Source organism: Megalops cyprinoides, chromosome 6, assembly GCF_013368585.1.
Source record: "Megalops cyprinoides isolate fMegCyp1 chromosome 6, fMegCyp1.pri, whole genome shotgun sequence".
In the NCBI taxonomy this organism is placed as follows: domain Eukaryota; kingdom Metazoa; phylum Chordata; class Actinopteri; order Elopiformes; family Megalopidae; genus Megalops; species Megalops cyprinoides.
Window position 1 is genome coordinate 26680194 of NC_050588.1, and position 71715 is coordinate 26751908.

Below are 71715 nucleotides of genomic sequence, written 5' to 3' on the forward strand. Positions count from 1 at the left end.
CATTGGCTGTGTCATGGAGTAATCTCAGCTACCGTAACCATCGAGATCATATAAAACGACTGGAGTTATACAGAACCAAAACACAACAGAAATTGGTATGCTGCGTTTAAAATACATACACCTCAGAACAAAATGTGTGGTCTCTAAAACAAATTTGTGCAATCGAAAGATAAATAATTAAATAACGATGAGAGGACAAATCGGCAAATATATACTGACCTCCCCGGCAGCGTGAACAGTAGCCCACATGTTATCTGAGGTACCGTAGCAATTAGCAAAGCTGTGTGTGCTTTGTAGGAACTGTAGTCAAGTAAAGACCTTTGGCAAACTTGTTCATTTATCCATCATTTATCTTGTTCACTCTTCCCTTCACTCTACCGCGTTCAAGGGTTTCATTCGAAAAATGCAAACACGCCTGACGTAAAACGCGGACCCGTACGGGAGCATACATTTTCACCAATAGGTGGAGATGTTCACCTGCTTTTAATTCAGTCCTTCAAAGCAAGGCTTCAACATAAAATGCGAATCGTATTAAATTGTGAAGTGCTCGAACTGCACACAAGGTAACAACAGAAGAGAGAGAAATGCGTCAGGATGCTGTTGGGCCTGGTTTCAGGATATCCACCAGGATCACATGTAGGCCAATTATTTTGAGGAACTATCAATACTGAACAGGTGTAGAGATAATTATGTAGTGGATCTGGTTAAACAATGGTTAAAAGCACTTAGACCCCACACATTGCTTGAGGCATACTTTTGGGGTTACTTTTTATTATATCTGGTTTCCAAGATTTACTTTTTGTTAGATTGTGATATAAAACATGGGGTAAAAACACACAAAATATGTCTTTGCATGTTGTAATGACAGCAAAATGGCAGACAGCTATTACTTTTTATTTGGTGTAAGTAAACTGGTTACAATAGCAACTCAGTAGAGATATATTTTCAAAAAAAAATAAATAAATAAATAAAATAACATTACTTGTGGTGGGTGAGTCTTTTCATGATTATTCTTGCTGTAGCCAGGCTAATACTGCCATTCTGTGTGCTCCTTTAGCTGGTACACCAAATTTTATCCTACAATACCTAACACTCGTAGGCAAACTAGAGGGGAATACTCGAGAGTCGAAGCTGATGACCCATACAGGGCAAAGAAAGCTGAGATCAGTAGTTTGTGGCAAAGTAAGTTATGCAGAGGAACCAGATACATGCAGACGTTACGTGTATTAATTATGGGTCTAGATATGGTGTAGATCAAGCAAAGATAAGATTATTCCTAGTGTGTATCACAATTGATTATGAGTGATTTCAGCTTCAAACAAAATTATCTTTAGATAACTAATTTGTGTCGAGCACTCACAGGTACGTGTACTACAAATGCACACACGGAAGCCTGCACACAGACATACAAATACGTGTGTTCCCTGCTGTAGTCAGTTTATGGTTCAGAAGATAATAATTTGCTTCTAAGAACTAAGGATCTGGAGCTGCATTTGTCTCAAACCTGAAAGTGATAGCAAAGAGAGCAGTAACAGTTCACCCACCCTGACCTTCCTCTGTTTCACAAGGTCCACTGGATCACAGCTACACCGGGGAGAATCATGTCTGCAATTTTTAATTCAGTGCAGGAAGAGTGGGCTGAAATTTGAAACAATTTACGAAATCAATTGCTAGAGATTGCTTTAAAGCCAATAAAAGTAAAGTATACTATGTCACGCATTGCTTGTCAGTTCAAAGAATGTGCTTTATAATTAAAAATTGATCTGTCAGTAAAGCATGTATTCATAATTCAACCCTACTGATTTTATGATGTCAAATCCAAAGGAAAAATATAATGCTTTTTTTTATGAACAGAGATAATAGATTGGCATCCTTGTCCAGCAAGCATTCACCCAATTGCCTGGGCAATTTGAAAAGCTGTTATTTTTGAGTTGCACTGAGTGCTGCATTGGTAGCAGAAGAGGTGTCACCCACCAGACCACTGACAGACACTTGATTCCAGCTGTTTCCTCCCTGCCTCACTGGATCACAACATGGTCCACTTCCAGAGGAACCAGAATCCATCGAACACAATATGGCCAACAAAAACCCACAGCAAGGGGCTGATGGTCCAAATGCAAGGGCGTAGCAAATTAAACAACTTACTGAGGGCTATTTTATGTTCTCATTTACAACCAGCACTACTGTATTCAGCAATATATGCCACTGTGATTTTAAATGAATTGAAATGTTCATTTTTCTTTTTTGTCACAACTGAAAGGTTTGTTTAAATAATGGGAACTGAGAGACAATTACTGAAAAGATTCATTTTTATAAATTTTGTAGGAGCAGTAGTTTCACTGATGGATAGATACACAGAAGTTCGTTTAATGCTTAAATAAATGTAATTTTTCATGTCATGTGAAATATGTCATTATGACTGGTGAAGCTGTTAATAATGCATATTCAAAAATTATGGCTAAGTACAAAAACTGCCTGATTTAGTTTTTTCTTTTATATTACTGAAAAAGTGCCTGGATTGCAGTAAAACATCAATTTATTCAGTACACTGGGTCAATTTAACAAGAAAGATATGATTTGCTACATGCGGATAAACAGTTCTTCCTTTCAATTCTTAGCATAATCACTTAATTACTTGGTCTCACTTCATATTAGGTGGACAATTATACCCTTGTATATTGTAATTATATAGCAGCCGCATTTGCAGTTTATGTAATTACATGGTATCTCATAAAAACTCTGAACCTCAACCTGAAACTAACCCTAATCCTTTATGCAATCACTCAAGCATGTAGTTATGTAGCAGTTCCACAGCACACACTTATCTGCTGTGTATTTACAATGTATTTAATGTTCAACTAATCTTATGTGTAGCTGTATATTTTAAATACCCTTATATTCAAACATTTTCCTTTGTAAGATACAGGGTTTATTAACCTTACTTAGTGAATACAACTTTACCTTTGTGATCACAATCCTCATGCAAATAGCAATCTTTGTTATATTGTGTCTTTAGGACAGCCACACTGATAGGCTCCTATGAACCGTTTAAAAGTATAAAAATAGAAAAGACAACCACAAACAACAATCATAAACCGAGAAATCGTGAGCATTATCACTCCACAAACAATGCCCCAGTCAAATTTGTAATTTTATTGTTGAGTCATAGGTTGATTTTTTTATGAGCAAAATATTATACTGGTTTACCTACAGTAGGAGATATTCTAGAAATGCTATTTTTGCTTACTTCCATTTTCTCAAAAGAGGACTGAAATCAAAAAAAGAAATGCAATTAACATTCTGCTAGGTATCAGCAACGAATGCAAATTAAATGTACATTCATTTTTAACGTACAAGAAAACGTCCTATTAGATTTGATAAAGCACAGCCCTGCCCTACATCATTACACCTGTTCTTCATGTTCCAGCACTAAAAATGACTGATAGCAGGTGGAAGATCCCAGGGTGGAAATATTTCATTCTGAGAATACCATTGTTTTTTTGTCCCCACAAGAAAAATGGGAAGTCAGTTTGTCGTACAGAAAATGTTTAATGGAAAAGGATTACGTGAAAACTGGATGGTTTCTAATGTTTTTTTTTACCCTGAGATGAGTTTAACACAGTAATACACTAACATCTGTCCCAGTCCAAAAAAATAAAATAAAAGAAAAACAGAACATGAATGTCCTCAGTGCTGTTTTTATCTCACATGGACTCACCATATGAATTTCAAATGTTTCAAAACTGGTATATTTGAATTAAAATAACTTTAAAAGGAATTCTTTGGAACCCAGCTTTACAAATATTATACATCCATTCTTTTGCATAATGTCAGAGTATAAGAGTACAATGATTTGTCCAATAGCAACACATTAGTGATAAAAGAAAACAACAGACTGCAGAGATTCAAGAGGACAAATAAGTAGGTTCTTAACATAAGGTCTGGTGTGAAGCTATTGCAGACGGAAGACAAGAATGCTCCTACTAGTCTCCTTGTCACAAGAGTGGCCCAGACACCAGACAGCAGGACTATTACAAGAGAAGTGTAACAATAGGGTTTTTGGCAATATTTCATACAGATCGCAGTATTCTGAAGCTTAAGGAAAATAGAGGCTTCCACAGTAACTATTGCAGTATAATCAGAGTTTAGCACCATGTGAAATCTGCTCTGGGCCAGCGCGTTAGAGCGAATGGGCCGTGATGAAGACGTAGATTCTGGCCAGGAAGGTGGTGAAGGTTCCCTGCCGGAGCAGTTTCATCTCTACGTCTATGAGGAAGTCTCTGGGCTCACGGACCTGGCGCTGCAGGTACACGGCGCCGGTGAAGGTGTTGAGCTTGCGGGTGCTGAAGTAGTTCTCCTCGTTCCCCTTGGTGATGCTGATGATGATGTTGTCCCCAGAGTAGGCGGGGGAGGGTCCAATGCGAAAGATCTGGGCGGGGATGACAATGTTGGTCTGGAAGCTCAGCTGGTAGTAGGTGATTCTCAGGGGAGAGTTCTGACAGTCCAGGAAGCTGGGGCAGCTGATTCGCTCACAGCGTCTGAGAGACACAAACCAGAGACTCATCATTCAGAAGAATAACGCTAAGATATGAACGCAATAATACATCATAGAAAATCCACTAATACCCCAGATGGGATAAACTAATCTGTTAATCAACAAAATATATAAAATATACATGTCATACAAGGTCAAATAGTCCATAAGGATTAACTACAGAGTATACCAACGTACAGTATACAACCGAGTTACCCTGTCTTAACTGATGGTATGAACATACGAACTTCAGACATAGGACGTTAAAGCAGAAATCATTGTCTACCATGAGAGAGCCAAGAACAGCATGTGATGAGCGCTGCTGCTTCTGAGCCTGACCAGCTCTTTGATAATGCTAAGTGGTGTGTTCACAGGGGTTATTTCCAAAAAATACATTATTGAGGCCAGAGCTGGTCAGACTCAGATTGCTGTGGGAAGCTCCTCACTGGTGCCATCCAATCAAAGATTTTCTGTAGAGTCTGCTAATAGGCCATTAGTATAACACAGTCAGTTAATAAACCAGACTAAGTCAAAAAGCACCGCATGTAAAAGCATTTGCAACCTCTTCTATAGCTTAAGAGTTAGAACTGAGTCAGTGTGTGGTCTTATAGTGAATATTTCATTAAGTCTTTCAGCATAATTTAATGAGTCATGCTATCTGCATCCACACCTTGATCAGTAATTGTCTTATTGGTGTTTCTTGCTTGTTCCTACTTGCCTCACTTAGAATGCACACACTTAATGCCATCCTGGACAGAGACACCTGGAGAGTTAACATATAATAAAAATTTTCTGAAATAACATTATAGTTCAACTCAGTGTATATCTCCAAACCATCAACTAATCCACACCACATCTTCATGACTTAAAAGGAGTCATCTTTTAAAACACAAAATGGAATTTGACAGGTTGGTTTTCTCTAAGAAATGCAGTGGTCCAATGTAAGGCACTGGCGTGAGGCAACACATGATAGCTTTATCTGGCGCTTGTACACAGAGAGGGCTGATTATGACTATGCTGAATGGAAGAAATCACAAGCGTGTCCGCACACGCCACAGATCCGATCAAGCCAATCTGACTTCATCAGACAGCTCGGTGAGATCTGTGCTCTATTAGCAGCAAATCTCAATCACTATGCCGCGGAGATGAATCCCCTGTATTAAAAAGGCCATTCTGGGTGCTCCACACCAGCCGGTCAAGAACAGGTGTTATTTGTCACCATACAGATACAAAGCCCCTGTTGGGAGCACACTGCCCTGATAGTGTCTGTTCAGACCATATTACTATGTGTATGCGTAGTGGCCGCTGCTTCTGACAGCTATTTCTGTTTCAGCCAGGTATTACTAAAGCTTTCTGTCTGTGCGGTCACATCAGAATTACATGCCCGATTTTCCTTTATGCAGAAGCACTACCCATTCATCACTATCAGCCCTTTGATCGGGGCTGCATTCTATTTGCATATCACATTAGACTGTATCTCAGCACAGAGGAACCTCACTCTTGGGAATGAGGTTAAAAGTAGTCTTGCACTTATTCATGCATGTACTGTATGTGAATCTTGGACCGATTCTGACAAACGTGCTGGGGCGGTACTTACGTGTCTGAGACTTTCCTGTAGTTCGGTGGACAGGCAAACGACAGGCACCTGAAACTACCCTGGATGTTGTAGCATGTCTCAGTGCTGGAGCAGTTGTGCGCTCCGATGGCACACTCGTCTACGTCTGTAAATGAACGGGGTCATGAGTTTGCAAGCCTGTAACATGAGCAGGTCTTCTCAGGCAACATTGAGGAGACAGGAGAGGAAAGGAGACAGGGACGTGGAAAGCAGGAGCAAAACAGAAAGAGCACACTGTCAAACTTTCAACATATCTGCCTCATGCCGTGTGTCTGCATTTGAGAGAGGCTCGAGGATATGACAGCTTTCTAGGCTTTGCTTCCAGCTTTATTAGAGAACACGGGCAGGGACCTGTAGGCTGGATTTCAATGGGACAGGCTGCGGCGTAATGTCTGCTGGGGTGTATTATTCCCAGACAGCAGAACACCTCCTATCTGTGGCCGTGACCGAGAGCTGGGCTTCACTCAGTCAGGAGTCAATAGCAGCCCTCCAGCAGCAATTAATTATGCATCTCATCTCAGCGATGCGGTGCTCGCCACAGCTCGCCTGCTTCAATCCCCAGTCTAATTCCGTGAGAACTTGCAAATTTTAACCTTTGGGAATCTGCAGACTTCCTTCGCCCGCTACCTATGGTGCTTCTTCTCTCCCAGGCAATTCTTAAAAATCCCCAGCTTTCAGTCAGGTCAGTATATAATAGTTAACGATCAGGTAGGGGAACTGTGATAACCCAGAATTCAATTTTACAGTAATAATATGATATTGAAAAATGGCATTTGAGACGATAAGACATGATGGTAAGAGCTGGCCTTCCTGCACGTCTGAAATGCAGTAGTTGAATTGGTTTGTCGATGGGAAGTACTGCATGAGGTCACAAAATGTGGTCACATGATCTACTGCTAGCCACTGCCAGAGGATGGTAGGAGGGGGTGGCAGGTGTGCTCTCACCTCTACATGTGCGTCCGTTGGGGGACATAGTGTAGCCGTGGGGAGGGCAGGCACACTGGTAGCTCCCGGGGACATTCACACACTGGAAGGCACAGAGGTTCCCGATGCTCTGGGAACACTCATCGATATCTGCAGCCGAAATGGAGATTAATCAGTCACCGAGCACGCTCATCAATAGGGGCCTCTGACACATCAACACAATTAAATGTGACGTTCTCAGTGGTCACAGAGAGGCAACCCCGGCTCCCTGTTTGAGCTCAACAGGGAGGAGATGCGGGGTGACGGTGATAAAGAGCAAGCGACCGCAGTGGTGCTGGATGACTGAAGCTGTGACAGGAGCTACCTTTAGGCCCTGTCACAAAAGACAGCGCAAAATCAATCCCTTATGACAGGAGTCATGATGCTATCGATCTGACGTCCGCGCTTTTGTAAGCGTTGTATCATCGCATGGATCAATGGAGACTACATCCCCCTTTCAATTTGCCTGTGGATTTGCAAGCTGATAAGAAATATTTGTGAATATTTGAATCCTTTGCAGAGACAAACATTGAAATATGTAAAATAAGCAGCAAGCAATAATCAAATCAATAACAAGTATTACCTTCTTACACGAAGAATAAAGTGCTGTTTCACTGGTATACATTCATAAAACATTACACTTACCTAATTAAATTCAGGGGGGGAAATAAGAGGTCACATGAGGTCATGTAACCGTGTGGTAAGTCACCAGGCAGACAATTCAACAGAAGATTTTAGAGTACCTTCACAGGTGTGTCCGTCCTCTTTCAGGTAAAAGCCTTGTCTGCAGTAGCACTGGTATGAGCCGTATATATTGGCACATTCCTGACTGCAGGGGTTATTGTTGCATTCATTCATATCTGCAGGAGGATACAGTTTATGAGTTAATGTTGACTCAGTCATGGGTCATCAATCCATTACCCCGTGAAACTTTACAGTCCTCCTCTGCAGCATCTGGAACAATTCCACATATCCCTGGCCTGTGTGCACAGCACTGAACGCCATAAAAGATACCAATGCCAATTTTTTCAAATAGACTCTCTTGACTGGACAGATTTATCTGTGTGATTTGAGCGGAAAAGTACAGAGATTAATTAAGTCCTTTAAATAACTGCACTGACAAGACTGTAATATTATGAACTATGTCTGAGTCATGCTATCGGACAGCTTTGTTTTCTGCTACACTGTCAATAGACTCGAACAAACTGAGATCTGTGATCTCATTAGGCATGCAGCAGCTGTCTGCCTGCCTCAAATTTCGAGAAAATAATATTCATGTGGGGACAGAAAATTCTCATTGATGTCAGATACGTTCAAAGTACTTCCAAAGCTCTTCGCTATCAGCGCAATCTTGGCTGCAGAGCTACAGAGAGCAGCCATGGTGACATTCAAAGCAAAACACACTTTGTCTTCCTTGAGAGGTACCTTCGCAGTTCTTGCCGTCATAGGACAGGGTGAAGCCGGCTGTGCAGGAGCACCGATAGGAGCCCGGAGTGTTCTCGCAGGTTTGGGCGCACAGCCGCCCTGGGTAGCGCCAGCATTCATTCACATCTGTCAGACGGTGAGGAAGAGCAATTACAGCGAGCAGGGGCCGAGGGGGAATGTGGCGCCGCGGAGCTTTATAATTCACAACAGGCCAAATCAGCAGCTCCCACATCCGCAGTCCATCAAAACGCCGGGAGATAAGGCTAAATCAGAGGCACTCCCGCTCCCACGGCCCCCCCTTCATACATATGCATGTTGCCAATCAGTCCAAACGGAGCCCATAGTCCCCCAAGGACTGAGACTGAGACCCCAAGGGCCTGCAGTGTATTTCCCCTGAGTGTTAGTGTAATTTGCACCGGCCTGCCGGGCTAGCCAAGAGTGCCACTGCTATGTGTTGCCCCCAAGTAAATAGACCTGTTTGTTTCCCAAAGCTGTTAGCCCTGTCTGTTACTTTAATGAGTTACCTTTGTGCATAACCACATTGTTTTCACCCCCAGCTTTTCCCCAACGGTGCAAGACATACCCACGCACACCCTCCGGATCATGTCATACTGGTAGCCTGTCTGGCAGTCGCAACGGTAGGTGCCGGGCAGGTTGTGACAGATCTGCCCCTCTCCACAGCGGTGAACACCTGTCTGACACTCGTCCACATCTGGAGGGAGAGAGAATGGCCCCCGGCTCTTTCATCATCACGCATGCAGCCTCCACACATATGCAGCGTTTATTCCCTCAGCTGTGAGAGGCTAACCATCATTATTTCCTGCTATCAGACTCTGACAAGATCAGCAGAAGGAAAACTCCAACCTGAATTCAACAGAAGTGCAATGCGCTTTGCCATCACACTTGAGATCTAAGCCAGGCTTACTTTTCTGTGTTGTGAAAATGAAACAAACTACCACAGTGCAGTCAGACCGCACCCGGGCCTCTGACTACACCTCATTGGTCATGTTCTCACCGATACAGCGTGCTCCGTCAGGGCTGGCATGGTAACCATGACTGCACATGATGATCTTGCGCTGGCAGGTGTAGGAGCCCACGGTGTTGATGCAGTTGAACCCAGAGCTGCAGGGCTCTTCCAGGCTAGTGCACTCGTTAATGTCTTAAACATGAGGAGAGAGGAGTGAGACAAGGGGGTCACTCAAGCCTTCCTCACACGTATTAACAGCAGTATGCTACCACGTCTGATTTTTCAGCACATTTATCAGCGTGATTACACCGTTTCAGGCTGTCTTCAGTCTGTCGTGACATGCACCTGTTCCATTCCCAGAGGTGGATACGCAGGCATGCATGCAGAAGTCTGTGTACTGTATGCAGCACCTGGCCCTACCACTGGCCTGATGTGGTCTCATACAGTGCAACCTTGCTAGTAACAGTGGCTTCTCTTACCGATGCAGTTGCCATGTGTGTCCTGAGTGAAGCCGGTGAAGCATCTTTGCTTGGGGTTGCAGTAGAAGGAGCCGTCTGTGTTCTGGCACTCGAATCCCACCCCGCAGTTGTGAGTCTGCAGAACGCACTCATCTACGTCTGGGAAAGGAGAGATTGGAACAAACCAAACAAGTACGTTCACAAAACGCGCCAGTGCCAGAGAAATCTGTGACTGAGTGGAAAATGTACGTAAATTTGAGTTACAAATGATCTACGTAGAAGTTATATTCTCCAGAGCTAAAATGCAGGGTAGAAAGCAGTGTGAGGGCTGTCTGGTGTTACACAGTTGATATGCATTCTGCCACTCTGCATTCTGTTTTATATGGTGTGTATACTTACCACTAGGTGACACTGTGGCTCAAGGACAAGAGCACAGGCTAAATCCTACTTTCCATATCAGAAAAAACATCTGTTTAAAACACTCTTTGAATCATCACTTTTTAATTCTAAATCTCATCGGAACTACCATTCTGGCATTTCTGCTGCAGTGATAATGATTATCCATCATTTATTTGTGTAATGCATTGAGTTACATCAGGGATACTGTGTTTTTAGCATGGGCATTGTTAAATGTGTATGCGTATGTTTAGTGAAATGGTGGGCTAGTTGAGGTTGTATGCCTGTGTGAATAGGCTCACTGGGGGGTTCTTTTGGAGACCATTTTGTGAGATCTTAATTTGAGGTTTTCCAGGCCAATCATCATCAGCAGTGCAGATTTTCAGTATCAGAGCAGCGATTTCTGCTTTCGTTCAAGCGGATAATTAGTTTATTCCCCTGTTAGTCGGTCTGCCAAATATTACCTTAATTATCAGGCTACATTTATTAGTCTTTCCTGGTGCCAAGTGCTGACAACAGTCACAGAGCTCTGCAAGTTTTCACAGTTTGCGCGTTCACATATCTAAAGGGCGATTACCAAGTCACTGGCTGAATCTCCACATCTGTCAATGTGCAGGCAAGCCATTGCTGAGAAATCAGATTTGTCAGAAGCCCAAGCTTGCAGCCATTGCTGTCTATGAATGCCCCAAGGACTAAAAAGTTTAATGAAAGAAATTCATTTACTGTTCTGATCCTGACACCAACTGTTCTTAGCAAGAATTGTTTGAGTAAGGTACATCAAAAGGACCTAAGTCTTACATTTGTTACCGCAATCTACGACAGCAATGAGAAGAATGAAGAGCATAAAATATTAGCCCACACCCATTCAATGATGATATGCATTATAAATGTTAGTACCAGCAATTGTGTCAGTGGTTTTTCTGTTCATTATTGCTTTGCTTTCGCTGCTGGGCAAAGCCCAGAAGTAAACAGAGATGTCTCAGTTCTATCAAACCACAAATGCTTTGTTTACAAGCCCAGGATGATCTGTAGCACTACAGTGAATACTGAATATCTGCTGCTGTACTCCACCCACTTAGATACCATTGTCATCTCATCATACAACATCATAAACCATATGCATGCAGATGCTTAAAGACTGCACTATGCAGTGTTTATTTAATCACGAATGATTGCTGTTAACATTCTTCCTTGATTCATGGTGCAGACATGAGCTCCCTGGCCCCATGTATTCTCACAGAGAAATAGTACCAATTAACAGATTCAGAATGCCTAGAACACACAACTTTAGCCCCAATAATAGTTGCTTGCTATGATTTTTGTTGAAACAGGCACACTATATGGACAAAAGTATTTGGCCACACCTGTTTTTCAGGGTTTGGGCTAGGCCCCTTATCTCCAGTGAAGGGTAATCTTAATGTTTCAGCATACCAAGACATTTTGGACAATGCTATGCTTCCAACTTTGTGGCAATAGTTTGGGGAAGGCCCTTTTCTATTCCAACATGACAGCAGGGACTATAAAGACATGGTTTGATGAGTTCGGTTTGGAAGAACTTGACTGGCCCACACAGAGCCCTGACCTCGACCCCATCGAACACCTTTGGCATGAACTGGAACGGAGATTGCCAGCCAGGCCTTCTCGTCCAACATCAGTGCCTGACCTCATAAATGCTCTACAGAATGAATGGGCACAAATTCCCACAGAAACACTCCAAAATCTTGTGGAAAGCCTTCCAAGAAGAGTGGAAGCTGTTATAGCTGCAAAAGGGGAACCAACTCCATATTAAAGTATATGTTTTTGAATACAATGTCATTACAATGTAATGCATCTGAATGTCCGGCGTCCGAATACTTTCGTCCATATAGTGTAAGTAGTATAAACTCTGTAGTGGTATAAACTCTCAGGTGCTTACAAGCAATACAAATAACTGTCACAGACATCTACAGGCTGCAGTTTTATTTCATTGAGAGTCAAAATGTGGTTGCCAAAGTCTGGGTGTTGGATTTCGCAAGCCAAGCTTACAAAAAGAATTACCTAAAGCCAGTGAAATACAACCGCATAACAACATAATTTTTTCTGGTTAACCGTTTCCTGAGGAACCACAAGAACAAAGAAGCAGCAAGAGCCATGAAGAAATAAATACACAATGGCAAAAACATGTAAGCACCAAGCACCAAGGCGAAAACATATGATGGACAGAAGCAAAACGATAAGGAGCTTATTGAGCTGTGGCGAGAACACAAGTGTTTATTTGATCCACAGTTTATTTGGTGCCAGCGTGTGGCTCAACAATCTTAACCGCATCCTGGGGTGGTGACACTGCAATCCCAAGACTTCAAACATCATATGGTGTAACTCTGACAGCAGCAACTGTGCTGGACCAAATTGTAGCCAAGTCACACAGGGTGACAAGCACACTCTCAGCTTGCTCACTCACCATTTTCAAAACTGGTACTGTGCGTGGAGCTGCCAGTGACTTCCACCGCGTTAAAGGATGGTGATTTTTGCATTAATGAGCTCACCTTCACAGACGCCATCCCTCAACTGGTACCCTGCGGGGCAAGTGATTTGCCTCTCACACACAAAGGACCCAACAGTGTTGAGGCATCTCTCATTGGCCTGGCAACTGTGAGTGTTAGTGACACACTCGTTCACATCTGCAGGGAAGGGAAAAAAGAGAGAGAAAGAATAACATTAGCGATTGGAGGGAGGTGGTGGAGAGAGCCCTCAGACTTTCCGTGGGAGAGCCAGCGACAGTCCCCGGGAGGAGTCAGGGCCAGACTCCGAACATGACGCCCATTTGGCAGGTCTTCATGCTGCAGAGACGCCATGACGAGTCAGAAGCAGATGTGCAGAAGCTAATAAGCAAACTCTGAAACTTACAAGAAAACCATTCTTACCGCTGGAAGTATTATATGTATATAAAATATTTTTGAGAATCAAGGGCGGTTCACTTCATATTCTGTTTGAGATATCTGGGCCAAAATCATCAACATCTAGGATTCATTTGGTGCAATAATACTGGATGAGGTTGAAACAAAATTATTCCCAAAAAGTTGAGAGAACAGGGGGAAAAAGCTGAACAATGGGTGTCTTGTGAGAGCTGAGCATAATTTAGAACACTGTGTCTTTGCCAATAAAAAGGATTTGGGGATTGATGGGAATGTTTGTGCTTTTAAGCCAAATTTGTGCTTTTAAGCCAAATTTATCTGAATTTCTGCAACACAATAGTGGAATCTTTGAACATAATTCCTTTATCAGGACAGCAACACAGTGATTTTCTAGTATAAATCTACACATAATATGCTGATTTACAGTATTAAAACTACCCTTCATAAGTGATTTTTAACTGTGCATAAAAGAGCACTGTATTGTGGTATCTGTTTCTTTATTAACTAATCACCACGAAGCAAGTAATTACTGGACAACTCTGGATGTACCAAGGGGATTGACACTGTAAGGCTGGAAGGCATCCAGCTCTACAGACCATTCCAGAAAAGTCCGAACTCCACAGGAATTTCAATGACAACATACACCAAAATTTGCGTGATGTGCCATTTTTTCCAAAAACAAAGAGAAAAGGTTTTGGGCTGGGTCGCTAAGAGAAACTCATTTGTGTCCTGCTCGCATCCTGGAGTTCACTTCTTGTTTTGGGAGCCAGGCCCCAGAAAATGCGGTGAAATGAGTGAATGATAATGCCTTCCCTGCAGGAGCAGATGTCTGGATGAGAAAATAAGGTTCAGAGATTTAGAACTAAAGGTGCTGTGTGCTACACGGCGGATTGGAGTGATCTCTTTCAGATGGTTTCTCTCTAAAGGCAGACAGATTCCACAGTGCAGATGCAGGGAGCAGGACGCTCTCGGAATGAAACTCAAAATAATGAGGCACGGGACCTGACACCACACAAGATGTATAAAGACCCATCATGCAGTGCACATTCCTGACAGTAGTATGCTCTACATATGCATATGCCAGAACCAATGAGACTGGTTTTGCAGTGTTTTCGCTGTAAATAGGGATCTTGCTGATGCACGGTTAAAAGACTCTTTGTTCTCTGTATTCCAGTGTGCTTGTTTCTGAATGGGGACAACACCAGCTCAGACCAAGCCTCGTGCTTAGAAGCGTCCCTCAGGGTCCTTGATTGACACATATGTTTCTAATGTCAACACGTCATGAGGACAGCCTTGAGCTGAAGAAAAAAACACAGTTGTTTGGCAGGATGGCTTGGGGACCTGCATTATTTCTGTGAGTCATGTGGAGGGGAAAGAACGACTCATGCCTGAGGTCTCCACCTTCATTCTGCTCCCCAGGGATGCCAGATTACATTGTTGCTCAGAGCAAAGAGCTTTCCACACAGAACGGCGACTGATCCTTTGAAATACAAGCACAGTTCAGCAGAACAGGGTGGAGGAAATAAAGTTGACATGTCTTCATCAGCAAGCGGAGGAATCTGTGGATGGATCTGTCTTTCAGGTTTGTCCCACGGGTTTATGGGAGGACAGTCTGCAGCATCCATTCTGAATACATTTTTCACAGCCAAGGAACGTTCCTGTACATTTTCATCGATTCATCACTGAAAGTACGATAGAAGGCATGCACAGATGAATTATGTATTTGTCTTCGATAGATTTTCAGCAGCTGAGATGAGCAATTAAGCAGAGCAGGAGGTGCTGTGACTGGAGCGCAAGCCGTGATGATTATGGACTGTGAGCATTGTTTCTCAGTTACTAATATCATGGGATGGATGTCAAATGACAGTACAGTGAGAGGTGCAGATGACAGCATGATGGAAGAACTCAGAGGATCTCTACAGTTTGCCAGTCCCTGGACACATGAGGGATAAATATTAAAGATAAGAAAGACATTCACAACCTGATCATTTATGGAGCATTGTATCTATATTGGCCAAATCACAGTATGGATTCAATTTCAGAATCATTTATGCAGCTATCAATGTATTTGTATCTCTGTTACCTATTTTTCATTATAAAATAGTATTTCTTGTTGCTATGTCAGGTACAATAGATCAAATAGGATAACCTCAGCTAAAAGAAACTGCCTCCCTACAAACAAAAGGGAAGACATTTTGGCAATAATTATCTGCATTTCTTGATGAGATGAAAAATTGCAGGTATTTCAACCCTTTCTGATATGTTAATCTGTTTGTGAGTGCTTAATAACGAAAAGCAAGCTGGCGTCAAAATGAATTTGCTTCAGAATTCACGATTACCATTTAAATACCCATCCCACAGATTCCAAAGAGGCTGGCTCATTCATACAGACTGGTTTTCACAGATGCTGGTAAGCACTAGTCCTGCATTATCTCATGGTTTTGTTACTGACTGGTGCTAATTGAGATCTGCGAAATTTGTCTCCATAATTTAACCCTTAATGATTCTATTATTTGAAACCAGGAGTAATGCAAACCAAATTCACTCAGAAGCACAACTTGCTGTCGTGACACTGTTTTGCTGTGATGACAGGACGAAGATGGCAGCACACATGCATGAGAGCAGGGATCTGGATTTGCATTTCCTCTGTTTGTTGGTCTGCGACTGTACGTGTGTGTATGTGTGTGCGTCTGTACGCAAGTGCCCGCTGCAACAGAGGCCTGGCAAACACGAGAGTACCCAAAACGCAAACCAAGATGAGTCAAAAATAATGCCAGGGGTGCTATTAACCTTCATCTTACCCACACACTCTCTATTCATGTTGTGTATGAAACCCTCGTCGCAGAGCTCATTGAGGCGGACACACTGGAAAGATCCTTCCTCGTTCACACAAAAATCCCCACGGGAGCAATTGTGTGCGCCACTCCTGCACTCATTCACATCTACACAAATGAAGGGGAGCCAGAGTGAAGGAGGACACAACAAACAGAACAATCAGAGCCCCTGTGGGACACATATAGACACATTCTATCACAGTACTACGTCAACATGTGTTAAAATTGTAATGTTTTTTAAAAAGCATATTTATTCTTTTTTCTTGTTTCTCCAAAAGTATGACTAAACTGAATAGCTGGTCTGACCCAGCTAGACTTGTTTTCTTAGTTTCAAGCCAGACTAAATCATATTTGCCCACCCACACTGTAGCATGTGGGAACACTTTGAGACAAAACCTTCATTCGATACACTCAGATTGGTGGGGAAAAATATACTACACATAAATTCAGACCTATTATAACTGCACTTAGCCTGTCTCTACAGAGATGTTCATGATGTACAACGACCATCAGTGGACTCATGTATCACATCACAGTCACCATAATAGGATGAAACATTTACGACTGCAATTTATTAATCAAATTGACCTGGTACCAGAACTGCATGTGGACTCTGGTTCCATAAGTGAAGGTTTATGTGGTTTACAGACATCTCTCATCAAAGGTTTATACTTACATACCAGAAATGCCAAGAACTGCTTGCACTTGCACTTGGTTTTCAATTCCTCCCTTTGTGTAAAACCCACACAATCAGTTGTACCTTTTAATTAGAAGTGCCGGGTTCTATTTTGATAGAATCCACGACAACAGACATATGGATATAATGACAGCAGTGTAGGATATCTTTGCCATTCATGGTTTCAAATATTTGCACCAGGTAGTACTTTCTGTTCCCAACTTTATTCTTACTCCTCGGCCTCAGAGCCAACACCTGAGCTGTTACATGTATTTTACATACTACACGTGTTCACTGCAGTATTACATTACTGTGTTTTTGTGTGTGCATGTGAGGTCATATAACATTATAATCAGTACAATACAGTATTTAGTATTTGCATCCACCTCTGATGACGAGGGTCTTTTGTATTATCACACCCAGATCAATCACTTGACTACTATTCACATACAGTGAAGCACATCTTTGATGATGTTGACAATGTCCAATGGTTTTGCCTTTAATACTTCCTAACAAGTATAATTACACCTAATAAGCATGAATACTTCCTAACATTTTTCTTAAAAGGCAGTATAGGGGAGCTTGCCCTCATTTTATCCCGAAGATGATTAAAGGTATTCAGACAAAATGATGTTACAATTTTCTCTCATTTGCGTATGTCAAAGATCTGCATTTATCACTTTCCAAGTGCAAGTTGCAATTACACATCACATCTAGCTCAAATTACTAGAAGACAGCATGGCCTCAAAATAGATTTAAATTATACAGATATAAATTATTTTTTGCTTAGAAGACTCTCTTGTCTAGTGCAGTTTACAGAGCTAACAATTTTCATGTTGTCCAGGTTAAATACCTTGCCAGAGGAGACAACAGCAGTAGCCTAGCAGTAAATTGAACAGGGTTTATGTTCTGCTCTTTACTGTTACTGCTGTCACATGTGAATTGAGCACTTTATTGTACAATTGTACATTCAATATTTGAACCAAAAGTGACAGAACCAGTAATGGGCAACAAACATGAGCATTTAAAAATGAACCATATTTAAAGAGATGACACACAGATATATAACAAATGCCAATACATTCAATAAAAAACTGTCATTATACACTGACACAAAACACAAAGCCAGTGTTCCTAGTGAATTAAATACCCCAGGACAGTTGAACTTGGTACGTATGTGTGGCTTATTGTTATTTCACACAACAAAGCATGACTGAATTCAGTTGTTTTTAGGTGCGTAAACATAGCCACTATTTAGATAATGAATCATTTTCTTTCTTATTGTGAACTTTTTATTTTTACTCTATAGGGCAAGTTATGCCTTCTTTTAATCCATTCAATTCATGGTCAGTTTAAAGTCTTTTTAGGCACATATGTATGATTTAGCTTTGTCAAATCTGTGGTTTGACTCTCATAATATTTTTCATTTCTTAATATTATTTTCTTACAGAAGCACTCAGAGTTCTGTTCAAGGTTTGAGCAGCAGTTCTGATGTTAAGTGTCTGTAAGAGATCAAAGGTAAAGACCACACTGTATGTGATGGCAGTGAACCATAGAAAACCAAAGCCCTTGGACAGATGCAATTAAATGTTCAGTTCAAAATATCATAAATGACACACTGAGATCAGGGAAATTTTAATTGGCTGAAAAATTAAAATTTATTTCCTCCAAAATGAATAGCTACCACCAATAGCAGGAGTGTAATTTTGCATGCAAACTCTGCCATCATTTTGCAGCTTGCAATAAAAGAATAAGAGTTCAAATGAATAACTCACACAAGATCAGAGATATTCATTTCATTTGTGAATCTGAGAGCACTGAACTTACAAAGGCAGGTCTGGTGTTTGTTATTGTAGAGATTGGGGCATATAGAGTAATTGGCTATGGTTCACTACTTTTCCAGTCTGTGAGCACCACTCTTTAGAAACTGAGGGCTGATCAGGTTATCTGACACAAAGACCTGCATTTTACTCCTTCATGAATGACTACATCCAATTAATGGATAGACTTACAATGAGAGTGCTCTCTAAAAAAAACTTTACATTTTTATATTGGGTGTTTTGAAAATGTGCGGAGCATGTATGCATTTGGATGATGCCTACTCTGGGGAGAAAGTCTGTTTACTGTTGACCTCTTGGTGGCTGCAAGGGAATCAGTTCTATTAGTTACAATGCTGACATATCATGAGCATGACTGACAAGATTCTCTTTACCTTCACAAGAGAGTCCATCTGCCTGTAGAGAGAATCCTGGGAAACAGGAACAGCGAGCTTGCCCCTCCTCCACGGTGCATTGGTGCATGCAAACGTCATTTCCTGGACAGATAGTCAGAGGACAACAGGGCTGTTGGAGACAATGGGTACCATGGGATGGCACATGAAATTCAACCTTATTTTACACAGTGTCTGTTTGCAACCTGTATTATCATTTAATATATTTCCTCACAACCCCAGACCACATGCGCAGTGTAGAAAGCCCTCTAAGACATAGTGATGGTGCCCATCCCAAACTCCAGATGTTGCTGAATTGATCCAACACATCACGAACCTCTTAGCTACACTCACAGCCCTCTTAATACCTAAATAAATAATAAATTATCTGGAGAACAACTGTTTGGTTTCCTGAGCAGGCTCTGCACTGAAACCCCAAGGTACTGCATTGTGAGAACACTGCATTATGGTCAATAAATACAAATGAGTTAGTCAGGTTGCACAAACAATAAACAGACACGTCGTAATGATAAGAGATTAATAAAAGCGCAGGGTGTTCAGACTGAACAAAGGATGCACAGGTCATTTGCAGACTTAAGCTCGATACACTGAAAGTTCTCATAAAAGAGACATAAGAGCTATATTCACGAATACCGTAATTAGCCCAGTTCAAGATTCACAATGAAGTAGTGGGATGTACACTAGGGCAATTAAAGCTGCTCAAGAACTAAGTCAATAAATATAATTAAGTGGGCTCACTGTGGGCACTGTGAGCTGTAAGCTAGGCCCAATATTTCCTGTGCCTGATGCCGACTGGATGCAGTCAGGCACATTACACGCCAGCTTCAGCGGGCTTGTTTTAATAAAGGGGGGATGATGCATTGGCCAGATGCATCCGGTCCCCTTGGTCCCCAATGCAAAAGGTAGACTAGGGCACCAAGGACAGAAGGGTGACTAAAGGGCACATATTCTGCTCTGCACTGCTTCATTAACAATCATTCAAAGCTTCACTCTCCCCTTGTCATTTTTAAGACATTATAATCTTTATTAGTATTCTTTGATTGAAGGCATATTTATATGCTGCGAGGAGGGTATAAGAGTTTCTACAGACAGTGAGTGTAAAGTGTATACACTTTTGTATCATGTACTTACTTAGATGATATCACAAGTTTCCTTATGTGAGGATTTGTATCTGCTACTATTTAATTTACCTCCACATTTTCAAAATACGTCACAGGGCCAGATATCTCTAGTAGTTATTACATGCTGCTGAGAGAGACCTGACTGGACACTGATTGCATCCTAAAAACAGTTAATATTATGGGCATAGCCCTAGCTGCTTTCCCTGCCAACAGAGCACTCATTTTCTGAAATAAGGGTTATCTTCAAGGATCTTAAACAAGCTCCCCTAAGGAAAGTCATTAAGAAGTCAGTATAAGCAAGGATTTCTCTAACTCAGCCACAATGAGAACATTTAAATCAGTTTTGGGCAGTGGAGTGCAGCTGAGAGTAGGGCCCATGAATTATGGCCACAACACTGTGGGCTGTGGGCTGTGGGCTGTGGCCATGCGTGGGTCACCACACTGTACTCTTATGTCACAGGACCATGGGAAGGGGGATTTACCTTCACAGGGGTTCAGCTGGATGTCAGTCTGAATGGTAGGGACTGGGGCCTGGGGTGCGTCGGGCTGGGCTGTTGGGAGCTTCTCCTCTGTCACTCGGTTGTCCTCCTCTGGGGTTTCTGTGAATGTTAATGCACCAAGCTATACATCAAACTGAGCATGTCTTTGAGTAGATGGACATGGAAAAAACTGCACAACATATGACAAGAAATGACAAATATTCCATGATTACTGATATGATATGACCATTTCAGTAAAATAACAGGGAATTTAGGACAGATACAATGCATTTTGTGTGTGTCCTCACATCTACTGATTTCTTCTTCCATTACAATGACTTCCAGTGGGACTATAATTATTATGATAATTGACTAAAATGGAATATGACATTTTTTGCTTTTCCCCTTTATGCAATGGTTAGCTGCTGCATAGTAGTTACTATATACTATAGTATACAGTAATAGTTATTACTATTAAGTTTTCAATGTGCTGCATTTCAGGGCATTTCAGTTTCTTGTAATGTGTAGTAACTGTTATAAACATTGGTTCATATTTTGGAGATTGTAGTCTTCTCCACAGAAGAAATTTTCATGAATTCATTATTATTTGTCCTTAAATAGCACTGCAGATGTATGATGAAAGTCCAAGTCAGGCTTTGTTGCTAGAGGATCAGAGAGGACTTTATTACTGGATAGCAATATTTAAGTTGTGTATGCATTAATAGAGTGGAATTGGGTGCTCCATGTTGACATGAGGGGGGCCATGTTTGTTTTGGAATGCCTCCGGCAATCTCAGCCCCACTGGTGGAGGAAATATGGCGAGACACATATGGCCCAGAACTGCATCCACCCTGTGAAAGCCTTAGACAGCAACGTCTGTTTCCTATTTTGTTTGTGGTTTTGTGGTCTACAGGGTTAACTGAAGGTCGACCACCCTCATGAAAAAGTGCTGTAATAGATATATATGTAAAGCAGTAATATATGTAAAGCATCTAATTTTGATAAATATAAAGCATAAAATATACTGAATACATTTAATAAAATAATATCTGTTTACACCATAGCCCATTATATAAAATTACATTTTACTGTATGTACATGAAACTACATATCTGCAAATGGTAATATACAGTCTTTCATTTGGCATAAAACTGGTATGTACATATTCTGTATATTCATTTTTGATCTCATTCTTTTACATATATTAATGAGATTTAATACTTTAAAGTGGCACAATATGTACTGACGATCAGCTGCTCTGACAAGCAAAGGGACTTTTTCTCTAGTGATAAAAATCATGCAAAAAGACCATACCCCTTCCATGCATTTTCATTATCTACACTACATCCACAGCTCATAAGATGCATGCAATAAATCACTTAACAGTTTTACTTGCCATGGGAAAAAATACATCTACCCACTTTATACTGGTGCTGTCAATATTTTTAGTTTCAGGAAAGTATTTCCATAAACCATACAGTATATAACCAAGGCAACAAAAATAATTCACAGAAAACAAGACCAATAATCATTGTGTTGCCAATAAATGAATACACTGGAACACGCCAAAGATTATAAAATATTTAGCTAACAATGATCTACCATATCAGCCACTTGTGGAACTAGCACAATTAGACTAAGGTCAACAGTTTATCATAGACTGCAGGTTCAGGAAGTGATTCCATGTTTCTGGTTTGGATAAAGTTTATCAGCCTCAACCATAGTCAGCTGAATGCTAAATGGAAGGAAAGACTCTCGCCAGTGCCAACTGGAAAAAATACACAGTAAAAATGTATACACACATTCTGCCAGGTACTTACAATATACAGACACACACACAGACGCATGTGCGCTCATACACACACACACACGCACACACAATTTTTTATGTAAAAGAAACCAATAAAAGCAAGATTTTCATCAAGAGCCTGATACTGCACACTTTCAGCCCTTGGCTAAGACTTAAAACAATTTTCTTTTAGTCCTTAGTAAATGATCTGCGGAAACGACATGAGGGCAGCCTCATGCAATGCCAGAGCTTCTATACAATCTGTTTCTCCTGCATTGCAGTTCTCCAAGAGTAAAATCTATTTCCCCCCTCTGTGAAGAACAGAGCTCAAGCATGTCTAAATGAGAACAAAGAATAATAAAACTTCTTCCCTTTTCAAAAGCCTTACTCTTTACATAAATTGGGGTTTGAATCAAAGACAATTAATCAAAACAGCTGTCCCATTTTTACACATGCACTTAATCAAAAACAAGGCAATGGTTTTAATTTGCTGAACTCAATTTCCAACAGCATGAAGTAGCACTTTCTTCCACAGGCTTTCTTCCTTGCCTTGTGAGTGTGTTTGAGAGGAAAGCTCACCTGGAACACAGATATGCCTATCCTGAAGGAGCACATAGCCAGGGAAGCAGGCACACTCATATGAACCCCAAGTGTTGATGCACCGGTGGTGGCAGAGCTGTCCCTCGTACACCTGACACTCGTCCACATCCTCTGCTTCCTCCACGGCATTCTCGGCCTCCCCGTGGTCGCCAATGGAGAAGGCCTCGTTGGGGAACTTACTGTCTGAAACTAGAGAGCCAGAAAGAGCTCCTCACATCTTGTACAACACCTAGCCTATGTAGAGAATCACTCAAGACAGAGAAAATGCTGACCTCATTCAGGCCACATTTGCAAAATGCACCTTTCTCTTCAGTCCTCTCAGTGCTTTACATTCATATTGCATTCCACCCATGACCTTATAACAGCAGCATGCCTGACAAAAGGTGCCAAGCAGATGGGGCACAGCCTTGAAGGACACAAACGCATTGGAGTGTACTGGCCTACTGTGATGTCCCATTAGCTTAAACTACGATAATGTAAACTACAATCAAGCCCCTGTCACCACACTGAACCAAATATTTCTCACAGTCATTACCTAAATCTCAATGCAAAACAAGAGGAGATTAAATGTTTCCGCTTAAATTAATCGTGTTACGGGTGAGTCATAGGGATAAAAAAAAGCACTCTTATGGAAATAATTACTTCCCATCCATTTTCCAGCCCTAAACCTACACAAAGCAGCACTGAAGCCACCTCACACATGTCCCTGTTAGAAGGGCAGAGTGTTTCCACAGCTTTCCACTGGTTACACATGCCTCATTTCAGGATGTCATCATTCCATTTTTCCAGCCCTCATTTCCTTCTTCTTTGCAGTTAAGGAAAAGACATGGAACATGTGCAAAACACAGGAAAATGACACTTTTGACACTTTTGTGATTCAGTGCAGTTTGGAGTATGCACAATAGAAGGTTTGATCCACTGTTGCTCAGGACATTGGTCAACATCAACCACATGCATCACAGCATCAAAACAGCACTACGACAAGACCATGCTACATTACGGCTGAGGTTCTTTCTCCGTCTCTGTCTATCACTCAGTGCAGGGTCACTGGTCCCTGTAAATGCCTCTTTGTGTTGAAGTGAGCTCTGTTACACAGCCCCAAGGAGACACATGCCACAGTCTGGAAAAGTCAAACTCGGCTCCAGGCCGGGGGCAGATCTCACTGAATGACCGCGGTCAGCGGGGTGATGGACACGGCCATCGTGATGCAGGGCCTGAGCAGGCAGCTTTCACTCAACATGACGGCTGACTCACCCTCCTGCCCCAGACACAATCTGTTATCGCAAGGAGTCGGAACGTGTCCAGCCTATTATATTACACTTTGAGTATGAGAGAAGGACAGAGGTGCTCTGATTCTAATGGGCAGGTTTTGATGTTGAGGGGAGAAAAAAAAAACATCTCACCTCAATTACAAAACACACATTTGAGGTTTGATTATAACAATTTCATTTTTCTGTTCAAAAAGACACAATCTGCTGCAAACAACTTGACTTTACTTCCACTTTCTTTTATGCACTTGTTTCAGACCAATTCTAACCTTCTGTTCAACACAGCATATCCTTGCAAAGTTTGCAGAATGACTCATTGGCATCAGATACTTGAGGCAATCAAACATACAAAAACAATTTTACTGGCACCAATAAGATGACAACAGACCGCACTGCCATCTGTCCCTAATTCATCTAGGCTCTCCAACATTTTTCCACATTATTCTGAATGGTAACGCAACACCTGACGTCTCTGTTTTGTGCTTCTGCCTTAAAGAATATTTATCAATGTCAGTTCATATTTCAAGACTGTGATAGGAAATTGAACAGGAAATGTAAGGGATGATTCATAAAAGCACCCAACGGCTGTTCAAATGTGAGCCGCAAGTCGTGTTTCAACTTTAATCCCGAAGCAACAGAAATATTACAGTTGTCCCAAGGAAATTTTAACTATCATTTATGACTACATGAGATCACTGCTAAACCGTGTCATTAGTGTGTGAATAAGGGTTCCTCGCTGTGCTGGTAGAACGTTACCTCTCTTCGGCAGGGCTGTGGGGCGGGGCCTTTCCTTCCTCCTTATAGTGGGCGGGCTTTGTCCATCGTCCCCCTCGCAGCAGGTGAGGAAGACATGACCGCAGGGGTAGCCCAGATGCCGGTGTGCCTCACAGCTCTGCCCCTCGCTGCGGAACTGCATACCCAGGGAGCAGCAGCTGCAGCACTCCTGTCAAACACAACACAACAGCACACCCGGTTACCACGTTGTCACCGGGGGTCTTCTGCAAATCCATATTCACCCCCCCCCCACCTCCCCCACCCCCTTCAGTCCTCTCTCTGCTGGATGGTGCTCAGTAAACATGAGAGGAAAGTAACAAACAAGGACTGCATCAGTAACCATGGTAATCTATTACTGCAGCATTACACAGCCAGAGTTATGACAGCAGACCTTGGGAGCCAGAGTGCAAGCCAAAATTTGACTTATGACAAATGCCCCAATGCAATGGATACCACGACCCCCTCACCATGTCTTTGAAAGTTCTGCTGCCTGGAACACACAAATGGTGTTGAAAATTGAGGCCAATAAAATATGCTTCCTCTCGAGATTGTAATGTTTTCATTCTTACTGACAAACAGAATAAACTATGCATTCTATTTCAAAATTGAAACTTTCTCAGGTCCAAGCAATACATTAAAGGCCAAAAATTATAGCACTTGCCAACTTCTGACTGGTGACACAATTTCAGACTGGTATCAATCCAATAATCACAACTACAGAAACCCAACTGTGCCTTTATTTAACTTCCATGTTGGTGAAAACATATTAAATGAAAGCTCTTTTGGGAAAAAAAGACAGCATTTTCCAGATGCTGTATAGAAGGAGAAATTAGAACAGGTTGCTAAGGTTTCACATTCCCCCTTGTCCCAGGACTGAAAACAGAAAACACTGGTATCGTAGTCAGGGTACCGTGTTAAAAGAATTGTAGCGTACAAACTTTTAAATAAGCATGTTGAGATGTTAGACTTTTCATTCAGATAAGGTTTTCAGACTTCATCACAAACATCAAATTACACAACTCATTAATTTTGCCACCACAGAAAAGTTGGCTTTACCCTCTGGTCACTGTTTACATCAGTAATTGATGCCACCAAACTGGTAAATTAGCAAAGCTGTCTTTATCAGATGTACCTTATGTTATGGTATATCAAAACAGAATACAACAACGGAAACACATACTTTGAATCTATAGCGATGTAGGGATTTTTGCATTAAATGTCCTACAACTAGAATAGCTGGCATTGCTGATGCTGAGTGCAAAACCCCTTGAAGTAAAAATAAACAAGGGTAGGAAGCTACATTAAGATGTGAGAAGGCAAAGCTGTTTTTAAACCAATAGAAATGGAAAGCATCGGTAGTTAAGGTGAGTACAGAAAACTTTTCGTGAGCTCTGTGATTGGCTAGACTGACTGATTCTTACACATCATTTTATGCAACAGGGCACATACCAGTACTGCAGGCACACCCCTTTCACACTGAGGTGAAGGCAGCTCTGATAAGGTGATTTTTGCTGCAGGGAAAAGGTGTTCAATTTAAGCGCACCCCATGGCATAAACCCTCGTGAATGAGCACCGGGGACTCTGCTAGGCATGGCCATTTTTGTTAACAGTTACTACTCCATGACACCTACTGCCTATGCATTGTGATAAATCCAGCATTTTTGCTAGTCAGCATAGTGCACTTGTGACTACTTGAATTTTTTTTAATGATATACATGGTTGGGCTTTAATGGGGCTGCATTAAAAACAAATGAAGGTATTCCTATCTCAGTAAGACCAGAGGTGGATGCGCTCGGTCTTGTGACTTGCCTTGTAGGAGTCTGCCCCGCAGGCATCGCTGTCTCCTCCCTCACAACTGTCTCCCGCTTTGGCTGCATTCATTCCGGCCAGACACTGGCTCTCCTTCAGGTACCCCAGGCAGCACTGTTTCTGGGCAATCCTGACACGCCCCAACACAACAGGGTCGAACACATGCACAGTGAAAACTGGCAGCTTTATTGGATGCATCATTAATATTTTAGAACCGCTTCCCACCACTGCAAAGTATTGATGATTTCATTGATCTTCAACCTGCTACAGTCCATTTAAGGTAAAAAAAAAAAGTTGAATCTACAGTTATATGCATATAAAAACAATTTAAATCTATTACTAACGTAGTGATGCTCATGCAAGCTTTTCACTAACAAATGAATACAACAAATAAAAATGATCAACGTGGAACAAACATATCTTACCTACATATGGAGTGTCTGTCTTCCTTAGCAGCGGGCATTTCATTGCAGTGTTGATTATCTGATGCCCACTTCTGACCAACGTTGCAACAAGTTTCCACCAGGTCCTTTGCAGAAACTTGGGAAGGAGACATCAAAATAGATACTCAATGTATCAGTCTGATCCTGAATTTAAGAGGATGTTTTAGACAAGATACAAGACAGGTTAGCACTTGACAGAATGAGATCATTTGGTCTGATTCTCTCAAAGAGCCAGGGGTTCCTACATCAAACATTCATTCAGAAGCAACACCACCACAAGAAAGGTGGTTTTCCCCAAGCTGTCAGTGATTGCGTATTCTTTTGTAATAAGTGAAAGCAAAGTAATTTTGATTGTTTTTTTTTGGCTCCATTTTCAGTGGAATATATCTATTGCAAAATCCAAAAAAGACAACACTTTGGTCTTGTGCTGTAATAATCATTATAATGCCATACCTTATCACATCATATCTTCCATATGCTATATAGGAGTAACTGAAAAAATGATATGTGAACACAACTGAAATATGAAAAACGTTTTCATTTTAGTTACGACTACCTATTTTGTAATTATTTTTCTACAACATGCTGCGAGAGCTATGATACTCAGGGTATGTGTCCTACAGTAAATCAAAATGATTGAATGATTGAGTCACATATTAACCCTTAAAAATACTCTAAATTCTGAATATTTTACAATTGTGATAGCACCAGCTTAAGAATACATCAGTTCATTACAACACAACACAATAAAAAGCAGCCAATCAATGCTCAGAGAAACAGACATATGGTCTGGGTTCATTGGGTTGCCTTTTTTCAATCTGTTAATAAACTGAAAAAACGGTATCCTATTAAAGAATACTTCCTCTATAGATAACATAAAACGACTAGGGAGTACTGTTCATCACTCCACCGAGAAGCCTCTGCCTTGTGACCAGTGTGGTCTCCAGCTAAAGATTTGTACCATGAAGAATTTATGCAAGATCCTGCAACTCTTCAGGTCAGAGAACAGGACAACCAAGGAAACAAGGAGGATGAGAGGAAGAAGCAGGTTTATTAGGAGTTTGTGAACACCTCTCTGTGAATGCCTCCCTGAATAGTAAATAAAGCTGACATATTCTGAATGTGCCTTGAGCAAGTTCACCGGTGAACAGCCGGGGAAATTGATTCACCTATCATGCTTCTGTTCCATCCCCCACTATTCTTGCCAAATACTGGGTAACCTGAGCCATCTGAAAAATATTCTGCTAATAATTCTTATATTCAACAGCATCCTCATTTTCAACATGTAATCAGTCATTCTGTGGGAAGGAAGGAGCAACAAATCATAATTACAAATAACTACTTGTACTTCCTGAAAGAGATGAATGCTGAAAAAGAACACATATCACGCGGTTAACGATGCCATAAAAAAGAACACTGACTGCACGTGTCACAGCTCATGAACCAGTTTAATAAATTCAGTTTTTCAGGTGTCTGGGATACTGCTGTGTCCATGTGAGAACATTAGGAGAGTGTTTCTAGCAGTGCAACCCTCTCACAGTTCTGAATCACCAGAGAGCCCACAGCAGTACTGCGATGAGGGGACAGATAACCCCCCTGGCTTCCTGCCTCGCCTCCCTCTCTCACCCATCTGATCACTCACATGATCCTCTCATCTTTCCATCTCTCCCTCTCAAACTGAACCTGAAAGCAACAGAGGAACAAAATGTCCATCCACAGTGCTCTTTGACAGTGATAATGACAGCCCTTCCCCACCACCCCATCCCTGGCACCACCACCACGACACACCCTCTGCTTCACCCTTGTCAACATGAAAAACTGCATTGAACACAACATTGTTTTAGAAATCTCCACAATGCCTTTGTGTATGTTTGATCAGCCCCAAGGGTATTCCATTCTTTCATCCGAGGCCCAATCAACACCCACAGCCATAAACATGTGCTTTCCTGAAGCACACGCACTGAGCAGGACTCTCCACCCTCACCAAGTAGTTCACTTTGAAACACACTTGAAATCTTATTCCCATCCAAAGAATTAAAGATGTTTGGCAAACTAGACAGCTGGATAACATTAAAATGTTAACATTTCAGCCTTTGTGTGTGTGTGTATGTATATTTGCACTAGTCTATATTAGTGTAAATGTGTTTATATGTGTGCAAGTGTATGCCTATCACATGTTACACTGAGGTAAGGCTAAGATTTTAGACAGATGAAAAACCATTCTTGAAAAATGGGAAATTATAAATATTGCATAAATTGGAGTGTTTGAAAGTATCATAATAAAGTCTAAGAGTTATGGCAATTCTAAATAAATTATCACAAATGGCACTGTGCTCTCTATAAAAGAGGGCTGCTATGGAAACCTAAAAAAGATTCATATCACATTGCTTACTTACATAATTACATTATTACGTTCTGGACCTTGTTGGCCCTTACATTGGATCTGCCTCAATAAATAATTCCTAACATACAGTACATATAGGAGACAGACTGCAATGAATGTCAATTCAGGCTTCAATAACGCTTCAGTGCGGCACAGCAGTGCAACAGCTGACTGAACACAAAACCACAAGATGAAGAGAACTGCATATGGATTCAATAAGGCAGACTCATAAGTGACTGTTGTTGTAGATGCAAGTGCAGCACACTGGTAGAAAATAAACAACAGCAGTTCAACTAAAAGAACAATACACAACTACCATAACATTGATGTTTAACACAGAGCTCCAAATACCATTTTAAATACCTTTTATACATTAAGAATATTTACAACTATATAAGTGAATCCACTGTATGAACGGTATTTCAGCATATTTGAGACCAGAATATATGGATCTTTTTACAATAATTCCAGATGGCTCATGCAGCATGGACAACACATTCTTACTAGCTACATACAAATAAGTTACAGCATTCACAATGGTTCCTAAAAGGTTAAAAGCACTTGCTACAATAGATCTAGACTGCAATGACATATGGTGCATGTTAGCAACCACATAAGAAGAAGGGGGCTCTATGACAGTTTGTCTGTTGAGAGTTGTGTCCAAATCTTCATCCACACACTTACCACAAACCAAAAAGAGCCACAGCACACACAAAGTTGATTTTAAGATCAGTTCGATTCCAGTACAAGGTACACCATTTGTCTCTTTTGTACAATCTGTCCCACTGCATCTTCTAACAGAAATGCCATATGCTTAAATATGTGAAGATAGAACATGCTGCAATTGTAAGAATTGTAAGAATGCTGCAATTGTAAGAAAGGTACTTCAGGATATTGCACGGTATATCAGCTATACCGAATAATGCGCCCTAGATAGGGACATCCTCTCACCAAATAAAATCAAGATTTGTGCAGAAAATACAAGAAATTCTGCTGATGTCAATGCCTGTACCACTATATGTTTACACTGTGTGTCAAAATTCATATGAAAAAGCCAAGGAATCAATGCTATCTAACCTGACTTTCATTTGTCCTTTACCTTGAGACTCCCTGAAATCAGCATTCCTCCAAACATGTAATTGCATGCTTACTCTAAAGTCCACTGGATAATCATTTTGAATGGTAGAAATATGCAGTCCAGAGTGTATAATTCATAGGTTCCGAGTTGAGGCAAAGTCCTGTGAAAATTAGGTTTTAAAGTCCTGTAAAAGCAAATCAAAATCAGCAGCAACTTTAATGAGGATGCTTTTCTATAAGATTCATGTTTACAAGCATTCCTCAAACCTGCTGAGAAGAATCTCGTAATATGATGACAAGTGGATATATATTCCTCCTCCTCATTTTCTCAATTTGCAGCCAGTTCGCCAGGCTGCAACTTGCACAATATGAAACCATTTTCTTTATGATGACTTTAATTCAATCCAAAAACTCCTCTAATAAAAACAGCTCATAATGGTCTTGGTTGGATGGCTTTTCCTCACCCACTCCACTGTAAATTATATAAGTTTACAAACACTTTTAAAAAGAGACATAATCAAAAACCAGCAAGGCACACAGTTATATATTGTAAGTATATGTTTTCCTTCATTTCCATCTACATTTATGGTTTGAGAAGCTGTTAGTGGTTACCAAGAAAAGAGAGAACATGTTTCTGAACTTGTAACTGTGTGCTTCATCCCATGCGGTGTCATGCAAAACATGCAACTAAATATTGACATGTACTGATCTTAAAACAGGCAACAGCACAAAGGCCTGAAACAAGGGCCTTAATCAGTCCAACAATCTATTGTACTGTTCAGGCTTGACCCTGTCACTTCATATTGACCTGATTTAAGTGGGAGTTGCCTGTATTTTTGCCCTATTTCCTCTATGGATGTCCTATAAACAGTAAACATATCTATACAAATGAATGGAAGTTTCTGTATGTTACGAAGGCAGAAGAAGCTGTAAACCACAAACATTAACCAAAGACCAAACAGTCAGTTCAACTGGAAGGTCAAGCATACAGATTAACATTTGGAGTTCTAATCACCTCAGAAACAATAGAGAATCAAACTATTTATAGTATAGCCAGAGGACACTTTCATCAAATGCGCAGTTTGCCTATATAAGTAAACTGTTTTTTTTTTCTAGCAATCTTCCCTGCTAGGTTGATGACAGGGTTCTTAATCAAGTAGCTAAACCAAATATAATCAGTTTGGTTCTCTAATGATCCAGCCCGCTTTGTGTCCTTGCAGGGGGGTTTCAAGAGTGATTAGAGCTCCTCTCTTCCTCCTTGGCTGTCATTAAGTCACATGCCAGACTGAAAACCTGCTATTGAACACAAAGCACATCTGCACTGGTTTTAAAAAATGACAATGACATCCACAAAAGCTTGAAAAGACCGTCCTTACCAGGTCCCTGAATGTTTCAGGGCTTACCTTTCCACTAATGAAAAATCTATGCCCAAATTACAGACAAAGTACTAATTAGGTAGGAAGACATTCCACAGGGAAAGAGAGTGACCCTGAAAAACGTGCGTCACATTGCTGGGCAACACAAATAAAATATGCCAGCGGACAAAGGGAAAACAAAAACGTCTCTCTGCATGGACTAGAAAAAACTTCCTGTGTTTCCTGTTTAACTTTCATGGAAATAAAAGTGATTCATGTTCTTCCAAAAACATGAATTGTTTGCTTACTGATGTGTTTATTTGTAGAGGGGAACAGGAGAATTCCACGAATCACCAATGAATTCAGAGAATATCTCAGTAGTATGATTTCATAAAACTGGATGAAGAGGGGTAATGATTCAAAATGACTGTTGGATGCTAACAACCTGACTTATACCACTGCAACACTGATGGAAGTATCATGTCATTGATATTGTGGCTATTTATCATTTTACTCCTGTGGCCAAAAAAAACTGCAAAAAGCATTACTGTGTTTGCAGACACTACAAAATATCATAGCTCACTGATTTCTCTCTATAAGAGCACCAAGGTATCTTTTCTTCCTGAAAGTTCTTACAGGCTGTCTACAGTAATAGTCCCCTCTGAAACAGATGATCTGCAGCATAAAAAAACAAGTTGCGCCCCAAAGAACACCTGGTGAAAGAAGGTTTTCAAGGAAAAATTGTGCTTGCTGGTCATGATAATATCTGCCCAAAAATGTCTTTCATGTCAGTGAGAAAATTGTGATGTTTGAACCAAGTTGTGACAACTCAGACACTCCAATTACCATATATATATTTTTTCACTCTTGGACCTTCATAAAACATGTCTGTGAATATATAATTTCACACTTAATGTGCTGCGAAGAATCTCAACCATATGATTTAGAGGTCAGAGGCTGATTTAACAAACAGACAATGGAATCTGATACTGCAAGCAGACCAATTACATCTTCATTACTGGGCAGACGTCCCTTGCACCCACTATGTCTACCAGATACAACTCCACCAGCACCTTGAATAGTAAATGGAGCTTGAGTTTAATCATTGTCATCAACAGGAGAGAGAACAATCAAAGGTGGGTATAAAGTCTAATGAAAGAGAACTAACATTTTTACCACATCATCCACAGTGACCTCATCACAAAGATAAAATGTTCCATTAAGTGGACATATGGCTGGCCAAGCAGTAAATGCGAGTGCCATTTCCATTTCTCCTTATCCAAGGTTTAGATCCTCAGGAAGTCATCTGTGCAACAGATGTCTCTGACATAAAATGAAATATTTGAAAGAGGATCCTCCCTTCACAGGGACAGACATTTCTTTGTCTGTTACTAGAGAGACTTGTATTAAAAATATGTGGGAAGACCAAATGTGGTAGAGGTACACAGCAAATCTGTTAATTTAAATTGTCATACATTTTGAAAAAAGTAAATAAGGCCTATCCAAACTACTGACACTTTTTAACATTATTTTCTTGCACTCTGGAGTCTTGAAAAGTATTTTTCTGTGAACAGAGCTCATTGACTAATCTCCACTGCAGCAGTAGTAGTAATTATAATAATAATGACAGAAAAAATCTCAAAGCAGTATCTTTAGGATACTAAGGATGTTTTAGGATATTGTTACTTAGCATTTACCTTCATAGCTATGTTGTACACTGGTATGAAGTGTTTACATAATTTCATTGTTTGAGAGAATTTTTCGTTTCAGAAAAGCAGCTTTGAAAATAGTGAGCATTACTGATTCTTTAGTACAGGATCAATTCCCTGTCAGCATGCCAGTTCCATAGCCAAAAATTAATGGTACTTTGGTTTGAAAGTGCAATGAAATACCTCTCCAACCACACCGTGCTTATTCAGCACACCACTCTCAGGTAATTAAGACCAACAGGGACACTGGAACACACCAGTAATACTTGTTATTTTAACGATGCCAAAAGAATCTGATGCAAGAGACCATGAGGTCAATGAGTCAGATTAACTAATGGCAGATCAGTTAACAATTCAAAAATCAAAGAGCCCATCAGGTTTCGAATTTACCACATTAACAGAATGAACAGGAATACAGCCAGCTCTGTTCTCTTTGGTAACAACACGTTCAAATTGTTTTAAATGTGTGTTCAGCCTGGAGAAGCCAGGGACAGATCCCGCCAGGGAGCCAGAGAGTGAGTGACGTATATGACTGATGCTGTTAAATAAGGCATAGCAGGATGCCGTTTCGGCAACACGAGGAGCTGATCCCACGCAGATATGAAAGAGGCATAAAAACACAATATTTCATAATCCTGACAACTAAAATGGACAACTCTGTTTCTATTTTAAATGCTGGTGTTAGCACATTAAATACTATGCACAAGGATGAGGATGTACCGATATTAAAAACTTTTTCCCCAAAACTGCAGAACTATGGATACATGAGTATAAAAAAATCTCATCCTCTATAGGAGTTCTACAACTTGAGAATTTAAGAACATTACTCAGACAAATAAATAGCATAACAGGGTATTAAATCAATGGTAAAACTAATGTATACACAACAGATTTGCAGTCGTGAACCTCTGTAATGGCATGGACATTATGCGGTGAAGTGGCAATCAGCAGCACGCCATTTTTATGACAGTGCATTTAACATTTTGACCGCACAGTGGTTATCACTTGCTCTTTGGTGTTTGGCACCCATCCTGAGTTATTGACTTTGAAGTCTTGGAATATTAATCACATCCAGCAGTGTAGTTACTCTTGTAGAGGACATGAAAGGTCTTCTGAGTAAGGCCATTTTTTTTCTCAACTGACCAACCCTGAAACAGATTAACTGCAAACACTGTAAAACTGATCTGCAAACCTATTCATCACTTTTGCAGCTCTACCCTTTGTCCTTCTACCAGGGATCAAAAAAGTGCTCTTCTCTGACCAGTACCAGAACTATGAACTGGTGTAGTGAATATCCCTATAGCCAGTGCTACAGCAGTTGGAATCTGGTTTATATAATTAGCTCACTATGATTAGGCTTCCACAGTGGCAGGACATAATTGGCTTCACCCTACAGAAGAAGATTAGATTTAAGTACACCAGTGTTCCTTGGTTTCTGCACCTATGACGAAACCCTCTTGTAGGATCTTGGTCTGACCCCTGTTGCCTTGCCTGGGAAGAGAGGCTCTAGTTCCATGGCAACAATGAGCATGAAGAGTCTGTTTCCTGTCTGTTTCTTTTGCTGTGGTGAACTTACAATGCAACAACATATGGTTTTAAAGATACTCAGCTCTATATAAGAGCTCTCCAATGGATGTTTTCCCCTTGTTTACCCCCCTTGACATGTACATGTTTCACTGTCAGCTCCGGTGCAGCTCTCCCTCCTGCTGTCTGCCTCCTGACAGAGGGAGACATATGGTTCTCCCCAAGGGGATCGTCTTCCACCTCCACTCCCTCTCCCACCATTTTAGCAGATCGATGAATACAGAGCAGACCACCACCAATACACCGGAGGAGGTCTCTACCAGGAATCTGTGGCCTCTCATTGGCCAAGCCCGCCACAGTTTGTGCAGATGCCCTGCGTTCTATGTCACCTCACTGCCTGTGCTTATTGCAGGAGCAGCTCCATGCATCAACCGTGCGTGTAAATAGCAGAGGCTTGATGCAACACAATGGCCCAAATGGTGAATCATTCCTTGGCTGCGGGAAGGTTGGGTAATTAAAATCCTAATGCATCCTAAGAGGCTGATAACTAAGGTAACAACTTAGGATGACAGATTTAAGAGTGCGCAGTCCACAGTGGAGATGGCGACACCCCAGCTACCGTACAGGAGTCTATTAATCACCATGAACACATAGATGGCAGGCCAATTACAGAGAGCCAGCACAGTTCAGTGAAAACTCTCAAACTTCCCTGCATTGGAATCAAATGGGATTGCTTCCATATTGCAATGTTGACCACTGTTAAAAAATCATTTCTGCACGGATCCGTGTGGCCGTGCTTTTTACACAAAATTATTTGTCTTCAGTTTAGACAGCTCAATGAAATCCTCTAAACCGTAGAGGTCAGGATGGAGATGGTACACTTTACAAATCAATACAGTTAACGATGAATGAGTTTACGTTTTACACACAATCCAGTTTACCTAACAAATCATGTGACCTCTAATTTTTCAACTAGCAAGTTATCTGTGGAGAGAAGAGGAATTTTATGATTTTATCTGAAGTCTCCACTGTTCAGACATCTGGAACATTAGAAAACTGAAAAGTCAATAAAGAGCAAAGCTCATGGCAATACTATGTCATCTACCAATGCTTTTATTAAAGCTCCTCCAACTTCCTACTACAACTGTGAACATTTTTGTAATTTCCACATACCTTTTGTGACTACCCCTCCCCTAATAATAACATGTTTTATATGTTTCTATACTTAACTTCCTTTTCATTTGGCCTCCTTCTCTTTCATTAGCTAATCTCTTGCAACATCTCACCTTCATGTCTAGCCCCACAACCACTCCGAGTCATTTATGTCATTCCCAGAGGCCTGTCTGAAGAGCAGTGTCCACAGGGACACACTGACCGGCGGAGCCCTTTCGTAGGAAGCACATGTGAAATACCTAAAACCATTTCTAAATCTTAAATGGCAGCCCTGTTAGCACACTGTAACCTCACTGTAATCACATGAAACCACCTACCACATGCTCCACAAAGAAAGATTCAGCTCTGTGAGGCTCTGAATGCACATGTATAAGGAAAAGACAAATGCCCTCTATGATTTCAGAGACAGAGGCCCACAAGCCATCTGCCTGTTACAGGCTTTGTCCTTATCTCTGAATTACTAAATGTCAAACCTTAAATGAAATTGTTTCATTTCTTACATACTGTTTTCTCATTAACTTCTGCAAATGACAAAAGTAAAAAATGTAGCACTTGCTTCACTTAATTACTTAAAGTTAAGGACAAAGTCAGTGGTTCAACAAATTATTGGTTAGCCCCATTCAGCTGAATGCACAAACATCAAAGCTGGGAAAAATGTGAGGTAACTGGGTGGCAACTTCAATGATAAAAATACAAATAGCACACAATGCTCTGCTCTTGTTTATACCGTTCAGTAATTCTGAAATAAGTACTGATAAGAGAGGTGTTTGAGACTCCACCATGGAAACAGCTCATTAATTCTGCCCCTTACATCAGTTTATATGGAAAACTTACAGTATATCTAACTGCTATCATGACCGCTTACTTCGTTCTTAGGGAAGGAGCATGCAATATGTCTCGTAAGTCTCAATATCATTAAGCATGACAACCAACAAAGCTATTCACTGGAGTGTTTGGGCATTCACCAATACAAACTATTTTTGTTGAGTTCTGGGATATGAACCAGACAGCCAAAAAAACTTTTAAGATTCCTGTGATAGTGCCCCAGACTTCACCCTTGAGTCTGATTTTCAGCACAGACTGTCACCCCAGCCAATCAGAGCTACAGAGGCTGTGGGTAAGTAAAAACACACTGTAAATCTATTCTGAAAAGTTTCCAGTCGACCTCTGTACACCTGAATTTCAAGAATTAATGAGCGTAAATCACAGACCCCAGATGAGTGTGATGTCTGCCCTTTCAGCTAAAGCCTGTGTGTAAATTGATTTTCAAAAGCCACATACTCCCAACTTACTTTCTAATTTCTACACAGTGACTTTCAATTTACAAAGCGGGTTTTTACAAAGCTTTCCTAACCACCTCATTTGTAGGTTGTCACTCCTTGCCACAGCAAATCCTCCCAAATCAGATTATGTCCACAATGCACTGATCTCTCTCTTGAGTTCATTCATGTTCTGTATCCTGACACTGTCATCTATTTGGCCACATGGACTGAAGTGTTAATGCTAACTATGGACACTCCTCCATTATTATAATAGTAATTTCTTGATGTTGGAATACAAGAGATCCATGTGGCTCCTCATGTAATTCGCTTTAAGAGAATGTTTTCACACTCCACCCTGGACTGCTGCAAACACTCACTCAAAGATCCATTGTTAATGGATGTTTTCTCCCACCTCCATTTTTGAGATTTCTATCTTGATTACACTAAAAAACACAAAAGTTCTGTGCTTGCAATCACTTTTCCCATACAGGAAGAACATTTCATTTCTGTAAAGCACAATGACCACTAATGTAGCTGCTGATAGGTTTAAGGGGTGTTTTCCAGGTCTGGCTTGTCCCTTGCCTTCCTCTATAAACACAATAACTCAGATTTAGCCACCCAGCCATCATTGTCAACCCCGGTTTCCATACCCCTCAGTGGCTTCTACTCGAAAAAGCATTGTATCACTGAGAGTGGTGGCAAATATACCCTAACATCCACTCCTCTTGCTGTCAGAACAAAGGGAGGAAGGCATAGCAAGTGTGTATTTATCTTGCTACATTCTGAGATAAGACTACAGTCTCCACCAGACCACATCCAGCATGGAAAACTGTCTCGCTAATCACCCTCCCTTTCACTCACTCTCTCTCTCGATTTCTGTGGTTAAATACAGCAGTCCATTACTATGCGCCCTGGATCAATTTCTTTTATTGGCTCACTGCACATATGAGGCTGTCATAAAATGTCACGAAAGCAAAATGTTAAAATGCCACATCAGCACTTTGTTTATGATCTTTACAGAAATGACCACTAGTAATGATGAACACTGACAAAAATAAAGATACACTCTAATCTATTTTATTCCTAATTTGGTACCAGTACATATGTGTGAGTTGGACCATAAAGAAACCTGCTCAAGGAGCTTTTTCATACAAAGACCTCTTTCTTTACAATCACGGAGTCACTGCTGTTTTCCTACTTAGGCAGTCAGTTTGGAACAGAGCATTATTGTATTACAGAGAGGGAGAGTGGCAGAGAGTGAGAGAGAAAGAGAGGAGAGAGAGGAGAACCAGGGGCAGAGCAAATCAAGACTCTCAGCACCTCTTTCCCCAAGACAGAAAAACGGTAAGACATGAATGAGATTTACTCCAGCTCTATTTGAGAGCTTCAATATTTTCCTTGGCTCAGACACAAATTTTGAAGCTAGGGGTGCAGATGCTACATAATTGTAAGAGCAGAATGTATAACTGCTTAGTTTACACCATGGCGGCATCCATGTGCATCTAGTCAGTCTTCTTCAGAATAGCGTATTTTGCAAGATCTAAGATAAAAGGTCACTAGAGGTCTAAGGGGCGAGGCTGCATGCTGCCCCGCTAATTATGGTGCAGATTCAGGAGCTACAGCCTCATGCGAGTACAGAAATTACTCAGGCCCTGGGGGGTAGCACCTAGCTGCCCCCAGCTCAAAGGCAATAACAGGGCACAATCATTTATCACACACAATGGCGTTTTCAGACACAGACTTCAAATGAAAACCTAGAGCCCTGAAGATCCTTTACCGTATCAGAAGGACAGACCTCCTGGACAGAATTAACAACAGGAGGATCGTTCATCTTGGTCCTGTTTCACCCGAGAAGGGTTCAACCAACTATAAACCAGTAAATGATGTGCATCTGGACTGTGTTTTTCCTGCTTCTTTCTGGATGATATTTGCTTCACATCCAACATGGACTTATTAAAAGATAATACTCAACTATTACCATCTGTGACTATTCCTTGTTTTGGGATGATGACATCACTCTCAGGGGGGCTTTTCATAACCCAGTGACCTTTATTGGTGACCTTTAACAGAGCCAACCCACCCTGAAGCCAAGACTTCAGCCATGTCACCCTTCATACTGATTTCATCTGGTGAAGTGGGAAGACCATTTATGGAGAAATAATAGTTCCGTCAGACAATATCAAGAAAAATTAACCAAAAATATGTTGATGAGAGAACTGGATTAGTGGTTACACTAAGAGAATAAAAAGAATCACATTTGCCATCACAATGTTCAGAACAAAAACAGGAAAAAAGAACAAAGAGGGGTAAAGCATGTAGTGAATTACAGAGACCCCCCCCCCCACACAGGTCAAGGGTTTAAACATATCAATCAAGTGCACCGGCACATTGTTTACTCTGACCCTAAAGTGAAGTACATTTACTCTTTACCCCCAGGTCTGGTGTTTAAAAGACCACTAATCTTGAATGCACATTGGTCAAATCTGATTTACACCATACCAAACGCAAAGTACTCCACAACAAAGGACAATAACAGATGTGACCAATGTGAGCAGTGTACTTTAATGTGAATATTTAAATGATGTCATGACTGGCAAATCAATGCCAACTAAAGAATACTTGTCTCGCTCTGCAAAAAATGTCAATGTGGACTTGATTACATAAGGAAAACCAGCAGCAGGCACAGGGACAGCATAACAACAAGATGCCTAGAAATGCAGCTGCTGTCTTTTTAGCTGCATATACTGTAATGCATTACATTACTTTGCGACTCTTCTGTAAATAATTGCATATTCTCAAAGGATGTTTTTTTGAGCTCAATAGTTTGTGGCTTCCCATGCTACATCTGTGTAAAATAGCTAATTCAATTGTTCAATTCCTGATTCCCATTCACTGGCTTGCGCGCTGGGTTTAAATGCACCTAATGAAAACATCTCGCATCATGTGATGTTCTTCATTTTTCCATATATTACAAAAAATATACATTGAGGAGTTACAAATGTCTACATGCAAAATTTCGTTTTTGCCTCAGCCGAAACTCTCTTCTCCACAATCTATGCTGAGAACACGGGTCATTGTGGCTCTTGACATTCACCCCCAGCCAACATCAACATCCCACAGCAGGGTTGAAGCACTATTCCAGCATCAGTTGCCCGGCTGGAAAAATAGCCCAGCACATAAGATATATTCTTCAGGAAATCTGTCAAATTATAACTATATTCAACACAGGCACTCTGCTACAGATAGCCTGATGCTTTATTCATAGATGAGATTAGCAGTTGTTGAGCTCTGTTAAATAAAAATTAATTACTTGGTCAATTAGTATGAGAATAGGACAAAACATTGCCTAGCAACTCACCACATAACACACATGCAAATGTATGCTCATGTGTGCTCATGTAGTACTTTTCCTTCTTTCAAGGACCTCAATGCACTTTTCAATGTATTAGAACAGTGTTTCTCAATCGTCCTCCTGGAGCCCCCCTGTCCTGAATATCTTCTATCTATCCTTGCTCCAAACATGCTCTTGATTAAATCAGGTGTGCTCAGCTAATCAAAAGTGCCACTGATGAGTTCAGTCAGGTAGGTAGAGCAGGGAAAGATGGAAAACGTGTGAAGCAGGGGGGCCCCAGGAGCAGGATTGAGAATCAGTGTATTAGAAGGATGGGTGACTTAACACAACTATCACCATGTTCCGCATCTACCTAGGTGAAACACAGCAACCTTTTTGGGCCAGAAAACCTTTGCATTACTTGAAGTGGAGAAGCAAGGATAAATTTAGTAGACATAATTGAGTGGTAACTATATTATGTAACTTGGCCAGGAAACCAGGGAGCACCGCACATTCAGACCTCAGTTTAACATCTTTTTAACACCTTTGATGCAACACTCTTTTAGAATCAGCAACTGTACACTAGGCCCATGACAAGTTCTGCATTCCCGCAGGACCACAGAGGTGAGAAGAATACAATAATTCAATGCACTGCCAATGGTCACACTACAAGTCATACAACTCATGACAGCGGTGTGGACACTCATTGGAGGATAGGCACAACACCACTGATGTCACTGCTACTTAGAGGCGCCTAACAAATCACAGGGTACCTGACAGTGGTGAGACAAGAAAGCACTAGCCAACCTACCCACCTGTATCCCAGGCGGGACAAAGTCAATTTTCTCTGCCGCTGTCCCAGTCACTGCTGGCAAATGACACAGCCAATTCAAACATGTGTCAGCGTGTGAATGAGGGGAGTGTGACAAGATGGTGCTAGGATGAGCTGGCAAAGCATCCCAACAGTCCACATGACTTCACACATTACATTCAATATGTGATGTAATCCAAGCAATTTGGAACAGCACAAAAGCCCAACACAATAAATCATTTAAAAGATGTACAAATGAGATTAGCACTTCATTATGCCATGTAAGGCGGCCAAAAACCTTCAAAAAATTATTTTTCTGAACTTGTGTCAAACTTTGGAATAACAGAATTTTCTGAGTTTGAACTTGTTCCACTTCCACTGTCAATTACATTTTGTGTTTCTGTTACATAAAAACCATAATCATCAATTGTAGAGAATGTGTGCTGTAGACACAGCCATGAAGACTGAATACTGCTGTACTTATCTTCTTCCTTATCAAGATTAATCAACCCAGAAATGTTATAGGAGCAGGAAACAGATGTGTGTGCAGCAACTTAATCCTGAGTACTTAACACATAACTTTCCCTTTATAAAGCGAAAAGCTGCATAGAACCGCTACAAACTCTAGCCAAACTACAAATGCTTCTTTATTTTTATTTCTATATTTCACAAAAAGGCCATTGATAAAAAGAAATATATAAGAAAATAGAAGGAGCAAAATAAACTAATTGTCCAAATTGTTGCATTTATGTTACTTCAATGAATGGGGGCATTAGCGTTCTTCTTGAGCCACTTCAAACGGAGTCATCATGTGCTATCAGTGACCTGCTGACTTGGTAACATCCGGAACTGAAGCCCTTATGATGCACTTCCATTCAAAACCTCTAGATCAAAGTCTCCCTTTATATTGTGTCTATTTATGGAACTGTACTTCAGAGCTCCACACCCAGCTCCCACAGAATGGTTATTTAAACTGTAAAAAATGTATCTTTTTATAGGAATGCAAATATCATTACATCACATTTACATCACAATATGAAGTACTGCACTGTAGAGTCAGTGGGTGTGTGTGTATAGTGGCTATACTAGTATGTTGAGAGTTACACCAAAACCACAAGCAATACTGTTCAGTAGTCTTAGTGGGACCACAGACACATTTTGCCTTTCTCTGTCTGGGTATAAATGCCAAGAGTGACAAGTGCTCCTATTGTGCTTATACCAACATAATGTCCATGTTTGTAAAGCCCCACCATATACAGAGATATTTATTCAAATGAGCTACTAAGACATACATTTCAATGTAAAATGAAATCTAATTATATCTATGATATATTCAATACTGGCAACCCAGCCCACAAAAAAATCGCCATAATTGCTGATGTTTTTATTTTCATTCAAACTGCCATGTGGTTTATGATTCTGGAGCCCATAGACTGTTGCATGATCTATGCCTTAGTATTACATCCTGGGGAAGGGGAAATAGTAAATACTAACAGATGGCTTCCTGATTTACATGCAGAACAAAGAAAAATATGAATTAGAAATGTCTGTAGCACACATATACATGAATGTACACGCGTGCCTTGCGTCAGGTTGACATTGGAAATCTTCCAGAAAACAGGTCACAGGGACATCCTTTACAAAGGCAAATAAAAGCAATGTGTTTGCTTTTGTAATTTCAAGGGCAGACGTAGTGGGGAGGGGAGGTGACCACATGTATGGAGGTGCAGAGTCTGAAATATGAGCAAGAAGAGCCCTAAACCGAACAACATCCTTGGGTTGATTGGTCATAAATTCAAGAAAACAGAGATGCTGCAGATGGAACGTTACCTGATACAAATATGAACTGTACAAAAAATGTAACCTGCACCATACAGTGCATAAACCACTTGAAGGCTGCTAAGTCTGTGATTCATTGGATTACATGAAACAACATAATACAACCAGTACTGCTGTGGGGATCAGACAGGATTAATTGAACAATCAGCCGATCAATCCTGTGTCCACCTTTTGAAGCATGTAACAGACCGAATTACCATGGGCAAACATAGTGGATCTGTACTTGCATTCTGCTCTTTATCATTTTGTACACATAACCGGCTGTGCCGCATTTACTCTCTTTTCTTTCTGGGCAACGTGACCGGGATTTTGGGGGATAGACAATTGGAGAAGCTCCAATGCAGCCCGGAATCTGGATCGCACATTGACTTGAAAACCAGCCCTGAAGGGACGTCTCTTTATGGTAAGGGAATGGGAAAACAAGACTCTGAAATTACTGGATTTACTGACATGCATAAGACCATGGTGTTATAGCATCTGTGATATGCCAGTCAATCATTTGTTCAAATGACACTTATTGTGGATGATTCTGGCTATTTCTGATGATTCAACTGGAATATATAGCCAGAGGACACCTAATAAAAGCACTGTAGGTGATTTTAAATGGTAATTCCAGAGCACAAATTGCCTATGTAATTTTATCATCCATCATCCTAATCATCACCATGATCAAGAAAGTTACCATAGTTGTATGTCAATGAAAAACATAAAAGCAAGGATTATATCAGCTATATATTACTGCACCATGCAAGACCTTGAGACTCTAGACGTTTCATCTCACCATCATGTGTTATTCATTTATAGTAACCTTTCCAGATCAGAAATACCACTGAGATACCCAAGGGACAAAGACACCAAAGCCTCTAGTATCATCCAGGTGAACCAGGATCATGTCTTGAAATGTCAGCGAAGACTCAAATCAAACACTTAAATCATTCTGTCTCACATACTATTGAACTCAGAGACCATTCTCTTTTTCCTTTTCCCTCATATAAAGGTCTTGTTGTGAATCAACTTATTTGCAAATTAAAGTAAATAAAAGTAAGGCTTTCAAATTTATGATTTACAAAAATGCAACCTAAATAGGTGGAGAAGAAGCCCAAGTTTTTGTAAAAATAATACCACTATTTGCTGCACTTGTGCTTGGTAAACTGTAATTTTAGTTTAAAAAATATTCTGTGTAATAATTGCAATGAGGTTAACATTTACATAATGAGTGATAACTGCCCATAAAATCACAAAAAAGCATAATCTACTCACACACTTTTTACTTTCTGACACTTTTTACACATTAGTCAACATATATATTTATATGTAACATCACAAACTGGTGAACTCGGTGACTGACATCTCAGGAGCTGGCTCTGAGGACTGACCCTGACTTTTAAAAACCCCAGGTCCAGTCCAACCAACTGAATGCGGGATTTCAGTAAAAACAACAAGAGCAATCTCAGTGGCTCCAAAGCAGATAAGAATAGAAGAGGCTACCTGTCAAGAAACTCTAGCGCTTCCAGCTCGAGATAGGTGTTTATCTTGGCCTGGGGCCTGTTGGCATATAGAAAGATAGGTAATTCGTCTGCTTATCTCTCTGTACATAGGACACAAATGGAAGAGGAAGGTGTCATTTTAAGTAGCAGTGTCATAAACAATCCCAAGAAGAAAATTAACAATCCAGTGAGAGAATCAATGACTACAACCAAATGAGCAGAAAAAAACCTGTTTGCAAAATGCGTGCAAATCAACAAATAAATTTGTAATATTCTATGTTTACTTATTTGAATAATTTCCTTTTGGGGATGAAGAAACACCAGATTAGAGTTGTCAGTCGTTACACAAATGAAAAACAACCTCATTACAAAATCTGTGAAGTACACCCTTCACCCACTTTCTAAGACTGGCATCATTTACAAGGCTAGAACATCTGGACTCAGAGAGCTGCTTCAGTTATCAAGTAGTATTGCGTTTGTGAATGAGGAATTTTCCGATGGCCTGGAAAAGTATTGAATTACACAGCAACATTATCCAGAGGTCCAATTAAAGCATCCAACAATTTCAGTACAAGTCAAAATGAATTATCTCCATCTGAGCTATAAACACCTTAAGTTCAAAGTTGCCACACGTTTTGTACTGAACAGGAGGCTTTTACCTGCCAGCTCCTTAAACTAATTAAGATTTGAAGCACCATAAAATACGCAGCTAGGTTACTTGTGGAGTGAGCTATTGTGTTGACTTTTACCATAGTGGTGTGGGATCCTTGCAGGGAGGATGTACACAGCAGGAGAAACACTTGGCTTCATCGCCCTGTCAGCCTCCTGTGTCGTATATTAATGCTTACATTAGGATTTACACAGAGGGCAGCTACAAATCTTTACTCTTCACTGCAGAAATTAATTGCAACTACACATTACAGTCATAACCACAGAAATTTTGAATTTTTCGTAGTATGTAAAACTACGTAGGAAGCCATGGCTGTGAACAGTAAACGTTGAGCAGTGGTGTATAATTTCACAAGGCCCATTTCTTTCACTGAGTAGTAGTCATGAAATGCCGGCCTTGCACTGTGATGTTATTACCTAGTCATATCCTTACTATTCAGAATAGCTGACTTGTACAGTATACCAGTTATCCAAATCTGCTGACTAACACATTGAAACAGAACCTAGTGTTCATTAAGGCACTGGAACAGCAGGTGTGAGGGTACAAGGTTTGTGACTGTTGCAAATGTGGAATACTTTCAAGACTACAACACTGGCAGAGATGAACTTGTTGACGAACCTGTTCACAGTTCATTATCATGCTCCAATGAAGAAGCATACAGGTTGTTTACTTACCCTCATGCTGTTTGGGAAAGGAGTCAAGAGCATTTTGTCCCTCCTCTTCCTCTGGTTGGTAGTTAAGGAGGGTCTGTGATTGTCTTGTGGGAGATTGTCCCTCATCTGCTTTCATCCTCACTGGTGGCTGTGTTGTTGGGCTGAACTTCACTAGGGGGAATGTGTTTTGCTCATGTTTCCTGTGTGGATGCTTGTGTGGCCTTGACTTCTTTTCTTGTCTCCCTGAGTCCTTGCTGCTCTCCTTCAAGGGAACGTCATGGCCATTTTCATGTTCACGACCAACATCGTGCAACAGGTATTTTCCATTAGAGGTAGCATCTGTCACATCCTTTACAGTGACCACTTTCTCCTCCTCTCCGTTCTTCCCTTCCTCAACACCTGTTTCCTGCTGGTGAATTTGGCTCTCTAGGACTGTCTCCGATGTGGTTGTGATCTCCTCCTGGAGGCTCGGGGTGGTCTGCTTCACTGTCTGGGGAGGCTCTGTGGTGACCTCATTTTCTGGTCCTCCTTCGTGAGTTCCAAATATTTCTCGCAGCTCTTGCTTTTCAGGCTGATCAAAGCCCTCCTGTGGTGTTGTGGTTTCAGGGTGGGACACAGATATAACAGCAGGCTCTGTTGGCAGACCTAAGTCGTGCAGAGCTAGTCTCGCAGGTTCGGTTGGTGGATAGTCATAGTCCTCCTCCTCGTCGATGTGCGGTGGGTCCTGTTTGAAAAGTGGCAAGGTGTCACTGTGGGTCAGACGATAAGGTGTGGAAATGCGGTCTATAGACCCTTCCTGGTCAAAGATAAATGGGTCATTGTACTGTCTTTCTGGTGTGTTCTCCTCTGTAGTAGCTGCTAACATGGGTTTCTGAATGTTACTCGGGTCACAGTCAGGGATATGATAGCACATCAGGCTTCCCCCTTCATTTGGACAATGGCAGACCTCACACGGCTCCATGTGGAAGGAATGACCTGCCTCGTACTTCTGCCCATTGTGGACGCACCCGATCCGTTCACACTGCACACACCCATCAGCAGGTTCAGAGACTTCAATGCAGTTAGCGGGAATATCAGGACAAGGGATGAAGTGGCAGCTTATCCTTCCACCTCCTTGTGGACAAGAACATTCAGTGCTTCCAAAATCTACAAAGTATGATTCTCCTTCTGGAACTTTTCCATTTCTGAACCCTGCGTTGACACAGTCGTAATACTGGTATCCCTCACATGTGCACCCAGTCTGCACACAAGAGGCACAGCAAGCCCCTTTCTCAAGTACTTCCTCAATGCAGTTGTCCAGCACTGGACAATCCACACCGGTGCAATCCTTCTGGCACAGATACCCGCTAAGGCACAGTAAAAGGGCAAATTGGAAAAGTGTTGATTTCATAAGCCTGTGAAAAGCCATTTTTCTTACAGCCCTTCCAAAAAATGTGTCTGAGGTGCAATCTAAATCAAAATGAGTTGAGAGGTTGCCCACAACACTCTGTGGTCCTCCACGTGTTACACTGCAGCTCCTGTCATTAATTTCCTCCAGTCTGCAAAACCTAAAAATCAGAAAGAAAGGGCAGTTAGAAACCAAGCGTGGCAGACTTCCTGTCATGCACTTTCAGCCAGCCTGAATCACTGAGTAAAACCCAACATCTGGCGACAGAGCACAGGCTTTTGAGTCCAGCCCGCTTTCATAACTACCCGCCGCTTGTCCAAAACACTGAGCTTATGAAGACACATTTCACATGAAAATGACATTAAGAGTGCAATTTCACAAATTACTGCAATAAGATTGCAGTCAATATTCACAGAATAGATTCTTGGTGCCCTGGGGGCGATTTTGACCAATATATAGAGTGAGAGCTAAAGACAGAGAGAGAGAGAGAGAGAGAGAGAGAGAGGAAGTATGTCTCTAAATATAAGAAACATTATATTTGATATAATAGCTTTTTCAGTTTTGTTGGCAACTCCTGGCAAGATTGAGATTCTCCATGGAGCAGAACAGTCACCCTAAGGAGTGGAATATTGGTGGCTACTGGATTACAGTGACTCGTGCATTGGAGCCAATTAAGACATACTTGAGCTGGACTGCTTGCATTGGGATGCTATTTAAGCAGAAAATGAGGTGTTTAGTGGGCAAGGTTGGGTAAAGTCATTTTCAAATATTCTTTTATCCTGAAATAATTTTGCAGACTGACATGGTCTGCGGCTTTTGATTCAGACTCAACATTTTGAGTTTCATTCTCATTAACTGTGCTCACTTATTAGAGTGATAAAGCTATTGGAAATCTGGTCTAGGCAATGAACATTATTAACACATTGAAATGTTAGATACAGTTCCCATGAAATATGTGCTGACAGTTCTGAATGCACAGCATGCATGTTATTTTAGATGGGAGCCGAAATACATTTGAATATGACATTCAAAAAGTTACAAGCAAGCTTTTTTTTCCCTTTTCAGTTCTGATTTAAACTTCAGACAGATCAAAATTACACGGCAGCTCTTTTCAGTATTAAACTGTATACCTGAAGATCAGATGGGAAACAGGTTCAGTTTCTTTTGGACAGTCAACCGAGCCCACAAGCCCCCAAAACTCTAGTTTATGGCCAATAGTCAAAATGGCCCTGTATGTTTCCAAGGTACACAATAAGCCATAATTTCCAGTCTTCACAAAAAGCACCCTATAAGGGGAAACTGAGAGATATGGAAGTTTGAATTTACTTATTGCTACACTGCCAAATCAATGATTAATTTTGTGGTATATATGCCATATGAGACAGTATGTCCATATTTCCAGCATATTCCATAGATAATTCAACACAGAGAGCTACGGAATTAACACATATTCCAGGCCAAACACATAGACTGACTAATGAATATCAGCTGAATATCAGACTGAATATCAGACTGTGCATATTTCTCAAAAATGAAACCAATGGAAGTCACCTCAATATTTAACATATCTTAAGAGACTTCCACAGATATTTTTTGTATAAAATATGAATTTGGGTTCAAGAAAAAGTCAGTGCAAGTGGAAATAAAATGACCATCATACGACACAGTTACACACACCAACTGACATTTCATGAAAAAAAAATATGATGACATATATAAAATCACTTACAAAATGTCAGAAGTAGGTATTCAAATACATTTCTGGAAGTGAAAGTCACTACAGTCATCCATCACCAAAGTCCTCTAAACATTGCATTGGTGTTAATAACAGGGTGGCATTTGTTGGGGCACTAAATGCTCCTTGTTATGGCCAACTCCACCCTTCGCTTGAGGTACCCCAGAAATGCCTGAGCTTAAAAAAAGCTATTGTTCCAGCACATGCAGACAAACACAGCACAGGAAAGAGGACTTCCCATGTGAAAATAAATCCAAGGCCATTTCCAAAAGCAAATCCACCCAGAATGCTTTTAACATCAGAATATGTATAAATTACATGAGTTACAGGTCATGCATAGTCTAGCCAATTTCTTATTAGATTCAGTTCTTGGCAGGAAACACATTTAAATACACACATATTTCTGCCATGTCTACATATCTGCACAAAATATAAATATGTATGCAAGCAATTCTAATTACTGTATGTTCTTTGAAGTGTGCTTCCAGTAGAACCTTGTCTGCAAACATTTAGACACTAGAGATATTGCAAGTGGCAGACACAAAATGAAGAGTGCCAACAATAAGCACAATTGTCCAACAAGGTCTTGAAAATAGCATAACTGGAAAGAAAGACATTCAAAAGAAGTTATTTTTTCAAGGAAAAGCTTCCAAATATTCATTCTCAACTACATGTGTTGTTTTTGGTATGGAACAAGCCCATTGCTATGGAGCAAAAATGACCAGAGAATCTTAAAAGCGCACTGCACCAAGAACCACTGATCACACTATGTACTTTTGTAAAACTGGAGCACATGCCTACTTCCCAAACTTTTACACATGGTTTCCACTTATAACACTTCAATGACAGGGATATGCCTCACAGCGTTTTATAAAATCAATAAGGTAAAAGGGAATACATAACTGTGGTACTGTGCACGTAGCTCACACACAACTTTGTTTGTTTTTTGCCATTGCACCTCCAGCATACCTTGTAAAAATCTGACAGCTGCAATGAAAAGACTACCTTCCCCAGTAGCTTGTAAAATAAGTGGCATGGCTGAAGACCTTGCCTCTGAGGGTTTTATTTCACATTTCTGGAATTGCAGTGTAGAGCCCATGAGGAACATCAGAGTTAAATCATTTCAGACATAGGAGACACCAGTGCCCTACTTCAGAATCTGCAGCAAATGTCTCTTCTGCCCAATGATACCATCCCAACTCTATCCAGAACAAAGCAAAAACCAAAAGAGGGCATAAATCAATTCACCCATTTGAAAGGTACCATTCTTCTTGTTGACTGTTCCTTACGGAACAAGTCAGTGATGTGTGACGTGGTATGAGACTCTGACCTGTTAAACTCTGGATGTGCGTATATTTCGAGCGAAAATGAAAAACCCTGATAGACAGAAATGAAAGACTGAGTTACAACCAGCAGTGCATTATAGCCGTATGGATTTTTGGTTCTGCACCGGTCTCTTGTTCCCACTTTCTGAATCATTATTATGCCAGTAAAAGAAAAGACTGCAACGTGTGTCTCCAAATCCAGCATATTAGATCAAAAACATCTGCCAAGAAAAATACTAGTGAATGACACCAGACCAGGCCCTTGGGCATGTCAGCTTGTTTCCACTGCAGTAAAAGGTAACACAGCACTGCCAGCTGTTCCACACTGCAGCTCCTGCAGCCAGCATCCCGACACTATCATGCTCATATCTCACAGAACCCTTCATCATGCATCAGTCTTCAAACAGCATAATCATGCAAATGACACTCCCTTCACAATGCTTAACTCTGTGTTAAAAAATATAGAAAAATGTGATTTCTTTTACTCCTTATTGATGATTCATTTTAATGATATCGTACATGCTGCACTGAATTCATGGAAGGCTGTACATTTGTTTTTTATAATAATTCAAACCATGTCTACATAAAACATTCTATTATACTTACATAACTACAGTGTTTTGTCAGAGAGTCTTCCTCACAAAAGAATTACTGGGTGATATATTATACTTTTTTGAACTAATGAAATGCCAGAAATTTGAGATGCACAAGTTAACCTTTTTACTCTTTGCAGCATCGCGTCTGTCAGAAATAGCAAACACTTTATCCCAAAAGTAATGCCTGTCAAAATGCCATCTGTTAACCTGGGAATGCCACCATGCCGGCTGAATGTCCTCCTGGTTCCATAAATTAGCAACTTTGCTCTGACAGGCTGGGTTTTGAAAGGTATGCCACTGCAGAAAATACACCACTGGAAATGTATTTTCATTGTCTCAAAATCACAAAACTGCTATAACATTTCAAATTATTCAAGAAGCTGAAACATGTATCAATCTCTCAACCATGGGAACAGTGCTCTGACCCATCAAGGAAGAAAAATGAGGTGCATTAACATAAATGTAACTTCAGTCACTTCAGATTCTCCTACAATGTGAATAGTGTGAGACTCATCTGAACTATGAGTCACTGTCACCATCTGGATTTTGGTTTTGTGAATGCAGCATTAAATTGGATGAGTATTAAATTATGGACTTACTCAAAAGCAACACATTGGTTGACACGAGAGAGAATTTTCACTTTTGAAGAGAGGACTGTATTTAAAATCTATAACTTTTGTATGTGATGTTTATTTTCCATGCCCTGTCTTGTAATTTGAAGAATATGTTTCTACTGTACAGATATTTCAACATGTACAGTGCCAGTTTGAGAGCAGAGATCACCCTGTGTTGGCATGGTATATGTCCCTCATTATATACTTGCTCATCTTGTGTACATATTTAATTTATTTAAGTCCTTGTAAAACATTGTACCTGTGATGTGGAATGTCTGTTATATCTAACATAGAAACTGAAAAAAAACATGAAAATTAATTTAAAATGGCATATTTATCACACATAGTAGCAAAAGATTGCTATCAGCCATTCTCTAGTGGACTGAAACTGACACTACCAATGAATGCACACAATGCTTCTGGTTTAAACCGCTCATAAAAGTAATAATGGTCAAAACTATACCGCTGCGTTTTTGTAATGATTAAAGCATCTTTCCTGGATTTTACTTCCATACAGAATCACAGTGGGCACACTTTTGAATTTGCAGAAGCTTCCAGGCAAACTTAGGTTCACGTATTCAAAGCTCAGCAGGGTGGTTCCTGACCACGGCTTCTAATCACCCCTGATTTTAAGTCACAAACTTTCATGGAACCCTCAGGCTCTGTATCTCCTCTGCTTCTTAAGCAAACTTATGCCTTCTATTTGATGTAATTCTTGGCCGTTACTGGAAAGAAATTCAGAGTTTTGCAAACATGCCCCTTTCAAGCCATAAAATAAATAAATAAAATAAAGATTCCACAGTCATACTCACACTCTGATAGAAATGCTTAAGGGTTGGGGAAAGATCAAAAGTTGCTAAAAAAAAAAAAAAAAAAAAAAACTTGTATTAACATCTTACTTTACATTTTACATCTATCTTTAGGCATACATTATACTTAAAATATAACCGGAATTAAACAGGGCACATTGTTTTCTCTCTGTTAAGATATAACTCCAATCACTGCATCACTCCATCAACTGTGTTAACCTTTCTCGTGTCAGTTGTTTTCACGTCAACAGATCAGAAGTTGATGCATTTAATGCAAAGAATGCTGGCACCTGACGACACCTCCTCCACACACGCCACCCTACGCACCCCCCCCCCCCCCCCCCCACCACCACCACCACCACCACCACCAATGAACAAACAAACAAATAAATAAATAAACAAAAACCACAACGTCGAGGCGGTAACAAGTTCGAGGGGAACTTGGAATATCTTGTAAAAAGAAATTAAACAATTGCACTTTGATCAGTACAACCTGTAAAACTGCTGTTTACTGTAGCCTTGTTTGTCTTGGCAGTCATCTTGAATATACACCAATCTACTTCGTAACAACACCCGAAACTGGCCTCGTTCGTTGCAACAGTGCATACAAAAGCGGAGTCAGTATCGATTCGCTACACTTCTACAACAGTTAATGCTATCCGTATGAGTGTATATGAAATCACATTTTAGAAATGTTCAAAGCCAGAAATACTGCACTGGAATTGTAAATACCAAAACCAGACTTAATCGGGACGTTAGAACAATTCGCAGTTCTGGTATCCATCTGTTCATTCTTTCTTTCAAAGTGGCCGTTTTCACAAATCCCCCTTGTCAAAAGGCAGCGTTTGAATCGCTTCAACTGCACGTCTATTTGCCATAAACTCCACCTAACGTAATTGTTGCGCTAACGAGATTCAGCGGTCCCCCCTCGCTACCAGTGCAACCCATTCGTTCTTTTTCCTCTTTCTTTCTTTTATCACAAGTATTTGTTTACGTAAAGATTAGGCTGAGTCATATTATGTTTTGCCAACAGGTATAGCATAAAATATGATAATAGGAGTCTACCTGTGATTTCATGGATAGTTGTAACGTATGAAGTTAATAAGGCTGACTTCACACACCTAACTGACGTTCTTGATACTGAATTGTAGATAACTTCACATCCTTCTTATGTAAATTACTGCAAATCCCACAGTCTACCGAAATACAGATTATTTTATGCTATTGTTGCTGCGCAGGAACGCACTACGTGAAATACCTTTATTTTACTGTGTAAGACACCGTAACATGCACATGTTCCGTGAGACAAAAAATAGATAAAAGCATGCGGGGGCCAGTCTAATCTTACCTAATGTTTCATTCTCGGCCATGGAGTTGAGAAATCCCCAAACAAAGAAGAGTTATACTTGTTTGACTCAAACTTACCCGCGTACTGTTCTCAGTGCTCTGTAATATGGGGATCCCTTCAAGTTTTTTTCTTTTCTTTTTTTCTAGAAGAGGGGAGGGACAAAAGTTTCTAGGTCTTCGCTGCGCAGTTAATCGCGTTGTACTGCAATCGATGGCACGAGGCAAAAGTTAGCGTTGGGATATATTTTTTCCGTCTTTTTATTCGTCTTCTCATATGTCAAATAATGTGTACCTAAACTCCCTATAATCGACTTACTTATGGAGCCATGCTATATCATCATTTCACTTCTTCAGTGTTCTCTGAAGTGCTCCGCTATCCTACAAATTACAACCTTCTTCCAAGGTAATTCCAGCTCACAATTATACCACACTCTTACTTTTAATTATCGCCCAGTTATCTTCACTGTTGCACTTTTCATTCATCAAAGCATCTCATATTGGAAATCTGTGCTGGAAATCGTAGCATGAGGTATTCAGGTCAGTGATGGAGATCCTAAAACTTTTCATTGCGAACTTTGGTTAACAAATTCACATTCTTAAAGTTTAAGCATATGCATGGACATAATTAGTGTCAGAACTGGGTATCCAATATCATACAGAAACTGCGGTGCGGCTTTATTTTACTGACACCAGTGCCGCCTGTTGAGAACACAGAGCGAAATACAATAAGATAGTCATACCTTTTGGAATTAATTCCCATTAATGTGCAGCATTCACATGATAATCACCTTAGGAATTAAACATAAAGTAGTTTTAACAATGAATCATAAATGAGAGGATGATAAAGATTTTGATCATGATCAAGGCTGGGCTTTTCTAATGACGTTTACTGCTATGAAATATATCGGCTTCTTTGTCTTCTTAATGGTGTTAGGTTAAACAGCGAATAAAGAAAGTAATAAAAAGCCTTGACACCTGCAAATCATTGCAAGGTAAGGGATTCCAGATTCCTATTAGACTTAAAGTCACTAGGGTAATCTAATGGCTTCCCAGTTATCCGGCTGTAAAAATGAGCACATTTAACGTGCTAGCTACACAGTCGGCGCATCCACAGCCGTGTGTTAACTCGGGTCATTTAAACAGCTCTCCAACTATAAAACAAAATAAAACAACTAGCACTATAAGTGGATTTGATGATTTGGGTAGATTGTGCTCCTTTTCTTGGGGATTTCCGTTCAAAATCAGATGACCCATAAACTTTCTTCCCGCAATGCTTGATTGCAGCACACACTAATGTGAGGTCAGAGAGATGAACCCATACCATCATTACTTCTGCCACTGCTGGAGGAATGGAGGTCATTTGATAGTCACTATGTCTCAGTATGATTTCCTGTCTGTGTTAAAAAGATACCTGAAAAGGTTTTTGATGGCTATAGATCACAAGCATTGGGATTACTGGTTTTGGAACAAGAAAGAACTAATTCCCTTTATGCATATCATACATGAGGTGTTTATAAAGGCATTCTATGTTGACACCAGAATGAGTCGTGTTTTTTGTTTCAGACAAGCATTTAGCAGGATAAACTGTGATGGGTGGTGTTCATTTGCACTTCACAGAGTGGTGTTCTTGTTTTTATCTGTTGTTTCTTACAGTGCATTACATCAGTGTATGGTTTAGCTCAACCCTGATCCTAAAGCAGACTGGGAGTGTTGCCGGCTGGAGAGGGGCCATTCTCTTTATTTTTATTAGTGTTGATCGATGGAGCGAGCACACCAGTTTTCTTTTTCTCCTTCACTGGATCTCATGATCAGTGCAATGAGCATCAGTGTGTTAATGAGTGAGAGAACATGACTGGCTACCTGTCTTTCGAGGCCTGTCAGCTCCGCCACACTGCACTGATGCCTTGCAGATTCCCAGTTCAAAAATTGACTGCTGCCGACATCTTCAACAATCAACCTGAAGGAATTATGGGTTGGTGTAGTATGATGCGCCCTCGAGAATTGAAGTCAGAGGAATATACAGTGATTGAGTGTACACATCCCTTAGCAGTCCAACACTGCACCCCATATCTATTGCCAAAGTTCACATTTTAGTCAGTTTAACTATGACCTCAGTTCAGGGAATCTGGCTCAGAGAAAGCAAGAAAACAGCTTCATTTTTTTTCAGATAAAGAAAAGCATTGAAGATACTTGGGCATTAAACTGACCCACTTTGGGATTTCTTTCATTCTCCAACAAACATGCAAGTACTTGAATTTTAAAATGCATGAATAAATGTACATGAAGGTGATTTCCCATTATTCAGAAGTTCCATATTGTGTTCAGGTTGCAAATGTAATGTGTGTTGATGGCAAAGAATATGTTACTCGTTCACCACATGTAAGAGGCAATTTATTATAATCTAGAATTTTCTATCCCAGGGAAATATTCACTGCTTTGCTGCTAAAAAAAACCCTCAGAGTGTATTAATTTATGCCTTCTTTAAGAAAAGTGTTTCTTTACAGGCTTCTGGTCGCATGAATGGATTGTCTGTCACGTGTAGATCATTTCATTCCCCACAGCAAAGTCTTTAAATTCTATTTCAGAGGATAAGAACAGTGTTTTATTTGATCATACCATGTGTGCCTCGTGAATTTGACCCTGTACGATATACCTTTTGTGTTTTTAAGTTCAAGGCATGGTGGAGGCATGAAGGTATATGATTAAAATGGTGCCCACTAGGGCTTAAAATGGGATCACTCAACTCACTTGATAAGTGACCTGATCAACATTCCAACCCCCCCCCGGCTAAGATGAGGACTGCAAATGGCCATCTCTGGGGGCCTGGGGGAATGCTGCAATACATGAGAGCCACTTTGATCCCTGCAAATGATACTGCAGAGCCAGGGTAAAGTGATGTCTTCTCAAGTAGGGCAAAAACAGCGCAGAAGGTTTCCCAATGCATTTAGATGCCCTGTTTTGTTTTGCTTGGTCAGAGTGAGGAGGTCCGCTGCTGTGGGCTTTATGGCACAGAATCCAATGAGAAACTGCATGCAGCAGTTAAATGAAATGGTTGCTACTAATAAGAATAAAAAACAAGTGATAGGTTCTGCTGCAAACTATAAAGACACCCGTGAGCCAGTGAGGGAAATGACACAGGTAAACAAAATCAACGCAAGCCCGTAACATGACAAACAAATACTGAGCTCCAGTGTCCTGAGTGTGCAAAGCTCACTTGGGTTTGCTCTGGTCGCGCTTCGCTGACAGAGGCGTCTCTCCAGCGCGCTGGTGAGATTTGTGGAATCCCTGTGTGATCTCCGGGGGCAGTTATCAGACACAGGCAAACCTTTGAAAGGGCCCCTGGAGACCACTTTATCAGTGAGGTCACCAGGGAGCCACGAGCAGAGGCAAGGCTCGTGCCCTACTTTTCCCTGAGCACAGAGTTTGGTAAGTGGAGGACACCAGGAAGAGAGGCTGGCTCTGTACAGACATAACAAATTAACAGCAGATTGGTTCACATCGAATGTGCCCACAGCTATGACATCATGTGGCTTGCATCACACTCTGTGCGCTGTGTGAAGAAGACATGCATCGAATCACTGCTCATGCCTGTTTGTGCAGATAGAGTCTCGTCTATTGTTTTTTTTTTCCCTGTTACATTCCTTTTGCGTAATGTTGCATCATTGATCTAAATACAGTGAGTATGTGCTTACTAACTCCAATAAATTTTGGATCACATATTGCTTATTTATGACTGTCTTCGATCGAATGATTTCATCATCCTCTGACATGCATTGTGCATGAAACAATATTAAGCAGAACAAAGGAGCATTTAATCTGACAATTCATCAGAATGCAGTGCTTCAATTAACATGGTAACAGAAAAACAATAGAAAGACGTAAATGTTATTTATACAGTATTATTTTCAGCTGCCCCTCCCTGAGTGAGCTGTTTACTGTAGTATAGGTTACAGTAACTCCATGCAGAAGTAAACAGTAAATTGAAGTGTGCCCATTTTTATCTATGAAAATTGCAGTTTTCCTACTTCCCCCAAAAAGGGTGAAAAAGGCATATGTGATGAGTTGCTATGAAAACCACGCGCCTGCATTACCACAACTTATCTAATAAGAACATGTCACATGGTTAGTGCTCAATTCAATAGCTGAGCCTCTAAAAAGGCTTTGAGCTGCTGTCAGATTCAAACACTAAAAGACGCAAGGTGCTCTGCTGCACTGTGCTGTCTGAAGTAGGGGGCTTTGTGAACATGAAATTCAGGCACATCAACCAGGAAAGGCATCTGGCTTACAATGCTGAAACAGAAGCCCACTGTGCAGCAGTCATGGTCAGTCTTTTTCCATTGCTGTTAACTTTCTGTATTGAATCCTCTGACGCTTAAAGTCAGACATATGTTGGCTCACTCATTCATTGTGACCAGACTGACCTAACACAGCAGGGCTTTCAGAAATAGTATAAATATGCTTCATATATAGTCTGTAAGGAAATAGCATTCATACTTATGTCATTGTGGTAATAGTATATTAAAGTCCCATTAATTATCCATTAATAATGAACATAAATTCCTTGCTTTGTTGTGTCTCTTGTTATTCAGATACTACTCATCCTTTGTGAATGACTTAGGAATGCTAACTAAACATCAGCTTATGGTGTAAGGCATTAAGGCATTGCGGTACATGTCTTGAAGTCATGGGTGAGTGATGTCTATTTTAGGACAGGTAGCTACTGCAAATAGCAGTTTGTAGTATTTGCTTTATGGGACCTTAATACAACTGTCAAATGCATGGTTCATAGATTCACACTTATTTTAGCTTTCAATATAAATAATGCTTATGCTACTCTTCCGGTTTACATACTTGACCAATTTGTAAGGTAATTTCTTGCTGTACTCAAATATGTGGCAAGTCATACATAAATAACGATAACCATCCAGGCATATATTACTTAATCATTTTTAATTTCATAACATTTGGGATGATATGTTGAAACTATTAGAGTCAAGAGGCAGATCAAGAATAAAAGTGCACTTTTCATGAGCAGAAAAGCTGTCTTTTGTCAAAGTCCTTCTTGACATTACACATTTAGACGCTAATCTAACATAATGAATGATGTAAATTGCTGCCGCTGTGCTGTGTGTAATCCACTTACAAAATTATTTCAGAGACCATAAAATTGGAACAGATGACCTAAGAATTATGAGGGAGGACAAGCAATATCTGTTACACATATAAGGGAAATAAGCTGGAATGCAACATTTTATCAGACAATGAGATAACTTCAAGATTGATAACTGTCTGATGATACAGTACCATAAAGCAAAACACTTATTCTCACCTGTCTTGTATTTAAAAAGAGGTCAAACTGAGGTACATGTTGAGTTTTGTCTGAATGATTTTGATATATGTAACGGGTTCAAGCAGGCCAAGATAGAAATACCGCATCTGGCTGAAGTATATACTACAATAGCTGTACGGATCAACGATAATGAAGAAGCCTGTGTTCACTTGCAGTTCTTGCAGTTCTCTTTGGCGCAGTGCATTACTCTTTACTGAAAAATCCTTTCTCTGGATGGATGTTATTCACAAACCCAGGTGCCAATTCCTTGCTGAGTTAATCCACCAATCACATGAATCAAATCTACAGCAATAGCTCCGTGTTGGGAACGAGGTTCTGCAGGTCACTCCAGGTCTACCATGCCTCTAACGCGGCAGGTCCTTGGGAGCATCCTTCACTTGGAATTAGTGTTTTCCATCTGCAGTAACAGGCAACACACATTGTGCCTAAGGCAATCATTGTGCAACGGGCTTCATTTTGTGTGGCAAGTCAGTTTACAGTCATCTGTACATCAAGATTCTATTGTAAAACAAAAGCAAGAGGTCATAACTTTCACCGGAGAGTAAAAAAACAATGGCTGCTCCAAAGTTTCATTTTTAATCTTAGGAAGTAGATGACAGTCCATATTTACTGCATCAAGTGTCAGACACTGAACATTTCTCTTGGTTAAGTAAATACTTTCCAAATCTGCAAATTTCCCACTCTAAGCCTAAGTAATACAGTCAAAATTAGAATGATCAACAAAAAAGTGTTTTCACTCACAAGTACCTTATATCATCCTTCCAAAGCTTTGGACCAAAACTGCATTCTCATTTGTGGATGAACTTCAGAGTGTGCGATGAGTGCAACGCGTCTGGTCAAAATAATTTTGTGGAGAGGAGAGGCTCCAGGGTTACTGAGTGGGAGAAACCACCTAGCTCCCTTGTGGGTGCACTTATCTGTGAGATACAGATTTCATGACAAAGTGTTCTCTAGAGAGAGGAAGTAGGTGTAACCATGGACTGGAATCTCAATTATAACTGTACTGGAAGTTATGTGGGGACCCTGCCCAGTGGGGAATGTTGTTCTTAATACAGGTAGCCAAGGATTTGTCAAAAGCAACAGGAAATATCTAGCAGGGTCCACAAAGGCTTGGAAGCATACACACAATGTAAGGGCAGTCAGGATATAATTCATACCATCATTTCCATACTGTAATTATCTACACTCTTTCCCATTGTACTGCAAAACATGTTTCTCTCTTCCAAACCACATGTGTTTTAACTAGAACTCAGGGTCCTCCCCAAAAAAACCTTTCCAAATAAGAATTGCCAAACCATCCACACTTTGTACATACTGTATGTTTGTTTAAGAGCCAAGCTGAGGTCAACATATAGGCAAACTTGAATAAATAATAAATGCAAATCACTGAACATAAAATGTTATCAAAATTTGATTATTTACATTGTTTGCTATTTAACAGGCACACTATATTCAGGGCAATTTACAATCGAAAATTCTGTATAGAATGTAACAAACCCTGAACTCTCAATTGTAGCCTTAAATACCCTTACCCCTTCTTGCCTTTGCTTCTCTGTATTATATTTTGTCTTACTATAAAACCTTTTTAGAGCTGGATGTATAGGATGTCCTTCATGCAATGAATGTGAAGTGTTCACATTTGAGGGTTGGTGCACTCTAGGAACATGCAAGGCTCTGTGAACTGACTCACTGTGCATGCTGAGCAAGACATGCAGTATCTGCTCCAGATCTAACCAACGAAATTACTTTCTCTCAGTGTGTCTGCTCTATCAGCTTGTGCATGCCTGAGTGACAAGCACTCCCGCACTAATGAGGATTATGGACATGTCTGATAAGGTGTGCTGAATGACATGGGCACAAAAGTGTGGATATGCATATCAGCAATTCAGCTGGACTGTTTCCTTAAAAAAGGAAATGGCTCACATATTTCCACAAATAACCACACAATGCAGCAAACTGTGCTAGTTGCCAGCGAGGTGGTATCTACAGTTAGCCAGCTCTCACAGCACTGAAAGGATGACCATCAAAACAGACATGCCACTGACTGCTGAGAGTATCTGCCCAAGTATCCACTTCCCCAGTGAGTGACAAGCACCCAAGCAGCTCCACATGGCAACAGCAGAGAGTGTCCACCAGTGTACAAGAGACATGATTTTGACTGTTCAGGATATGACAGGGGAAAATGACAAAATCCTGTTTGGCAGGCTTGACTTCATTCCTTTTGACTGGTGAGGATCAGAGCAGGCTGCTTAATTAGCTCTGTGGTCTGCCAGCAGTGAGCAGGCCTAGAATTACAGGCCAGGAGTTTAAAGCCATCCTTAAGATTGCAGTGAAACTAATGATTCAACAAATCTCTGCTGGCATACCCTTTGCTATCATTGTTAATAAATCATGTGTAAAAACCACATTCTAACTTTCCAGGTAACTGATGAATATGAAAAACATATTTCTGTCACTAATAAAAAGTATACTTTTGAGAAACAGAATCTACAAGAGAAGAAAAAAAGGCTTTAGGCCTTTTTTAAGAGGGGATGAAAATGTTACATTAAAGTGAAAAGTTTTTATGGACCACAGAGAAGAGAACATTCATAAACTCCAGGTATTTAATTTTCTCAATTTCAACCATATGAGTGTCCTAAAGAGTTTCAGTTTCCAATTAGCAAATATTATGGTATGCTTTTATTTTTCAGACTCTGTGGAAATGTCTTCTGCTTACTGAGTGTAATAATAAACTGTCCAATGTCATTTAACAGAGCAAGGGAGGAAAAATACATTGGATATGTTATAAGGTGAACTAATGGGAGCTATTTTTCTCTTAATCAAGGTACATTTGACTAGAAATAATTGTATTGTCTTTAAACAATGGTAACCAAACTATTTAAATAAGACTACTGAGTTTTTAAAAAAAAAAAAAAAACAGCAACAAACATGGGGATGTCACTATGGCTTACAGCAACAACTGTTAGCATAATTCCGCTGGGAGAAGGGTTAAGTAATGATACAAACTCCATTTAAATAACAGCTAGCGGCACAGTTTGAGTATGATTCCTACATGTAGCTAGCTATATTACTTGTTACTGTAATCACCACAGCCATAGAACACTACAGTGTGTTTATTTCAATTGAAACTTTTTTGAAACTCTAAGAAATACCACATGACTGACTTTGCAGGAAGGCATGGTACTTTGGGGTCGTTTTTTTTCTTTCTGAGCTGTTAATGAAGGGATCGGATTAAATTTCCCTGCAGTCTTACATTGTTCTCTAATTTTTCAGTTAACAGGTGTAAAAGTGCAAATAAGAATTCGAGAATAACAAGTAGCAGCATTAGAAGATGAAGAAATACCATTCCCTTGTTCATTGGAAATAAACTGATATCAGTAAGTGAGCCCATACGCATCGTCATACAACAATATTTTATTTATACCTATTATATAATTTCATTGCACAAAAGAAGCTGAATGTGCTTCAAATAAGCCTCCTCAGTAAGCCAAGGAGACAGCTTTGCACATATTATGTAATTACTTCATTTGGGTTGCACAACTATAGGATCTGTAAATCAGAAGTGAAGCTGCTTTTGGCTGTTGTCGACCCTACCTTTACCCATGTGGACATATGTTTGAGGCAAGGGCCTCTATTCAATTGAAATTAAATGTGCTCTGAGAATGATTAGAATTATCTAAGAATTATTTGAGGGACACAAAAGTGATTCATTGAACATTTCTTCTATTTTTTCTTTAAACAACAGTATGGGTCCTGCAGTTGCTGAAGTTACTAGAAATCATCGAATAAGAGACTAAAATGTGTTTGCTTAGATCAAAGTGCTTTGTGGCTACAGCGAACAGAGGTCAAGCTCATTTCAGACCCTGTCGTCCAAGACTGGGATATTGGCCTGGATGACACAACCAATCAGAACAGTCCAAGCTCTGGTAACCCTCTGTGGAAACAGCATCCCTCTGTGGATTCCTCTCTGATGGTAATCCCATCAGTTCTAAGTATCTGTTATGACGATGCTATTGCCAAGCTTTCACCCCTGCCACATTCCACTTCTCCTGTTCTCCCAGTTTCATTACTACCATTATTACCTCACTTTCCCCTAGAAATGCAGGATCTTGCTGTTTTAAAACAATGTTTGTTTAGAGTGGCTCAGAGTGTTTTTTGAAAAACTGTTTCTTGAATACATCCATTTGGCTCCATTCAGTTAATCAGCCCTTGATTTCATGAAATATTCATGGGCTACCTGCAGGCTCTCAGCTTGGGTCTTTGTTTTCGAGGGAACAAGAAAGCAAGACACTGAAAAAACATCCAAATTTATGCTACGGTCCTAATTGGCTTCCCATGTTTTTACAACGTAGATTGCAGTATTGAGGCAGGCTGTCGGTCTGACATACTGACATTCCTGCAGATGGGATGCATACAACGATGTTCAGGGAAGCGTGTCTCGACTTCTCTCTAAAGCTATACCCACACCTCACCATGTCCGTTTAACAGCTCTATTTGCTGGAAAGCAATGTGTTTCCTATTAATGATAAAGTGAGGAAAGGAAGTATTTAATGCAAGCCAGTAAATACACAGTGCTGTGGGGGGTAGAGCATAGAGAGAATAGAGACTGCAACTGCGTGAATGTTTTTCATTGGAAGGACGCTGTGAATTCAATGCAAGCACGTCAGCATCTGCAGCCTGTGAGAGCCCCAGGTACTCAGGATCTGTTTGCGTTTTGGTCAAGGCTGCCCTTTGAAGCTGCATGTCCATCACCTCTGGAGAGCCGCGGCTTTCTGAAGGCCAAAAATCCAAACAAACAGACTTCTGCAAGCGCTCTGCTCCGCCTAGAAAGCGCAGGGGAGCCCCTTTACTTTTAGAGTGGGCCTCAGACAAGTGCCCCCGTGTCTGCCTAGGTACCGCAGTGAAACAGGAGCCCGTATGCCTGCTGACCCCTATCGGCCGGGCCCACAGCGCACTCCTGTCATCAGATCATGTGCGTAATGTCTCTCCAGAGCCACAGAGCTAAGAGTCTGGATTAGCTCGGCCACAGAATGAGAGGGCAGATGACGCAATGCATCCAGGTCTGGCAGAAACCTTCCTCCCCTCTTTCAACACCCTGTGCAATACAACACCCAGGACTTCCAGGACTCTACAGCTGAAGCCACTACTTATTGCAATGCAGGACCTCTTCAGAATCCTGTGGCCAAATCCACTGGGTATCACAGTACACAGCGAGACCTCTTCAGGATGCTGTAATTAAGCCCACTTCAATTCTACACACATTTTGATTCATAGGACTTTCAGTCAAAGGAACTCACTTCATTACTTTCAATCAAAGGCATTATGTAAGTAAACCAGATCAGCTTCAATTTTTAACACAATGTTCACACGAATCTGAAACCAAGCCTTCTTCAGTTTCATACTGTATTACTGACTTCTGCAGTTCATTAGTTAAACAGACACAATTCAATTGTACTCAACTGAATCAAATGCATACCTCCTAAATATTGAAAAAAAGTGTTTTTTAAAGTGAGGAAGGAGTTTTCCTTTACTTCATGTAGTCCTCTAAATGTCAGGCCAATTTAAGTTCTTGGAGTTTTTTTTAAATGGTTTTCCATTTTTTCAGAAAAAAGGAAAAGCTCACTTGTGACCACTCTGACAAGGGGATAATGTGCAGGGTATTGACCACCAAGGATGACATTAAGACATTGTACAACAGTTTATACCACTGTTTTCAGCAACCATGTGTGGTACACTTGAAAAGAAATGCCTTAAATTCAAAATGTCAGCGGTGAAGCCAAGCCCCAAAGTCAAGCAGAGCAGAGCTGGCTTTTTAGCAGAAAAAAATTCTCCCTCCTTTTTTCTAAGTCTCCATTGATGTGTTTTTCTGTTGAGCTCTTAAACCCTCCTCAGTGCAATGTGTCCCATAATCAAATCCTCATGGCACACATTAGTAACCACAACCAATCTTTAAACGAATGTGTTAAACATGCCCTAATCATGCATGCCTATTACAACCGTCACAGTTTGGGCTATTAATATGTACTGTATATGCTGTACCATTAGGAACCATGTCCTGTCATGTTTTAAATGAAAGAAGCAATAACGCTCTTCTTCCTCTAATATTCTCAAAGCGGTCAGCCAGCACTGCATCTATCCAAAATACATTTTGCTTTATCCTTCAGCTCGTATAGGCATCCAAAAGTTCTGAAAGTAATGAAAAACTGTTTTGTTGGAGCTGACTTTTATGTTTACACTACTGAAATGGAGAGAGAGCGATATCTCCCCCCAAAATTTGACAGTGAAAAAAACTGACAGAAAATTTCAGCTCATATAAAAAAAAACTGACATAAAATTTCAGCCCATATGGACAGCAGACATGCATGAATGCTCTGCAGGCTGTATTTCTCTGTGAGTGTGGGGACTCAAGCTGTATTAACAGCTCTGTAAAACTCACATAGAGAAGGAGCTTCACTCAAGTACAATTGTGTTCTAGATTCATTTGGAGGAGTCCTGTTTTCTATATTCTATTACATCTGGGTTTTATTACGCGCAAGAAGCTACCCACAGTGATAAGACAAAGAAAAAAGGCAGTAATTCACCGTTAAACTAACCAGACAGCTCTTTTTCCAAATGTATCTGTCTAAATCTCTGGAAATACAAATCAGGCTGTTAGATACAATTTACCTTCTTTATAAGATTCTAGTTTTCTAGATTTTTGTAGTTTTGTACAATTAGTATATATCTATAATAATAATAATAATAATAATAATATAAAACCAGGAAGGATTTAGTGCTGGTGAAAAAGAGTGTCAGGAATTTGACAGGTTCTTGCATAAATGCTGCCTAGGTCTTCAGTGATTTTGGCCACTTTGCTTTCAGAAAGAAAAAGATGATGGGGTGCTTTATATGGGATTAGACCAGTGGGGATGGGGAGTGGATCCATTCCAGCATAAAGCCAGCATAGTTTAGTACAGATGTCTTGCTAGAGTACCAAGGACACTATATATTTTATAAAATGGGAGCTTACAGTTTTGGGTAATATGAAGTATTCATGCGCAAAATGGGACAGATCCCTGATAGTTTTTAGCTGTCAGAGAGAAGAGAGAATACACTGCAGAATGATCATAAAGCGTTACACTCTTAAGCACCTGTGTGTTTTTTCAGCAATATGGATGCTTCTGAAAGTTTGGAGGAATTTTTTATATATTTAGCTAAACAAATTCCTGCTTTATACTGCCAGAATGACCTGGTCTATTTTTTTGTTATGTGCAAACTACAAGGTAGAATAATGACATCTCTGTGTAATTTAGACTGGGGTTTGTAATGCTGCAATGGCTGATGCTTCCCATAATTCTTTACAAAACCAGAGAGTACACTGATATAATGGGTGGGAGAGCAATTTCACTGTCTGTCTGGACATGCTCATAATGGTTGCATCTTATTGGAAAATACACTGTTCTGCATGCATGGCAGAATTAATCAACCTTAATCAAACTTATGTTAGACACAAAAGCCACAAAATTATCTGCAAGTGACTAATAGTTGTAAATCAATAAACCATACACACACTAAGATGGCATATCATAAGAGAAGCTTTTGACTAAAAAGGGGTGTGGTCATTGAAAATACTGTGGGCTTCCAACAGGAAAGGATGTTCTTAAATATGAAGCCTGCACTAGGGAGAGAAAGAAAAGTTGTCAGAATATATAGTCATATAACTTCCACGATTCAATCAATCTGATTGGACAATTTAATAAACAAAGACAATGCAATGAGGCCCCCTTCAATAAGACCACAGTGGAAATCTGTTACAATCTAATGCTGTGTGTTAAGATCTGGGAGTGCAGATATGAAACTAATCAAAAATTGGACCTGTCCCCACTCTGGGACAAACAGGTTTAGTGGAAGAACAGGCACGTTAAATCATTTACCTGCTACAATGACAGCAGCTGCTCATATCAGATATGACATGAGAGGAAACAAATTGCATTTCTATGGATTAAATAGTTTTGATGCTGACAGAATAGTAATGAGATCCCTGCAGATAAATCTGCAGCTGAAAGCACCCCAGAGTGCTAACTGGCTCCCTCACCCAAAGTGATGTCAGTTTAGCGTGTTAGCTGCATTATGGGAGCTTTTTCCCAGGTGCATCCAAGGTCAGCAGGAGGTTAATGATTCTCTTGCAATTTACAAAGTGCCACCATTTTGTGTTTGAGGACCAGGGTGAGCAACATCTCTGCACGAGACAAACTTGAACGTAAGGGGCAAAGATGGCACACATTTGCGTCACACTGCTCAGCCCTACTCAAATTACAACATGTTCATTGCTGTTTTCCCAAATGTCTTCTTAAGTAAGGCTCCATATTTGAGCATCTACTTACAGCGCTCAGTTCTGGACACCCTGATCATGAAAACAACAACAACAGAAAACACAGTGACAACAGCTGTTACTGAATTAAAATTAAAAGTAAAAACAATTTCTGGCAGTATGAGAGACTGCAATGATTACTGCTTTGTTGATAATGTACTCCAGGTACTTGGCCTAATCAGGCATTTTCTGCTGGTTTCAGGCAACATACTGGCAACATAAACCAAAGCAATCTGATCACTTAGCACTTGTTACAATGTGTGATAATGGGATGCAACTTTCTTTGATTTGAAACATTCCCGCCTGTCAACCTATTTATCAATTTTAAGTATCCTTCCCTTTGGGTTTGTAAAGACATGAGGCATCCATACATTTCACAGCTGGCCGTGTTACCTGTACAATGACCATAGCTCCCATTTAATCGTGCATTTGTGCTGTGAACAGAACATGGAAAGCATTGTGTTTTAGAGTTTTTGCCAGCAATTCTCCCCCCGATTGGATCTTATTGACATGGTCTCTTTGACCTCCTGTTGAGCTCAGACCAGAAAAAACAAAGCCCTAGCAATGTCCTTCAGTGTCTCATGTGGTGATGTAAGCTTTTGGAGGCAGACCTGAGACCTGGTGCTTTGGCACTGCAGAACAATTCTTACTAACTCAGAAGTGGTCTGTGGTTGGTTCAAGCCAGTTCGAGGCAGGTTGCCAACCATATTGTTAACAATAGCAAATGTTTGTTAGGTTTCACACAGTGTTCACACAGAAACTCACTCTACCTCCCTATTCAGTGGGAAGAGTACGATTCACAGAGATACACACATGGGCCTGGGTTGTACACAAAGAGTATGAATATACACATATGTTGCATAGTAAACATATATTGCACATACACAAATATGAATACACACATATATTTCCTTCAAAACCCATTCTGTCTGTTCAGAGACACAAAAAAAAAACAAACAAGGAGTAATTTGTTTTGATCTCATAAAAAGTCAAGATATCCTGGGGCATGTTGTGGAAAACCAAGAGCTCTGCACAGAACACAGACATTTCCTTTGTATTTGGGCAAAAACATAGCAAGCATCATGGCATCATCAGATTGTGAAGAAATTTCTTTCCCCACCATCTCTCTGGAGTTGGCTGTGGCTCTGACTGGGGCTGCCCAAGTGTAATGGTGTAAGGGTGGGGGCTTTAAATAATTCTACTGTGTCTCCCCTCATGGTGATTATGATTTAGCACAATTATCCCAGTCCATATCTTAGGCTCTCTCCTGCTGGCTCCTCAGAGAGTACCAGTGCAGTCAATCCCAGCAGGATTGGAAACACATACATGTGTCCCATCAGCTAATCAGCACCCAGGCTGTCTGGGCACACTTACACTAACAGCCATCTGCACACATGCTGATGTGTCAATGCTATTTCAGATGCATTACTTCACCTCGGACATGCTGATTGGCCATGCTTGGCTAGTTACTGATTCACTATAAAGTCTATATGAACTCTGCAAGGCTGTGTAGGGATATTTTTCATACCCCATAAAGTACACTGACTTCTCAGTTCTCAAACATACAGTTACATTTAATGCAACTAAGTGAACTTACATTCAAGGGTTTTTATTCCTCACAGAAAAATAGTCAGTTTAGGAACAAAAAAGAAACAATTTTTCAAAAGTATGTGAAGAAAGCTTAGCAGCATCATTCCAAAGCCTATGCAAAGGCCTTATGAGTATTGTAGTAGACGTACCTTTTCATCTCAATCCAGTTTGCTCCTCGTTCTTTTAATGTCCATAAGATACTTATTCAACCTCGTAAAATTGTCTTGAGGTTTCAGTACATTAAAACAGAACAAGATTTTGTGGTGCTTCAACTCTTTCCTAAACAAAGCATTTGAGAGTCAAACAGGCAGTGACATACACACAAAGGGTAGGAAATCAGATTTAAGAGGACTGGGTGAGCAGATTTAGTATTTTTTTCACTTCATGTTTTAGTTCTGAGGTTCTGGCCAAAGACACAGCATGCTTTTTACTACAACAGAAATGTAATGCTAGGTGACACTCCAAACAGGACCAGCTGAAATGAGAAACTGTTGTTTGCATGGCACACAAGTCTTCATAAGGCACAAGTCTTCACGCTCAGCTCTGCTGAAATTTTCTTTCTGCTTTATTTTTTTTTTTCAGTATTTTTTCCCTGGTGATTTCAGGGAGACAGGAAACACCCTATCAGAGGAATATTGGAGTGTTTATGGAGGATAATTCTGCAGTTGCACATAACAGAATGTATGAGACTGGAAATTCAGAATTGCTACTCTCTGCTCCTGTACCTCAGCTCCAAACTGTAGAAAAACAAGGAATTCAAAGACTGTGGCTTAGGGGGATTCTGCACTTGGAAAGCAGCTGAGTGAGACTGCATATTCTGTTACCAGGGAAATGCTTATTAATCAGAACAGTCCACAACTCTGACCCTTTGATCATATTCCTGGTTGGGAGTCTTTTTTTTCTTCCTTTTTTTCAGCAAGTTCATTCTTTCCATTCTCTACTGTGGCATTCGCCTCATCAGCTCAGGCCTTTCAAACTGCTCTGGAGCGGTAGGCAATTATTAATATGTAATATCGGAGTCTAATTGGTATGCATTGCGTGACAATGTGCTTCCTCTGGGTTATTTAAAAATGTATCGCTGTTAAAACGATTGCACAGGAGAGAAAGACAAACCTGACCTCTTTCAAACAGAAACTATTTTCACCAATTAAGTGTGCTTATACTGTATTATATTCATTTTGCCTTGTTCCCATAAGAGGTATTTACAAAAGAAAATAAGAATGGGGTATCAGTGGGCATGCCAAACACCAAACCCATTCTATACAGTGGAAATCAAACACCACATGCAGGATAAATTGAGTTCATTTTGTCACGACACTTCAATTCTTTTCTCTCTGGGGTACAATTTGGGGGTCTTTACCCCAGACAACAGCCTGGAGAAATTTGTATCCACATATTGGGAGCAGATGGTGACTGTGCATATTTATTTTAAAATGGAGGGGAACATTAAACACAATTTTAATCCCATACACAGTGCTTCTCGGTTTCATTTATAAAGCCTGACACACCTCTAATTCATCTAGATTGAGTTTTTATGTTTCTCTTTTGTCTTGCCAGAAATTCCTCTGTACTCTTGGAGAATATCACAGTGCTGGGGTGTCTCCACATTGCCTGTGTTGGACTGTGATCAGCTACGATTTCTGCATTTGACAGAGACGCATCTGGTTGTGTTTGCCTTCTCATTGATGTTCTACCATTGCCACAGTGAAGGGCTGATTGACACTAAAGAATATGCCCAGAGTTTCTAAGGTGGAACAGTACCCTGCACCAATCAAAGCACGAATTTTCGTTATTATTTTTCCATCTGCCAATAACACATACCTGAAGTACGAATTATCAGAGAAAAAAATTACAGGTGGAGAATGAAGGTACCCCAGGCCAGTGCTGTGTTGCAGGTTGTCGACTCCATGCATTCGAGTAAAGTGACAGCCAGCCACAGGACCGGCATCATCTCTATTCAGTCCTATCAGGGGTAGAGTCAGTGTCCCCATCACTGAGCACACTTCTCCCAAAGGGAATGACACCAGAGTGTTGCGAGTCTACACAGGGATGACGGCCCAAAC

At 40.5% G+C, this 71715-nt stretch overlaps 1 protein-coding gene across 3 annotated transcripts; it reads right to left on the reverse strand.

Moving 5' to 3' along the window:
• Positions 1 to 3145: 3145 nt before the first annotated feature.
• On the reverse strand, positions 3146 to 60594 carry fbln2 (fibulin 2). 3 transcript variants are annotated; one of them, XM_036530894.1, is made up of 17 exons: positions 60460 to 60594; positions 46571 to 48096; positions 27258 to 27372; positions 26833 to 26962; positions 25006 to 25192; positions 22961 to 23170; positions 20596 to 20712; positions 18975 to 19076; positions 12884 to 13018; positions 9984 to 10121; positions 9553 to 9696; positions 9121 to 9249; positions 8538 to 8663; positions 7856 to 7972; positions 7095 to 7223; positions 6132 to 6255; positions 3146 to 4538 (listed from the first exon to the last, which is right to left on the reverse strand). In XM_036530894.1, exons 2-17 carry the CDS (start codon positions 47955 to 47957, stop codon positions 4181 to 4183), a joined length of 3648 nt encoding a protein of 1215 aa, XP_036386787.1. In that variant the 5' UTR covers positions 47958 to 48096; positions 60460 to 60594; the 3' UTR covers positions 3146 to 4180. The 3 variants fall into 3 exon arrangements, with proteins under 3 accessions (XP_036386787.1, XP_036386788.1, XP_036386786.1); XM_036530895.1 differs by lacking the exon at positions 60460 to 60594 and adding an exon at positions 54441 to 54488; XM_036530893.1 differs by lacking the exon at positions 60460 to 60594 and adding an exon at positions 54364 to 54447.
• Between the last annotated feature and the right edge of the window lie 11121 nt (positions 60595 to 71715).

Excerpts from the sequence above, each read along its gene's own strand:
- fbln2 (XM_036530894.1), bottom strand. The coding sequence starts at position 47,957 with ATGGCTTTTCACAGGCTTATGAAATCAACACTTTTCCAATTTGCCCTT. Across the intron at positions 27,373-46,570 it reads CTTTCCCAAACAGCATGAGG|TTTCTGCAAAGGACCTGGTG; the intron begins GTAAGTAAACAA and ends CTCCTTCCCAAG. Across the intron at positions 20,713-22,960 it reads TAGGCATATCTGTGTTCCAG|AAACCCCAGAGGAGGACAAC; the intron begins GTGAGCTTTCCT and ends TAACATTCACAG.